This window comes from Gossypium hirsutum, chromosome A07 (assembly GCF_007990345.1).
Source record: "Gossypium hirsutum isolate 1008001.06 chromosome A07, Gossypium_hirsutum_v2.1, whole genome shotgun sequence".
Taxonomy (NCBI): domain Eukaryota; kingdom Viridiplantae; phylum Streptophyta; class Magnoliopsida; order Malvales; family Malvaceae; genus Gossypium; species Gossypium hirsutum.
Window position 1 is genome coordinate 50,050,960 of NC_053430.1, and position 72,089 is coordinate 50,123,048.

The following is a 72,089-nucleotide window of genomic DNA, read 5'->3' on the forward strand; positions in this document are numbered from 1 at the left end:
GTCACGAAACTACTATTTTGATTTGGCCCTAATTCAGGATATTATAGTTATTTTTGCGTCACATTGAATAATGTGACTAATAAGTGAGCTAAATTTGATATTATAGATCAATAAAAATGAAGTTCGAGTCTAGATTGGGAGAAAAACAAATATTGGAAAAATAGGTCCTTTTCGCCATTGTCGCATTCGAGGTAAGTTCATGTGTAAATGATGCAATGTTGTATCATGTTTTAATGCTTTATTAATGTATGAATTTTTATGTTTAATTTTTATAATGAGTATATGAACGATATCATGGTCAATGAGAATGACATTGTGAACGAGTTCGACGAAAATGTGACATCGAGAAAATCCCGTTTGAACCTTAGGAATAATTTAAGATACAATGTAACATGTCACTAGGAACTATATGAGTTGAGCTTATGAGATATGCGATATGTGTTTATGTGAATCTGGGTGCTAGTCTTGTACGTTCTACCGGTGGCTAGGTAGGCTGGCATGTGTTACGGGTACCTGTCAGCTTGTGTGAGCTACCCATGTAATTACGTCCTGACTGTCGGCTTGTGTGAGTAGGCCCATGATTAGCCCGAGAGCGAGCATTTATGTGATATGAAATATGAGGTAGCTTTGGCTACATATGTGGCACTCATATGCAAAGACTTTCCGTGTATCCGATTGGTATTCCAAGTGTTCAACGGGTAATATAAAGTTTATGTCAGATGTGAAAGGATATGATTATGTTACGAAATTATACAGGTATGTACAGAAATTCAATTGAGTATGGAATTCATGAATGGTGAGTTCATGAGCATTGTGACAATGTTATTGTGTTAACCTTATGAATAATGGTATATGTGTATATATGTCTATATGTATGGTAAGAATTGTTGATGTTTATGAATTGGACTTTTAGGCCAAATTGAATTGAAATGTGGTATGTTGTATTCACTTGAAAATGATTCATTGAATATGAGCAAAACGAAAAGATTGGCATGATTTGTATATATATAATTAATGTGCAAGTTTTCCATGAAGTTTGAAATGATTTGTTAATTATTGTAACATATTATAATGAGAAAGATTACGATTGCCAGGCTATTGCCAAGACATGTTGAATTATGGTCATAAATTGAAAAGGGTAATCAAGGTGATTGAATAAATTATAATTACGAGACTTAATGAAATTTACACTATCTTGTGATAATCTTGTTGGAATGGTAAATTTATGGCATAAGTTGCTTATTATTTACATATGAACTTACTAAGCTATATAGCTTGCCCCCTCTTCCTTTCCCATATCTTATAGGGTTGTATGCTAGCTCGGGTTGGAGATCATTGGAGATGTTATCACACTATCAAGCTATCATCGTTGATAAAAATGAATATAAATCTCTTAAGTTTATGGCATGTATAGGGACTTAGTCATTTGTGAATGTGTCATTATGATTTAGCCAAAGGAATTGGCTTGTAATGGTTAAGGGTTTGATGTAATGTGAAGCCATGTAAATGGGCTTATATCGGTTAATTGTTTGTAAGCCTATAACTTTATTCATATGCATATGCTAATGTTTTTTGATGTGGCTTGTATTTATTTGATATATGATGGATTGCGGTTTATGGCCTAAAGACCTAATGGTTAAATATGGCCAAATAGTCTTATGATTGAATGTGATTTAGAATGAATTGAATTGGTAGTATAATGCTATTAGCAAGATGGATGTGGGTATGTGAATGAAATGTTATTGGTTGTTTTTGGTTGGCTAATGCATTTAAATGCTTAAGATTGTACCAAGGAAGTTGTGTTTTAGTATGTGCATGTGAAAGTAGCAAATGGCTTGGTAAATAGCCATTTTCTGGCCACACGGGCAGAGACACGGCCGTGTGAAGGACACGGCCCAGGGACATGGGCGTGTGCCCAGGGAATGTAAAGTCTGCACTAAATTTTCAGAATTTAATTCGTCACACGCCTAAGCACACGGGCGTGTGACTTGGCCATGTGACCCTATTTTGCTGATGACGTCATAAATAGAGAGTTACACAGGCTGAGGACACGGGCGTGTGACCCTCCAAAATAAGAAAATTTTCTAAGTGTTGTAAAAGTTCTGAAAGTTCTTGGTTGAGCCTCAAACCACACCCAATGTATGTTTTGGGCCTCCAGGGCCCATATAAGGGACGATATGCATGTGAATGAAAAGTTTTAAATTTGGACAGAATTCATGTCTTAGTTTTGTATCATTATGTGAGTTTATGTTCGGTAACACCTCGTACCCTGTTCCAGCATCGAATAAGGGTAAGGTGTGTTACAGTTGGTGCAAGGAATGATCGCGCATGCTGTAGTGCTTGTGTAAAATAAACTGGTGATAATTGTGTTGGTGCAAGGAATGATTGCACGTGTTGTGATGTAGGTGTAAAATAAATTGGTGTGTGTTGTGATGATGGTGTAAAATAAAATGGGTTAGTAACAGGAATAAATGAACCATACTGACCGGGAGGTTGCACGGGAACCGGGACTGCATGTGCATGTGGAGCAGATGTTGATTTGTCCGCGGCATGTCCTCCCAACCTGAGATTGATGGGCCCTCGTCTTGGCCTCTTACGCTGACGTTGACTACTCTCATTTCTGAAGCTGGAAGTAGATATGGCTTCCCGTGATGCCTAAACCAATCCATGTAATTTTAAGATGTCACCAACTCCGGCGTCAGATACGGTTCACGCGTTGGCAAGTAATTGTACTATGCTGCCTCAACTCGACATACTTCTTGTGGAATGTGGTCCAATCTTCATCCGGACTCCCCCGCATGTCAATCTTGTGCAGGTCATCGAGCTCCTAAGGTTGTTGTGGAATACGTTTCGTACACCTGAACTATCACATCACCCGATTAGATTCATGGATCTCAATCATTGCAAAAATGACCAATGGCACACTTTCACGTGCCAGATGCTTCGGTTGGCCAAAAATTCCTCCGGGACACATTCTTGAATCCTCAGATCCGCGTATAGCATCCATACAAACTGCATTACAAATTTATAAATTTCAACAAGTGGATAATATTTAATTTCAAGTGCTAAAATAAAAAAATTGATAACTATGAAATTCATAAACTAACCTCCTCGATTTCTTAATCTAAAGCTAGTCGAATGTCCTCGAGCTCGGTCGATATACAGCTATGGCTCACGGGGTTGTTCCACCTATTTTAAAAAATTATATTATGTAACAGCCCGATTTTAGCTAAATCAGAACAGTGGTTTTGAGACCACAAATTTGATGTCATAAAATTATTTTAATATTATTTTGTGTTACAGCATGATAGCATGTATGTGTGAAAATTTCATGAGCTAATTTTATCGTTTAATTGCTCAATTTGAGAAAAAAGACTTAATCGCGTAAAATACAAAAGTTGCATACTATTTGTTAAAGTGCTTAATTGGTAGTGTTAATGGACATTAATTGCCATTAATTGCCATGGTTTATATAACACCCTTAACCCGTATCTATTGCCGGAATAGGGCTACGAGGCATTAGCGATCAAATATAGCATACAACATACATTTCTTATACATGAATTCGTTATTACATAAACATTAATCAAACATAATCATAATGTCCCTTATAAGGTTCTATGAGACCTTAAGACGTGCTTGGAAGAGGTTTGGAACTAAACGGATAACATTGAAAACTTTGGGAAACTTAGAAAATTTTCATGCATGAAGGGATCACACGCCCGTGTGAACAGGCCATGTACCTTACACGGCCACTAGACACGCCCGTGTCACAGGCCATGTGAAAACAGGGCATACATACTGGCTTGTACCACACAGCCGGAGACACGCCCATGTCGCTAAACTCGAAGGTATACTGGCTTGGGTCACATGGCCAGCCACACGCCCATGTGCTAGCCCATGTGTCTAAGCTATTTAACTCTCTGACTTTTTTAACTAGGATTTAGGGGTCACACGTGAAACGACCGTGTGCTCAACCGTGTGGCACGAAAATAGGCTTTATTTAAACCATTATTTCCACCTATCGTTCATGTACCTAAAAAATTCATTTGGCATCATTTCACATGCAATAGGAAACTAAAATGACCATATCATGCACATTTCATGCAATTTAAAATCTTTCCATTTCACTACTCAAATCCACAGCCAAAATCATGTCAAACAATATGCCATGACCTTAACTTCTATATGCATTTTCTCACCATCTTATTAACTATTTCATACCACAAAATCTAACAATTCATTATCTTAAAACTAAGCCACAACATGCCATTTCTCAACCATGATATATCATTGATAATTTGCTAATTGAGCAACCATATAACCATCACAACAACCATACAAAACATGTCAAAACATAAGGCAATATATATACATCTTATATCACTTACTAAATTCATAAATCTAGCCAAATCAAATGGCCAAATACACACCAAAATTTACATCATATACAAGCCAAATCTCATGGCTATATTATAACTTAACATATTATCATATCACTAGCCTATACATGCCATACACCATATAAACAAAGCATCCAAAAGTACCAACAAGTAGTCGATAGTGTGATGACGGTTCCTGATGATCCCCGATGTCCAAGCTAGCTTCGATAATCTATAAAACAAGGAATTAAAAACTTAGTAAGCCATATACAAAAAAAATCTTCTTATGAATCAACACCAATTCCATAAAATAGGCAAACATGAATAAGCACATATAAATTCACAAACCTTTCCCAATGTATACATATTAAATATCACATGTGAATTCATCAAATACTTCCTTTTTCAATACTCTTATGAATCTCGTACGTACTTGCGTCACTTAACTCATTCACACATTCTTTCTCGACTTGAATTTGCACGTTGAACCTTTCAGAATAGTTAAGGATACTTAGAAATCATATATAGCTTGTACAATGCCATATCTCAGATATGGTCTTACATGTTATCACATTATCGATACTAATGTCCCAGACATGGTCTTACACGAAATCATATAACGATGTCAATGTCCCAGACATGGTCTTACACGTAATCACAATACAATGCCAATTTCCCAGAAATGGTCTTACATGTAATCATATCTCGGTAATCCTAATGTCATGACATTCATATCCTATACTATTCCTAGGTTTGTACGGACTTTCAGATATCATAACCTCATTGATTCTTGTTCGTATTTGCTCGTTCAACATTCATAGCAATTCAATGACAAATAAACACTTATAAATAAATTTAAAGGTATTTATTTGCGTATGAACTTACCTCGTAGTTGAAATAGAGGGACTAGATCGATTATTCAATAATCTTTGATTTTCCCCGATCTAAATCCGATTTATTTCGTTCTTGATCTTTATACATTCAAAATTAACTCATTTATTCATCAAATCATTCAATTTAGTCCAAAAACACATATTTGGGAATTTTTACACTTTAGCCCTTAAAGTTCCACATTTTTATAATTTAGTCCCTATTTCACAAATACACAAAATTCACACAATTTAATCCAATTTCACCATAGTCAAATTTCACATTGGCCCCTAGCTACCCAAAAATTTCATTTATTTTACATTTCAACCCCTCAATTTACAATTTTCACAATTTAATCCTTAAAATACATTTTTAGCTAAAATCACTTAACAAAACATATTAATCTAACATTTATCTTCCATTTTTCATCATCAACCATCACAAAGCACATAGATTCAACAATGGAATTTTACAAAATCACCAACAAACTCAAAATTTAGGGCACGGGCTAGCTAGTACTCAAAGCAACGATCACAAAAACGTAGAAATCATTAAAAACTAAGCAAAAACGAACTTACAATTAACAAGAGCAATGGTCAAACCTTCAAGCCCTAGCAATGGTGTTTTTCACCTCTTAATTTGGGCTAGATGATGATAATAAGAGGAAAATAGATTTTTATTTATTTATTTTATGATTAATTACTAAATTACATATTTAACCTTAAATAAAAACCATTTAAAACATCCATTTAATGCCATTTTTTTGTCAAATTCCACTATCAATGGTATAATAACATCATAAAGACCTCTCATTTAATAAACCGTAGCAATTAAGCACTTTAAACAAGTAGAATGCAACTTTTGCATTTTACACGATTTAGTCCTTTTTCTCAAATTAAGCTATTAAACGGTAAAATTAGCTCATGAAATTTTCACACATATATAATCACATGTTGTAAACACATAAAATAATATTAAAATAATTTTTTGACCTCGTATTTGTGGTTCCAAAACCACTATTCCAATTTAGCTAAAACCAGGCTGTTACAGTTTATATGTTTTTAAAGTTTATTAACTAAGGTTAATTTAGTAAAAATGTTAATAAACATAAATTAAATAAAACAAATGCTTAATTTGTTCATATTATCATCTTTTCAATCGAAATAAAAGGAAGAAGAAAGCCATTTTAGGGCTTAAAATATTCGGCCAACTCTTAGATTGATAAGGTACAGTTTTAGCTCAATTTTTGATGATTTCTAAGTTTTGGTAATCGTTGCAACTCAATCTAGCTAGTCTACACCTTTAATTTTCAAATTATTAAAGATTTTGAGAGTTTCCATTGTTGAATCTATGAGTTCTTTAATATTTGATGATAGATTATGAAAGCTTGATGATAGTTTTACATGTTTTATTAAGTGATTTTTGATGAAAATGAATAATAGGGATTAAATTGTGAAATATGCAAATTGAGTGGTTGAAATGTGAAATAAATGAAAGTTGGCCTGCTAGGGACCTATATGAAATTTGGCCAAGCTTTGGTTTTGTTGAATTGTGTGAATTTTGTGTATTTGTGAAATAGGGACTAAATTGATTAAATGTGAAAGTTTAGGGGCTAATGTGTAAAAATGCCCGAATGAGTAATTTTGGACTAAATTGAATGAGTATATGAATAAATAACTTAATATTGAATTCATATAGATCAAGAAAAATAGAATTCGGATTTAGATTGATGGAAAAGTAAGGTTGTCAAATAGTCGATCTAATCCGTCAACTTCAAACACGAGGTAAGTTCGTATGCAATGAGCTCTATTATAATTGTATTTAAATGCTTTGATTATGCATAAATTGTAATTACTAGACTACGCACTTGTTCAACCAAGATTCGACAACGATTCGATAGTAATTCGAAATGATTCGACTATGATTTGGTATTAAAAATTCCCGGTTGAACCTTAGGAATAGTCTAAGATATTAATGACATGTCATTAGGATATTAAGTTGCCTTCGGGCCATGATATCAGCACTTCGGGTGCGAGTTATGCCTTGATTTGGCTTCAGGCTATGGTATAGGTACTCTGGGTATAAGTTACCTTGATTTGGCTACAAGCCATGGTATAGGTACTTATCGGTTGAGATCCTTGAATATCTGACTTCTATTCTGAATGGTTCAATGGGAAAATGAAAGATGTGGATCAGAATGAGATTGGTACGAGTTGGTACAGGTATGTGAGTAAAGTTTATAAACATTGAATCCATGAAATGGATGAATTCTTGGTAAGCTAGTGAATGAATGATCAAATGACTTGAGATTTAATGTATTTGTGTAATCTTGTATTTATATTGCTTGAATTAGGAATGAATAGTAAAGTTGCTCATTACATTAATACGAACTTACACAGCTATGAAGCTTACTTTGTGTTATTTTCCTATGTTTTATAGAGAATCAAGGCTAGCTCGGATCCGAGAATCGTCAGGAACATCATCGCACTATCAAACATCTAGGTTGGTACTTTTTAGTTAAGTTTATGGTATATGGCATGTTTAGGTTAGATGTGGTATTTTGGTTGTGATTTTAGCCATGAGAATTGGCTTGTAAATGATGTTAATATTGATGTGTGTTTGGCTATTAGAAATGTCTCATAAATGTATATGTTTTGGTTGTATTTATATAGCCATAAGTGATGGCTTATCTTGGCATGTTTGGTATGAATATGGTTATGGTTTTATAGTTGCTAATGTTAGATTGATTCATGGAGTATAATTTTTGAAAAATGTTTTTGATGAAGTATGATTTTAGAAGTTGAGTTGAATAAGTATTTGGCATTAATTTGAGTACTGAATTTGGTCGAAATGGATATAGTATAATTGTGCATTTGTTGGATGATTTTGGCTGCCTATTTGTGTGAAGAAATGGTACCATTTGAGTGTTTTTAGGTATGTGTCCCCTGGTGATGACATTAAAATGAAGTCAATATGCTCCACAAGGTCTCACGCATGGGCGTGTGACTGGCCATGTGGTACAAGTCAATATACCCCCTAATTGGTACACAGCCTAGCACACGGGCGTGTGACCTGACCGTGTTGCATAAGTTAGTATACCCTACAGTTTTGGCATGGCCTAGAACACGGCCTGGCACACGGGCATGTGTGGCCACTTCGAAGGGCACACGAGCTAGACACACAGGCGTGTGGTTGGTCGTGTGACCCAAGTCAGTATGTATGCCCCATTTCTACATGGCTTAAGACACGAGCATGTCTAGAGCTGTGTGAGACACATGGCCTGTTCACACGGGCGTGTAACCCCTGTATGTTTGAAAACTTTCTAAATTTTCAAAATTATCGTATGTTATCGATTTAGTCCCGAACCACTTCTAAAGCATGTTTAAGGTTTTGTAGGCCCTAATAAGGGACAATGTGATTATGTTAAATAGTATTTGAGTATAAATGCATAAATGTATGAGTTATGTACGCTATTTGATGTATATTGATCGGTAATGCCCCGTAATCCTACTCCAGCGACGGATACGGGTTAGGGGTGTTACATGTTATTTCAAAATTACAACAATAAAAATTCAAAAAAGGTAAAATTATTATCAAAAGAATTTTACCATGTTACGAGTGGAAATTCGTAAGGGCTTGCACTCAGGAGCGTAGAAATGGTAGTCGATACCATGCCCATGATTGAAGAAGGAGCATGCAACCATCTATTTTAGCTTTTCCTAGTATCGTCACTCGAAAAATTTCTATGTATAATGTCACCAACACCGCCGATCCCCAACTAAGTCGCCCCGCTTCTCTCAAGTCGGCTAATAGTAGTAGTCACTTCAAGTGTACTAGATTTCAAGATTTATCTGACATTAGCAGACCCCCTATCAACCTTAAGATGAATGCACATGTGAATTTCTCATTTTCAACTTTGCTCGCTGAAATCTCGATAATCTCGAAGTTGTCCCCCAACCATCTCATCTTGATCCGACTACCCCTAAACCTATTGGCACCTTTCCTAGCAGTTGTTCGCATGTTGCACTCCAATCGGCACTAACAACTGGCTTTGTAATGACATCCCCGTCGACCGATAGACCAAGTTGTAAACTGACGTCCTCGAGTGAAATTGTACACTCGCCACAGGAGAGATGGAATGTGTGCGTTTCCGGTCTCTATCTCTTAACCAAAGTACTAATGAGTGGGGGATTCGGTCTCTGTGTCTTGACCAAAGCACTAACGAGTGGGGGATCCAATTTAGTCCCTTGAGCGTGCGAGCCAGGTATAAAAAGCATGCATCTCGCAAGTTTCCATGAATAACCTCCAATGCACCTTTGCCTAAGTTGTTTATGTACATCTCTAAAATTCGATTTTCGGTTTGAGTATTTAAATATAAAAAATTATTAATCTGAATAGCATAATAATTAACTATTTAAAATTAAAAATTTTGATAATATGTTCTTAACATCATAATAATTAACCGGATTAAAATTAAATAATATTTTCTTACCATGTTGGAGATGTACTTGTCATCCAAACGAATAAATTAATATGCCATCGAAGAATTAATAAAATAAAATCAAAGAACTAAGAAATTAAGAAAAACTTTGGAATTAAAAATTTAGATTAAAAAATCGAGAATTGAGAATAACAAACTGAGAACAAGAAAATTGAAAATCAAACTGTAAAAGTTAAAAATTAAAAATCGAGAGTTGAAAAAAAAAGAAAATTTGAGGGTTTATATAAGAAAAAAAATTTTGCTAGAATCCCATAGCCGTAGGATTTTTGACCATTAAGAAAAAGATAGGTTGGATAAAAAATATGTCGTACAAGGCATATTTTTACTAAACTGGTAAAAAAAAAATCACATAAAACACATTTTTTTGGATGAGAAGAAAACGCATTCTACGTAATACACTTTCTCTGCCAATTCAATGTGAGACGCGTTTTCTTGATAAATTTTTAAAAAAAAATTAACAGTTTTTCTTTTCTTTTTTTCCGCATATTTATATTAATTTGCCGAAGAGATGATTATCCAAATTTAAATAAAGGACATATTTATCTCAGATTTATTTTTAAGGCATGGCATACATATTTTTATAGCAAGTCATGACATGCCATACGTCAAGTCTGTTATTCACATTTACAATGTTAGCAGTCAAACTGACCAATCGGAAATCTCCATTAACCGTTTTTACAAAGAACTCAACAAGTGCACTGTTTAAGGGCAATTGTTTTTTTTTTTTTAATTTTTACAAAGGAACTTTTTGACCCTCAAACCGAAAATTGGTTTATAAATGCACGGAAGCTCAATTATAGCATGAATTAATTTTGATAAATATGTACAAGGTTAATTGTTATAAAAATAACTGTACAATTTCAACGGATTACAGGTCCTCCACATGCACCAATAAATGGCATGTCATTATACACTCGAAGCCTACAGAAAAACAGCTTAAACCAAACATGACTGATGTATACCAAACAGATATGCAGACTCTGACCAATAACTTCACTTTGTGCGACTAAATCAGCAAACTTACCACAACATTCGACCATTTAGTCCAATTTGTAAGCCCAACCATGTTTATCTAAGTATGCTTGGACTGCTTCCTTCATTGCCAAGTTCGGTACAAGTTGGGATTGATCAAGCGGTTCGCGTGTGATTGGATCAAATTTACCAACCTGATTTCCAGCAAGTAAATGATTGATTTTAGTGTTCTTTTTCTTTCTTGTAAAAAAAATTATATTGCTAAACAACATCCAATATTTCCAGAGCATATCACCTTCTGAAGATGGTCAAGGATCACTGCTCTCTCATACGTAACTCCACTTGGAGTAATGACAGGATCACGGAAGATATCAAGTGTGATTTTACAACACAAGTAATCCGGCACCTGAAACTATTTATCATGTCTCCAAAACAGTACAAAAGGGCTTGTATAATTGACAATGGAAAGAACGCATTCTTACCTCACCAGGGATGTCAGCTTCACCAGCTTTCCTAAACACTTGCCTCAGAACCTCCAGTTGTTTCATATGAGAAATACCAGCCTCATCTAAGAAACCTTCTGGTTGAGAATCATCAAGAAAATGTTTTTCTCTAAGAGCAGCTTCACAAGCCTCCCTGCAACATAGAGGAAATAAATAATTGCATGAAGCAAAAATAAACATTAGGACCATTTCTCCATCAAAAATTTCCAGAGAGGTAAATCATTCCCCTCGAAGCAAATGTCTTAACTCACAGGGATGACATACTTCAAACTTTGCAATTCCCACGAACGCTTGGAAGATGCATGCTCCCATAGCATGTACTTCGCTTTTGCAAGCTCCTGCCAAATCTCATCTACCATATAACCCTTTGGATTTGCACCCCTTCCAAGATCCAAAGCCTAAATAAGCAGATCAGCCTTTCTAAGTAAAGAATCAATTTATAAATATAAAATAAAGGCAAGAGAACCCAATACCACTCAATAATTTGTTCAACCAAAATTTCTTACAGTGAACAACATCTTTGCATGTGTATATATATTCCAGGAAAAAGTTTTCTTCTGCAATATTTATAAGAAGAAAGAAACTGCATGCTCAAAAAGGATCTCCAGAAAAACTTGTACATTACAAACTGCAGCATTCAGCATTTCAAAACATTATCGGTTCATAACCCTAAAATATTAGGAACACTTACTACAATTACCAGACTTCAAAAGCCTGTGCCTAGTTCATTGGCTTAAAGCTTATAGGAAAATCATCAAATCTGACAAGAGTAAATCCCAAAATAGCCTCACTACATATTTTAAGGAAACCGCTTAAATCATCAATAGTTTACTCTATTGATAGTATTCATCCACTTATAAGCAAACATCTTTGAAACAGCAAAAACAAAAAGCACAGGCCAATAAGGCCTGCTCCTTGTATTATTCACAACAATAATGACAATGAAGAAAAAAGTTGCACTAATACTAGAACCACTTTTCCACCCCCTTAACATAAATGCTCATTATGGTTAACGTAGTAGACCTCAAAGTCATCCACTTATCCTCTATGTTCCATGAGCTAAGATCAAGCTTGATAAATGTAAAAGGCAGGAAAGAATCCCCCAAAATATCTGGCAACACAAATGGCAAGAAAATGTTTATTGTGCAAAATATCTTTCACAAATTATCTTCCTCGTGAAATGATATTTTTTTCCCTTATTGCTTTGACTCATCCCTATGAAGAAATGGTGGAAAAAAAAAAGAATAGCTCTCAGATATATCCTAAATCAAAATGCATTCAGTTGTCTTTTTCTTGCCAAACAACATCCCCCTTCCCTTCACAAAAATCTTTTTGTCAAGGATCCAAGTCTATATGATATACTACACCAAACGAAGCCATCATAGCAGACAAAAGTTAAACAAAAGCGAAAGATATTCTGTTTCTTATATATCATTTGTTGAAATGGGGTCCCTATGTCCTTTAAAAGTACAACCACCAAAGGAAAACCACAACATGGACCAGAATGAAGATGCATAAGACATTTACAATGAATATAAAACCCAGCAACCACCATGCAACTGTTCAATAAGAAAATAACAGGAACGTCAGTAACATGGTGAAACACACGCATGCTACATGTGATGGTGAAAAAACCACAAAAACTAATTGAATGTATTGACTTTAACAACCTTCACTAAAAGAGATTAAAAGTTTCCAAATGCAACCCTAACAAAGTTATCATTTCTGATTCTTAAGAAACAAAAAGATTTATCATGTCATATGTACCTTTTGTAGTTCCTTGACCCCTTCATCTAATTTTTGCTTCTGAAGTAAGGCAAGTCCCAACATGTAGTGTGCCTATCAAGTAACCATATGTAAGTATACCCCGTCAGTTCTAAAGGAAAAGGTATGCACAATAAGCATACACTAAGCCAAACCCCAGTTTTTGATGTTCCTAAGGGAGGAACAAATGAAAATGAAAATAGCTAGGAAGTTAAAACTTGCAGTAAACAGGTTAGCAAGTTGGAATAAAAGAACATTACATGTGAAACCTCAAGCTAATAAAAATGAAAATTTTTAACCCAGTAGATAATTCAGATTTTGCATAAAAAATGGCAAAAACAACCCACATTGCAAAATCAAGATTGATTTTACTTGGGAAAAGAAGAAACTGCCAGAAAACCATTAGATTTTGCATGGGAAATTAAGTTAAACAACCCAAGACGCATGATTATCTCAACAGTTCCAAACCAGCTTTTGATAGGTTTATAACTAAAGACTAACATAGCTAGATATTTGCCACTTTAACTTCCAGAAGTCCTTAATTTTGCTTGAACCCGTCCCCAGTTCCAACCCTACTCAGTTTCCCAATTGGCGCTTGAAAGTCGACTAAACAACTAAACTTGACTCCTTTCTTAGGAAATAATCAAAGAGTTAAGGATGACCTGAAAATGTCAGGCCGGTAGAAGCTTCAATCACCTTAATACTCGCCTAAGAACTTATTTTATTCTGCTATACATGATTTAGCATTACATCCAAAAGGAAAAAAACAAGACAACCAAGAAGAATCAAATTTCAAGACATGGACGGGTCAGGGGTGTGTGAAATGTCATGATAATTAGGCGCACAACAAACCCTAAAAATCAGCATAACGGAATAAGAAATGAAAGAAGATTACCTTGACAGAATTGTAGTCGAGCTGAATAGCTCGCCGGCAATCCTCTTCCACTTTCAACCAATCACTGCGTCAAACCAAGAAAAGAGACACCTTCAAAAATTTTTTCCTCTTAAGAAAAAAAGGCACTATTTTTACATAAAAATTCATTATAAAAGGATTGCGTACATACTTCCGTCTGCGATGGCAAAGAGCGCGATTCGTCCAATATACAGGAACATTGGGGCATAACGTAATCGCCTTTAAACCCAAAAAATTACATAATTTTTATAAAAAAATCAAAAAATTTAAGAAACTAATATAGCAAACAATAACAATTTTTTCTCAAAAAAAAAAAAGGGAGGAGAGGAAGATTGTAGACCTCAGTATAAGCATCGATGGCTGCCCCAAAACGATCTTTCTTGAAATAAATGTTGCCATCTTTCCTCAATTGCTCCGCTTGTTTGGCTGCCGCGCTTAATGCCGAACCTGACACCATTTTTTTTCCTGAATAAAATCTGTTAACCGTGAAGCGTAAACCAACGAAATCTGCGATTTGTTTCTTTTTTTCCTCTTGAAGTTTAACTCTACAAAGAAAGGATTTTTTTTTTTTTTGAATTTTAAATGTGGGAAATGAAATGAAGAAGGAAGCAGCAGCGCGACTTCGAAGAGGATTCAAGATTGTTCCAGGTGAAAGCAACCTCAAACAAAGAACCCTTACAATTTTTTATTTTTTGGCCTTTTATTATGACTTTGGCCTTGTTTTCTTGTATGACTTATGGATTTGAGAATCATTTTTCTCATTATTTTTGGATATTTTTTATATTTTAAAGTTAAATTTATTTATATTTTAAAAATAATTGAGAATGTGATAAATATAAATTTATTTATATTTATATTTTTTAATTTTTAATTTTTAATTTTTATTATATCTTATAAAATATTTTACATATTATAAAAATCCACAATGTATAATATAATTTTCAAATTAAAATGGATTTAAAAAATATATGTATTCATTATTTGTTATTAAATTATAAGTGAATAATAAAATATTTGTATAGTTAATAATCTCTTACTCTAATCATAAAAATATTATGTTGTAAGTATAAAAGTTTAGATTTAATTCCATATAATTTCATACTCTATATTAATTATCAAAAAATATTATTATTTTATTAAATTAAAAGTAAAATAATAAAATATTTATTTTAAGTTTATAATTCACACAAATCTTAAATTTAATTTCTGAAAACTTATGACGAAAACAATGCTTCTTAATTCTTATTCAAACTTGGACGTAATGGATAAGGTGTGTAAATGTTAAATAAGACTATCTTAGGCTTAGTTTGGATGGGCGGTGTGTTTATCTCCGGTGAGGTTAAAAACAGTGGTGGCGGTGAGATTGGTTACTGTAGCGGTGAGATTGGATACTGTAGCGGTGAGATTAGAAACAGCGGTGGAGTGTGTGTTTGGATTCAAACGCAGCTGTAGCGGTGAGGTGAAAATAAAAAATGACTATTAAGGACATCAAATTAGAATTGGTATATAATAAAAGTTTTTAAATTATTTTACTTATATAAAATTATTAAAATATGTAAATTTATAAATTCATTTAATAAAATATTAAAATTTATCTTCCAATATTTTATTATAAATATTTAAATAAATTATATAATCAATTTAAATTATTTATTAGATAAAATGATAATAATTTTTAATTTTTTATAGTTAAATATCCTTTTATAACTATGATAAATATTATTTTCGCAAATAGTAACATTATACTTGGATCAAATTTTGAAGTATCTAAACGAATGATTTTTAATAAATATATATATAGTAACATAAGACATAACAAGTTTCATTATTACTAGAAATTAGGTTATGATACAAAATTACTTTTACAAATATTGATTCATTAAACTATTTGCAATGGTTTCCCTTAACATTGCAATTTCAAGGTCACTTTCACTGTCAGAAGAACTCGATTCACCTCTATCAAAATGGCCTGAAGAGATTGGCATGTCGGGTATATTCTCAAATTGTCGAAAATCCTCATCATTTGACCAACCATGTCTTCGAATATAATTATGCAAAACCATTGTTGCAATAACTATTAAAACTTGCTTGTCGAATGAATAGCTTGGAATATCTCTTAATATTGGCCATTTTTTTCCACACTCCAAAGGTTCATTCAATCACAGAGCATAACAAAGAATGGACATGATTAAAAATTTCTTTTTTTCCAGATGCTCGATGATTACCTCGATGAAAGTCAGGTAAATGATATCGTTCCCCCCTATATGGACCTAGAAAACCTGTCATTTGTGGATATCCTGAATCCATAAGATAATATTTTCCTACAAAAAAGTAAATCATAATATCAAGTTTAAAAAAAATTAAAAATTTTAATACTATTTTTTATGTAAAGATTAATTTAAAAAATTAAAGTTCAACCTGGTGGAGGGTGTGGAAACTTTAACTCTTGTTGTCTAAGTGCTTGCAAAAAAATTCTACTGAAATGCAAAAATAAAGCACATGTTGAAGTCACAAACTACCATAATATTTTGAGTTGGTTCACCTTTCTGTCCGATATAAGGTATTTGACAAGAAGGCGAAATGCATGCTTTTATGTGTGTTCCATCTATGGCCCCTATACAATCCTTTAAAATAAATACAAGTAATGAGATAAAAGTTAGAAATAATTTATATTTTAAAAATATAAAGATTGTGTAAATTTTACCTTAAAGTGAGGCCAATATCTTGTATCATGTCGAATATGGTTCGGTACTTCCTCGAATTGACCTTTAGTGGGTTTAATCGTGTCCATTCCCATTCAAGCAAATATATGTAACATATCAGTAAAAATTCGACTAACAGTTTCCCCAGATCGTTGAAATCGCTCTGGTGCATTTGAATTTGATTATCTAATTCCAAGAATATACAATGATAATGCTAACTTCTCCATCGCAGATACATTCCCATGCTTTAAGCCATAATTGGTTTGCAAATCATGCAACAAGCTGTGAAATATATTTTTTGGCATCCTAAAACTATTCATGCAACGATCATCATGCCCATTTAATATTTCGTCCACCCACATTTGACCTGTATAATTTGAATCCATACACGGTTGCTTAGTGAAATAAGTTTCATGGTGTAGTAATACACTGCTTAACACTTGTTCTTCCTCTTCATGATAATTGTTGTGCTCAACTTGTGTAACAATTGTGGCTATTCTTCGTTGAGCTTCTTCACTTAATTCAGGGGTATCATAATTCATATAAAAACTATTATACATATTGTTAAATTCATCCATAACCTGAAAAAGTAATCAAATGAAAATAAATTAATAACTTGTGACATTCCATACAACATAAAAAATTGAATAAAAGCATAGCTAAAAATACCAAACATAAAAAATATCATACATTAGGTTTACCTATAAAAAAGTAGATCATACATTAGTTTTGCATATAAAAAAAGTATATCATACATTAGGTTCACATATAAAAAAGTAGATCATACATTAGTTTTGCATATGAAAAAGTAGATCATACATTAGTTTTACATATAAAAAAGTAGCATAGTTATATTACAATAATAATTCTAAGGAGCTTGTGGTGGAGGTGATGGATGGTATGGTTGGAAGGGAAAGGAGGATGTTGCTACCAAGGATGAAAATGATGCAATTGGATTTTGTTCAGCATACTCACGTCGAAGCCACCAAACCCTAACATCTGGATCTAAGTTCAAAAACACTTCTCGTTTCACCGATATTTGGAACATTTTGATGGCAAAATAGTACAATTCATCTTTTTTTGGAATTTCATCTCCCAAATCACACAAAGCATCCATTGCATTTGAAATAGTATATTCAGAGTGAGGAAAAACAATTTCATTCACTGACTTCCTTGGATTAGCCATACTCTCACACAATTTCTCAATATGAGTAGCCAATGAATCTCTTGATGATTTTCTACTTGAACTTGATTTTTTTCCTTTGCCGTGTACAACCCCAAGTGTTTCCTTTCTTCGATTAGGAGTTTCACGAGGAGGGTTTGATGGTACCTCATTAGGAAGGATACTTTCATTCTCATTACTATTTTCATCTGAATCACCAAGTCCCTCATTAGGTGTATCATCTCTCATAGGAACCCCACTTGGAAGAACACCAGACGAAGGTGCCCATGTATTCTCTCTAGTGGCTACAATGCCACCAAACATTTGCCACATTAAATCATTCAATCGTGGTTCAATTCCTTTCTTCTTAAATCCTTTAAAATCAGGATTTTCCTACATAAAAGTTTAAATGTTACACTCAGATATTTATATTTGTAAATTATTAATTTCACTAAACTTTATGCATTAAAATAATGATAAAGTTAACACTAACCTGTATTTTTTCAGCCCACCATTCTTCGGTAGCATCGACAGTCTTTTTAGATGGACACCATCCAATACCTGTAGATTCCTTAAGCAACTCCCTCCATAACCTCCATTCCTTTTTTAATGTATCCCACTTGTTTTTCAATTGAGGTTTTTCATAATTTTTTTGTGTTTTTGCTTGAAAAAGAGCAATGACATTTTCCCATCCTTTTGAGTTTAGATGAGTTGTTGGTCTATTACCAGCATTGACTTCATTCACTCAAAGCTCACAAAATATCAACGTCAGCTCATCATCCCAAACAGCTTTTGTTGCTAAGGTACTATCTCCCTCCACAAATTTTCGTGTCTTTACCATCTATTATTATTTTGATTTTAAATGTCAACCGACATAAAACCATAAATATATAATTAGATATAATAATATAGTTTCATAAAAAAATTAAGAATAACACATCACAAAAAGATGAAAGCCATAAGATGAACAGTAAAGAAAAATTCTCAAAGATCCATAGTAAACAATTATGAGGATATAGAAAGGATAATTGATTATCATATGCTTCATAAAATTAAACAAAGACTAATTGTACTACATAACTTGTTTTGGAAATGAATTTTAGACTTAATATATCATTTGGTACCTAAGTTTGACTTTTTTTTAATGTAGCAGTACCAACTTTTTAGTATGTAATTCAAGTTTTAGGGTTAATTTGATAAAAATTAATTGCAAATATTATTAGATTTAAATTTTCATATTTTTTTAATAAAATCATAACATTTCATTTCATCTTCAGATATCATATAGTGACAGAACCTGCAATGCCCTTAGAGGTCAGAACTCAATAATTCTAAGAAATTACCAGAGGAGTACATCGTGTGCTTTTTAAAACGCTTAACACTGACAGGTAACTCGTGTTTAAATTTTAAGGTTGGTGTGCTTAATTAATTAAAAAGGATATGATTGCAAATTATGAAAATATTGAGGGCAGTTTTAATAGGATCGAATTGTATGTGGTTTTATTAATTAAAGTGTTTGCATGGTTATTAAACCATTTAGTGTAATGGACGGTAGAATAATAATTTAAATGGCATTATGCGTGATTTTTTTTATATGTTATTTAAGGTTATTTTGGTAAGATAATTATTATTGTAAGTATTATAAAACATAAAAATTAGAAAGCCATGCATGCATTCATTTTAGTGCCGAATTGGATTGGTTTTATAAGTTTGAGTGCTTATGTTGTAAATTAACCTTAGACAAAAGCATAGACGGTAATTTGGAGATTGTTAAGATGAAATTATTAGTGAAGATTGATTTTAAGTACTTAATTCGTAAATAACCCTTTTAATTTTCTGAGTGCCGTATATGTCCATGCTATATGTGCCGGTTTAAAATCAATTAGAAAGGCTAATATAGTAAATTAGTAATAACTCAAATATTGATAAAACAAAACACAAAAATGTTAGTGCTTGCATGTTCATCTTTTGGGGAGCCGAATGTTGGAGAAGAAAAGCTTTGAAATTTCGGCAATTTGAGATCAAAATTCAAGGTGAATTTCTAGTTAATTTTGTTACATTTTAGTAGTTTTGAACTCCTTGCTTAATTCTCTTCAAAACCCACTTGATAATTTTTGTTATAGTGACTAATTGATAATCTGCTATGGTTTAGAAAGCTATGAAATTTGAGTTTTTATGATAGAAATTTAGATATAAATAATAAGAACAAGAGTTTTTGATAAAATGAATTCTAAAATTTTTAGCTTATTTGAAATTTTCTCGGGAAACAAACATAAAAATACTGTAAATTAAACCAAAACACAATAAAATTAAAAGAAAAAAAACTTATTGCCATTTCTTTCTCTCTTAGCAAACTTAAGAAAGAATACCCAAATTTCTCAATAAAAAGAAGCTACTTTGTTATCAAATAATTTTTTAAGAACCCATGCCATTGATAAAGTTTGACCTTTCACTCTCTTCTCTTTTTTCTTTTGGTTTTTTTTTTATCTCTCTATAATAAAAATCTTTGTTCCTTCTTAGTTTCAGATTTAAAATTTTAATAGTACTTGTTGAATATAATTTAAATTGATAAATTGTTCTAGATGTGGTATATTTGGATTTCTGATTGTAAATGTGAATTGAAAGTGCTGGAGTAATGACTTTTACTAGTGTTCCGGCTTATGAAAGTTAGCATGATCAGCTTAGAAAAGCATGAACTATGCATGTGAAATGACTTTTGTTTCGGAGTAATGACTTTCATTTGTCTGCATTTACATATGCATGAAGCGAATATAGTTGAGTGGGCTCCTATCAAGAGTATTTTGAAGCATGACAATATCAGATGTCTTTAATAATGGTGATACTACTTGATAGGATTGACTTTTGTTTTGTTATACAGAAATGGCTTAAAATTGTTGATATGTTTTCATTTTCAGGAGGCTGATGCATAAAACAGAGTTTACTTCAGACTTCACAGGATTTAAGAAAGATGGGGCACAATGGTTTGTTGATAACACAGACATCAAACTTGTAGGTAAGATTTTACATTTTTCCTCGCCGTTACACGATTTTAAACAAGTTTCACTATTTCAAATACATACCTTGCCTGCTTCTACACTAACAAATGAAGTAGGCACCTCAGAGCCTCCAACCTGCAAGACACAAATCATAAGAACAGAATATTGAATGTTGAACTAAGCTCACTTTTTTTTCTCACATTTCATAACAAACAAACAAAGAATTTATATAATTGTAAGGTTCATTTTCTTCTCACTTTTCATAGCAAACAAACAAAGAATTTATCCCAATGCACTTCTAAAAACTCAATCCCATCAACACAACAAGGACTTGTTTTTTTTTTCAGTTCCCATATATTTTTTCAATTAACCAAATTCAACTAAGTTTAGTTTTGGTGTTCAGGACTTCAATTTTGAGTGCTAAAGAAAATCAAAATAGGCTCATATGAAGAAAACAGAAATAGGAAAAGTTCATCTTGCTTTTCCTCATATTTATTAGCAAACAAACAAAGAATTATTTGTATGTACTTCCAAAAACTCAACCCCATCAAGGCCAAAGTCTATTTTCTTTTCAATTCTCCAAATTCAACTAAGCTCATTTTTTGTTGTTCAGGGTTTTAAATTTGAGTGCAATAATAACAAAACAGAAATGGTAAAAGTTCTTTTTTTTTAACCTCACATTTCTCAGCAAACAGACAAGGAATTAACCAAATGCACTTCTAAAACATTAGATCATTAATCTACTGCTTTAACATCAATGTCAAAAGGACTAACAACTGCGACAAAGAAGAGTAGAAGAAGCCAGAACTAGAGATAATAAGAAATTAATGAAAATACCTCAGCCACAACCAAGAACAAAGCAAAAAAGAAGGGAGAAATCAGTGTTAAAACATTGCTAAACCAAGAACAAAGCAAAAGAAAATGGTTGTTTTGTTATAAAAAATAATAGTAATAATAATAACAATGTGACAAAGAAGAGTAGAAGAAGCCAGAACTAGAGATAACAAGAAATTAATGAAAATACCTTCAAAAAGCAGCCACAACCAAGAACAAAGCAAAAAAGATGGGAGAAATTAGTGTTTTACTTCTCAAATATGAACAAGAAAATGGCTGTTTCGTTCCCAAATCTGAAAACAATTGTGGCTGGGGAAGAAATTAATTTAAGTTTCAAGGCTAAAATGGTAAAATAATAAATAAAAGTATGGGTATGTTTGTCTCAAAAAAATACCTACAATTGTACTGGCCTTCACTGCAACTGAATCCTCCAGCTTGTTTTCAGCATATCAGTGTGGCTGAAATAAGTTTTCACTGCACTGTGCTGTTGAACTAAACAGCATACTAGTGAGTTTACTATCCCTCACTGCACCACACTGGCCTTCATTGGTAAACCAAAGGAGGCCTTAGAGTCAGATAACATAAATAGATCTGCACATATAAATATAATGATAGAATCCAATACATATTAAAATCGAAATCTCTAATAAAAATTGAAAAAAAAATTTACACCAATTATATATATATTAAAAATTATAAACATTTTTTTTAACTTTTTCTTTGGTCAATTGATACCATAATGCTCCATGTAGCCCTGTCACTTGATAGATTGAAATTTTTAACATGCAAATTTTTATCACAAACTTTGAGAAAATATTGTACAATTTTGAGTCAAAAATTGATTTGGAAATTTAGATTCAAAATTTTATTTATGAAGTTTGAGAATAGTTACAATTACAAAGAAAAATTCCCATGGTTCTTCTCTTTGATGGAGATTCAACCCAAGGGTCGTGTAGACATGATTTTGGAAAGATGAGATTTGCTTCAATGTGTTGAAAAATATGTCCATATTGTAGTAAATATGTAATTGTTATCTATTTATTTAAACGATGAATAAATAAATAAAATTAATTTCGCACATTATTATGTCTTTTGTATTTATGTCTTTTATATTTTACATGCATAGCGAAATTATGACAAACAAATACTAGCTCATTGATTGTCTAAAGTTCAAACTGAAGATAAGTAGCGTTGTAAAGAACGTTTACATTGCGAGAAAGGCAACTTACTTCAGTAAATAATCTAAATGGGTCTGTAATCCCATAAAAGAATCAAAGTGGGCATTTGATTCAAATATTTAGAAGGATTATTGTGTCGTATACAATTCCAATTGAGGAGATGGCTAGTCTTGGCTATCGAAGTAGTTGACTCCACGAGTAGAGACATGAATGTATTCATTGGTAGAATGATACATTAGACAGGACCCAAGATGAATTAATTTTGAATCCATTTGTGAATTAATTCACTTGTGACGTTCATGGTGTGATTTACCTAAATCCTGAGTTAGTCACTGACCATGCGTATGCAACTCATGTGCTTTGATATAAGTGGAGGCTTATGCTCTAAAGATGATCGAGCCCATAACCGATATGTTGGGTATATGACTTGTGTATGGCATGGCTTTAATAGCAACAGTGGAATTCATAGCTCAATTAAAGAGTTAATAATATCCTCTCATTGGCATTGTGTGGATTGATAAATATGGAACATGGCCACAGGTTGTTTGTTCTCAAACGAGCAACTTATCACAGTCATTTATTGACAGTGATCATATTAATCATTAAGAAGACACATATGAGGGTAACAGACACATGATGAGGCCATTGGACAAAGCAGTTAGATGAATTACTTTTGTAAAGAGTATACAATAAGGAGTTTTCAATCATGTTACTTCTTTGGACTAACTCCATGACTAAGTAATTATGAATTATCGGACTGATGCTTCTGGACATAATTGCAATCACTAGAGCCTAATTGTATATGTTCGATTAGTCCCTCCGCTAGCTCAACAAAAGTTCAATCGGACTACATTTGAATTGGAAGAAAATTCTACAACTTTGGGAATAATTTAATTGAGTTGATATATTCGATGTGGAATTAAATTAGGTGATCGTGGGAATTGTTCAACTAGAGAATTTGATTAAAGAATTTTCTTGAAAAATTAATTTGGAAAATCTAAGTGATTTTTAGAAAAATTAATTTTGATCAAGTAAAATTAATTAATCAAATAAATTAATATGATATTTTTGGAAGTTAATTTTCAAGTTAGACAATTGGCATAATGGGTAATTGAATTTGAAAATTAGACCTGAAATTGTAAATTGGGCTCGAGAGTCCAAAACTGAGATCAAGACCCAAAAATTGGTTGAACCGGGCCCGGTATGTGAAAGTGGGCCGACGATCCAACCGGTGGCTAGACTGAACTGGTTAGGTCGTCATTGACTTAGACCGATCGGGTCATCTTTGACCCAAACCAGTCGGGTCGTCTTTGACCCAAACCAGTCGGGTCATCATTGACTCAAACCGAACTAGCAGTAGCCGAATCGGCTCGGGGTGCGGTAAGGGTGTCGCACTTGCATCACCGAACACAACGTTGTTGGTGGCTAGGATGGTAAAATCTTGGTGGCCCATGGTAGAGTCCAGGTGGTCGGCGGCAATTGGTCGTCAGTGGTTGAGCAGTGGAAGAGTTACACTCCTACTAAGACTCTACCAGATAATTTAATTTTAGATTAATTATTCTAAAAATAATAGTAGCTTAATAGTTTAATAATAAATTTAATTTAATACTTATCTTAATAGTATTTTATTAATTTAATATTAAAGTGATTATCTTAATATTTAATTTACTTTAATATTTATCTTGTAGATAAACATTCTATTATTTTAATAAGGTTTAATATTAAATTTAATCTAATATTTATCAAGATAAAGATTATATTAATTTAATATTAAAGTGATTAAGTTTAATCATAGTTGAATTCTCTAAATTCTCCCTATATAAAGAGAGCATTGAGTCATTATTTACACACACTTTAATCCAATAGAAAGTTGTAGAGAGAAAATTCTCTAAAGAGATTATCCTAGAAAATTTCTAGAGAGATTTTTCTGATTTATAACTTGACCCAAAAGTTTAGAGAAATTGTAAAATTACCCCACTGATAATTTTGTGAAAAAATTTCTGATTCGAAGCGAGTCCACACTCGACAAATGTGAGCTTGAGGATAGCGGAGAAGACTACTCGGTCGAAGCGTTCATCCTAGACGAATAAAAAATGTATAATTTTGATTAAGTGTTTATTACTTTAGATATCATAACCAAGATCTTGTTTTGGAAAAATTTTAAAACTCTGGTTTTTTTCCTAAATTAATTTTCCGCTGCGTTTTCCAAACCCATTTTTCCAACATAATGATCGTCGAGACTTGATCTTAAAGTTGAGTTTGACAGGATGTTTGCTCGAGAATTTGATTGGATTGGATTCAAGTGCCTTTTAGACTTGATCTTGAATCAAAGATATACGCTTTAAGGGTTGTTGAGACTTGATTTTGAAAATGAGTTTGTCTTTAATTGAATCAGGTTGAAAGGTGACTTTCTTCATAAATGGCTTTTGGCTTCCTCTCATTGGTTGAAAGGTGGCATACACATAATCTTTACTTTGTTCAAGGTTACAAATGGTCAATTTGAGTAATGGTTTTGTAAATGAATGAAATAGTTAATGGTTGTATATGACAGTGATGTTAATGTTTTGGAAATTGTTTGCTAAACAGGTTGTATAAATGTTAAATGATCATTTGAGGCCTTAAGGGCATCCATGTTTGCCATACGCTGGTTAGAGAATGTGTGAAATTGGGATGTTAGTAATCTTCCATGAAAGTCATGACTTTGCCTCTTATATGTACGACATTAATCCTTCTTATCGCGGTATCCTCTATTAAGGTTGCCACGATCCCTAGGTTGCGAAGCTTGGTTACTGTCTTCAATGTTACGACACCAAGCCTTAGAAGTCACGATACCTACTTGAAATGTCTTAAAAACTTTTCAGTTTAGTCCTAGTTCGACTCTGGGATGGTATTAAGCTTCCATAAGCTCGTATATAACCCAAAAATGATTTTATATAATGTTTTACAATTTTAATACATGTAATTTAATGATTAATGATGAAATTTATTTGTAACCAATCGTAATTGCTCCAAAAACAAATATGGCATCTTGTAGCTTTGACTCGTCAATCAGGTCCGATATGGGGTGTTACAAGAAGAATCTACTATTTGTACCCTCGCAACATACCTAGGAATTTCTGGTTGATAACTACTCATAAGTGAATGTTGTTGATAACTGCCTTGGCACAAAAAATTGTTACTCACTGTCTACTACCGGTTAGGCCATAACTTTATCCAATATTCATGGTAACTGGCCAATGGATTTCGTGCAGAATGCAATCTATTAATATTCATCAGCATTGCAAGAACAAGTTGATGGTACCCGAATTGTCTCATCACCCTAACATTCTGCCAATTTATTAATGGTGCACAAACAAGCTATAATTCTACAAAATTAAATATTTGGTTTGGTATGACCACCTTTATATGATCCTTTGTGTATGACTGCAACTCAAACTGCATAAAAAACGAAATAATTAGTAACACAAAAACATTTAAGTTACAATATTATTAGATTTTTCAATCTAATATTTCGAAACATATTAAATGATATATTTTCCTCCGTTTCTGCACAATGCTCAAATTTTGTCCTGTACATCACTAATATCATTCTCCGGATGCTTCATCCTTTGGAAACAATGTGTTCATTGTTTCATATAGAACAACTTTTATTCCAATATTAAAAAAAATTTTAATTTCAATAATCAAATAAGTCATAAGTTTATACCTATTAACCAATGGAAAGTGGACAATAAGCCTAGTAACAGGAGTCAAGAAAGGCATTCTATAAAGCATCCGCCCATGCTATAACAGCCCGATTTTGGGCCTAGTCGGAACAGTGGTTTCGGAACCACTAACCCGAGGTCGGAGAAATTATTTTTAATATTATTTTATGTGTTATAGCATGTTTATATGAGTGCATAAAAATTTTGGCGAAATAATTTTGGCGATTGCATGCTCAATTGCGAAAAAGGACTAAATCGCATAAGGGACAAAAGTTTTATTTCATTAGCTAAAGATGTCAACCTAGATAACCAAAATTAAGAGTATTTAAAGAGAAAATAGCCCTTTATTAATGGCATGGCCTGCCATAGGGACAAAGAAAATCAAAAAGTCAAAAATTAGGTAAAATTTGGTGACCAATTTGACTAGATTTATAATAAAATAAAAGAAAAAGATATCACCTTTCATCTTCTTCCTCTCCACCGAAAATACCAGAAAAAATAAGGGTTTTGGAGCTTCAAAAATTTCATCCACTCTTTACCCTCACAAGTAAGTGATTTTAATGGCCTTTCTTGATTAATTTTGGAATTTTGGGACCCTTGTAACATAATCTAACTGATGAGGGGACTATTTTGAAAAATGGTTGAGAGCCTAGGGTTTTTCCATGATAGTAATCATGTTGATTTCTGAAATTTTATAAAAGAAGATGAATCATGGTTGTTAAATAAACAACTTTCGTGAAGTAGTTTTTATGAAAACTCTAACTAAGGACTATTTTGCATAGGTTATAAATTATGTGGTAAATGTGTGAAATAATTAAAATTGTGAGATGCTATAGGCTTAAAGTAGTTTTGGCTAAGCTTGGTTAATGAGGAAATTCGATAAAAATCGATTTACGAGCCTAGGGGTAAAATCATAATTTTTGTGAAAGTATAGGGGCAAAATGGTCATTTTGCCAAAATATGAATTATGAAATGAATTGATTAATATGATGATTAAATTAGTGACTTTTTATCATTTTAGATCAATAAATACAAAATCTGAGCCTAGACCGAGAGAAGGCCAAGCAAGTAGATTAAATTCAACTAGTCGCCCACTTTTTGTATACCGAGGTAAGTTGTACATAAGTAAGGCAACTTTATCGCTATTATGTGTTGAATGATCGATTTTCCATAATATGGTTGAATATGATTATGAATAATGCATGATGAAATCAATGTGGTAAATTCCCGGTTGAGCCTAGAAATAAATTGAATATCCATACCATGACATTTAGGTGATATGTGTGCTAGTGTAAGACCATGTTTGGGACATAGCATCGGCCACGATATGAGAGCCAGTGTAAGACCATGTTTGGAACATGGCATCGACAATGTAATGAAAGCCAGTGTAAGACCACGTCTGGGACATGGCATTGGCCACATTATGAGAGTCAGTGTAAGACCATGTCTAGGACATGGCATCGGTATTGATATGTACGCTAGTGTAAGACCATGTCTGGGACATGGCATCAGCATTGAGACTAGAGAAAGTGTAAGACCATGTTTGGGACATGGCATCTACCTCGACGTGTGAGCCAGTGTAAGACCATGTTTGGAACATGGCATCGGCAATTCACCCTCTTGTGTAAAGCTTGTCAAATATCCTTTAGTATTCCAAATGGTTTCACGGGTTATTTTAAAGCTTACGACAATGATATGGAATGATATAATCATGTTGTGAGTGGTACAGGTTCTTATTCAAAACTCATGAGATATGAGTCTAGTTATGATGTCTTAATGGTAAGAATAACATGAGTAAGTTCTATCTATGAAAATGATTTTGAAATCTTTGGCTTATATTTGTGAAGTATAAGTATGTGGTGATATCTACCCTTGTGCATTCAAGAATGTTGTGTTGATTTATTATATACTATGTGTTTTAAATATGCGTGGTTGACGTTATTTATTTACATGCAACTTACTAAGCTTTATGCTTATTCCTTCTCCTTTCCATTTTCTTATAGTGCCGCCAAGCTAGTATCAAGGATCAAGGGACGTCGGAAGCATCGATCACACTATCACCTGAAGCTTTGGTATAGTTAGCTTAATATTTTGATTGTGGCATGTATAGGGACTTGAATATTTTGTTTAATGCCTTTTTAGTTTAGCCACAAGTGTTGGCTCATATGATGGATGCGATATTCATTTTGTATAGGCCATTAATGTTGGCTAATATTGATTATTATTAAATGCATTTGATGCAAATTTCTCATGGTTGTGGTTGTTTTGGCTATATGTGTTATGCTTGGATTGGTTTTGGTTGATGTTGTGTAGGTTGGTGCAAGTAAGGGTGGCAAAAAGGCTTGGTAAATAGCCTTGTTTTTGTCCACACGGCCAAACACACTGGCGTGTGTCTAGACCGTGTGTAACACACGGCTTGCCCCAAGGGCGTGTGGTAAGGCCATGTATCCCCTGTACCTAATGTTGGCAAAACAGAATGCCTACTAGTAACCACACGAGCAGAGACACGGCCTTGTGTCCCAACCGTGTGGAGGACACGGCCTAGTATACGGGCGTGTACCATGGCCGTGTGCCCTTAAAGGGTTGCTAACGTTAGAAACAGAATGTCAAGGTTTTTGCACACGAGTTGAGACACGAGCGTGTCATGGCCGTGTGAGAGACATGGGTAATGGATACGGGCGTGTGCCAAGCTGTATGAAAACCCCTGTAAGTTCAAATCGAAAAATAAATTCCACAGGCTAGGGACACGGACGTGTCCCAAAAAGTTCAGGCAGTGTGAGCCACACGGGCCTTCAACATGGCCATGTTAAGAAGACACACGGGCATGTTACCCTTCTACACAGGTGTGTATGTCCCTGTTTACTTGAAATTTTACAAAGTTTTCTAGAGTGCACAAAATTGTCCCAAATCAACTTCAAAGTGTGTTCGGGGCCTCGTATGCCCATAGTAGGGACATTAGGGTATTGTTAAAAGTTTTAAATTTGAGCGAAATTTCATAACTAGTAAATGTACGTTTGTATGTGTTTAAGTCCGGCAACACCTTGTATCCTATTCCGGCGTCAAACTCGGGTAAGGGGTGTTACACATGCTTTAGTACTTGCTACTCGATGTTAAGCACATCTCCCGAAACAATGATGCAAGTATGGTTACTCCCCAACTATAATTTCCAGCATGTCTCAAATTGTAGAGGCAATCGAAGTAGTACTAGCTTAATCGATTATATGATTTATAAGACATCAAAATCTTCTTAAGAAGACGCATTATTAGTAATCAAGCAAAGAATTACATCTCCGCACTTGATGCAATCCGAGGTAGCATCGTCGAGAATGTGTCAAACTAAATGTGCAAAATAAAATTGCCCTTCTTTGCACTTTGAGGGGGATATCTACCGAGCAATTGTAGGCAAACTTAGTCTAAATTTGAACTTGAATTTCTGATTAAAACTAAACCATTAGCCAGTAGACCAAGTTGTATAACAACATACTCAAGCATGATGATGCATTCACCACAGGGCAAATGAAACCTATGTGTCTAATGCTGCTAATAAATCCGGATAGATTTAACTGCCCTTAATCAACACCAAATACCTAAACCTAGTTGTGTTTAGGTATGCTTGAACCCTTAAGTCAATAGGGCCAAAAAAGCAATGTTGCGTCTTACTTCGAAGTGAACTATCTATACGGTACATACAATTTATATAACACGTGTTAGTGAAAAAAAAAATACATTTTGTTGAAGACAAATTCGTAATATTTACCTCTTCTAATATTTCATTAGATACATGCAGATGTCATATCAATGTAATTTAGCTAAACCTGCTAATACAACCAAAACAGTAACATGTTGCTTATAATATATTATTTTAAGAAATTTATTAGGGTTAGGTGGGTAGTTTCGGGTTTTACATTAGTTGGGTGGTTTGGGTTTGAAATTTAAATTATTTTAAAAAATTACTTTGACCGGTCTTGATAGTATGAATTTCGGATGAAATTTATTGATACCAACTTGGGCCTCCCTACGCCTGCCCGCTAACACCAATTGGACTCATCAATTACTCAAAATTTCAATAGAATTTAAGGCTTAAATCGCATCTACAATTCCTATTTGGGCTTCCATGAACCCAATTTTTTGTTTTACAGTAATAAACATATTATTTGGGTAATTAATTTTGCACCTATATTATTTCAGTAAAAAATTATTTTTTTCATATATTTAAGTAATTTTCCTATAATTTTATTTCCTCTTTACTCTTAAAAAATTCAAATAAATAATAAAAATGATATATTCTTGAATCTACCGAATATAACACATTACATGGTTTCCTATATTTACTGCAGGTGCTTCGTAACTCTTTGAGATAGATGATTCCTACCACATCAGCTATAATCCCTTCTAATAATAAAATGCTATGAACTCACTTTCCACTCCTTATCATGTTGTTGTCTTCTCTAAATACCCATTCCTACAATTTTCTGTTTTTTGCTATATCCTGCAACTATTTTCCAGTTTATGAAATTAATTATCAAGATTGAAAAAAAAGCCCATGAAGGATTTAGAGAAGAAAACAACACGGCTAAGGAGTGGAAAGTGAATTGGATGGCAAAAAGTTTTAATGACATGTAAAAATATTTCACATTTATTAGATAAGATCATGATTGATTGGTAGGAATAGTCTACTTAAACATTTTTTATGGAGATGAGTTGACCAAAATTTTAATGACATATATTTCCAACTGTATCCATGAGTAGATGTTACAATATTCATTAACGAGCCAATTACAAATTGACCTGCATAAATTTCGTTACTGCAATCTCCCCCGTAAATAAGGGGCTAATTACAAAGCTTTAGAAATGAAGTTGCAGCCAAGAAATGAACACAAATCATGCAAAATGATAATTATAAAAGTTTAGGATACTAATATGATATGTCCTAAAAAAGAATAAACTAATAAGGATAATAGAGTCAATACCTTCATAATCTAATGTGATAACTTGATAGTTAAAGATGTTCACTTTTCTAGGTATGGTCTAGGTTCAAGTCATATATCACCTCTTGAAGACTAAAATAACTTATAATAAGATAGAAAGGTTACATGTGTTTACAAATAATCTCTTTAATGTAGCTTAATTGATTGTAACATTCAAAATAAAAGTCAACTTAAACGTATATTTTTATACTTATAATTATTTTTTCTTTTACTTGGATTGTCAAACTATATATTTTTAACCTTATTGCATTTGCTTAATGGCCCTTAGCCGAAACTAGAGGCTAAATTGGTTAGGGACAAAACTCGGATGAAAGGTCACCCTTTCGACAAGCAGTATTTGAAATAGTGTATATAGAAAAATATTTCGTATGGTATTCATTAAATATGTTATATTAGTATTAAACAAGCTGTTAATAAAAGGCAACTTTAATTATTAAATTAATCTATTTGCTTTATGAAAACTGATAAATTATTTTACTTTAATTCCTTGCATTTCTCTACTTTTAATAAAAAAAATGATAAAGTGATGTAATTTAAAATTGAACCCAAAATTGTATTTAATTATTCAGTCTCACAATTTACAAGAAAAAGAAAAGCCAATTCATTATTCATCTACTTGGTAAGTGTAGGGTATGTTAGTGCGTAGTCAACTCTTTAATTATGATGTCTAAGTAAAAAACCCTGTTAATCTTAATTAATAATAATAATAAATGGAGGGATAATAGTGATTATCATAAACAACGGTGGAGTTAGGGTAAGTTCTTCATTGTTTTTGAAAAGTGCTTTTGAAAAGTGTTATGGAAAAGTACTTTTGAGAAGAACTTTTGAGAAGTACTTTAGAAAAATTTAAGTGTTTGATATTGCTGTCAAAAAGTGCTTTTGAAAAGTAAAATGTTCATTTTAGACATGATATTATAAAGTAACAAATATGTATTTAAATAATGTTTAAATTAGTTAATATTATGATATTTTAGTAAAAATATAAAAAAATAATTTATTATAACTTATTATTAATATTTTAATATATAATATTAATTTTAAATATTTCTAAGTAATTAATATTAATTATTTATTAAATTTAATTAGAATATTAAACTATATTTAAATATTTAAATATAATAATTAAATATTTGTAATAAGATATTGACACAATTATATTATTTTAAAAAATATTTTTTATTTTTAATTAATGCTTTTAACACATTTGTAAAAATCATATTAAATAACCAAGAAAGAGAACACAAAATAATAGCATCAAACACATTTTAAGTCAAAAAGTAAGGTTAAAAAAGTAAAATAACAGCCAAAAGTGCTTTTTGGATGAAAAAACTAAAATTTATTGCTTTTTCATATCTAAAAAAGTTTATCTCAAAAATTAAAAAAGTTGCTCCAATAATATATGTTCTTCATTACTTTTAAAAGAAAAATATTTTTTTAAAAAAAATTCATCCCAAAAGTAACGGAGAACACCCTTAAAGGGAAAGAATCGATTTCTCTTGACAAAGTCCGGCGGTTTCTGAGTGACCGAATTGGGAGGTGTTGGAGAAAGTTTAGTGGAAAGATCGAAATCGACAAGCATGATATGGCCATTTTATTGAATCATGATATTTTCAGGCTTCAAATCTCTGTAAACAATTCCTAAATTATGAAGATACTCCAAAGCGAGAACCAATTCCGCTGCATAAAACCTATGAAGAAAGAAATTATGAACAAAACAATTAACATGTGTTTGATTCCCAGGAAAATGATACATGAAATTACTTGGTTCTTACTTTTTTACCTTATAACATCGTCCGTAAACATTTTCTCAGTCTGTTTCCTTCTCAAAGAATTAAGATCACGACCGGGACAATAATCAATGGCAAAACCAACGACTTTATTGGTTGTTAAAACTCCTCGCAATCGCGGCAAAAGCCGGTGGTTAAAATTCATCAACACTTGCTGTTCAAGTCTAACCCTTCTATACTCGTTCCTTTCAATTCCATTATTACCCTTTACTCCTTTATTACTCTTCTCGATGGAATCTCTAGATATAACTTTCAAAGCTAAAATTTCCTCCTTCAATTTATCTCTGGCAAGAAACACCACTCCTTTCGCTCCTCGTCCTACAGCCGTCACTACTTCCAGGCAATCTAATTTGAGTGATGGTACTGAATGCACGTTGAATTGTTTAGCATCGACCATGGCGTACGGAGGCTGAACGGTTGGTTTTTAAGATTGGTTCCTGGGTGTTTGAGGGAGAAGAAGAAATACGAAGTTTAAATTGTATGAAAGATGAGAATGAGAATGTTGGTGGCGAGAATTTATAACAGAGGATTGGTTTTTCAATTTATAAGGAATCAAAAATTTGAAAAAACGAGTTAATTTGTATTACACTGGATTTGGACCACGTGAGATAATTTGGGTATTACGCGTGACGTGGCGTCATCAAAGCGATTTTTAATTTTGATTTATTATTATTTATAGAAACAAAGGGAGGAATCGGGTGATATGAGTGATTACGTATTGGTGTTGCTGTTCTGGAAAGCGTTACGGTTTAGTGGGTGAGGGGGCTGTTGCTTCAGCTGGTGGGCGACGCTGTAACGAGTTCCCACTGAAAGTTACCTTTTAAAGTCCTTTTTATTGTTTCCCTTTTTTTTTTTTTTACGAGTGCAACTACTTTTTTAAACCTTTTTTCATAAGTAAGCTAATGCATGGAAGGGTGTGTAACAAACAATGCTTACCTTTCGAGGAGTTCCAATTAAGTAACTGTTATCACGGACCAAAACTCCTCGCAACGCTATGGTAATTGAACAAATCAAATTACAACTTTCCATTTTAATTCTTCTTTCTTAACTTATTTTTCATGGAGATGACAACAACTTATTTTTGGTTAATATCCCTACTTATTTTAATTTGTACTTATTATTGAGTTTAATCACTAATTAATCAGATATCAATTCAGTTATAAAATTGTTAAAATATTATCTCATATACAAATTAAACTATACTTATGAGTATTTTTCAATGTTGTTTGAACCAGATCGGATTAGTAGGTCGAACCTGTTGGACCATTTGAATCGATTGTCTCGAAAATCGATACAAACAGATTGAATCGAATTTTATTAGTTTTGAATTTTAATAATTTTTTAATTTGACCGGTTCGACCGCTGATTTAGTTTAAGAAACATTAGTAATTTTGTCTTTTACTATATAATAAAGAAATAAAAAAATTGATCATACTAAGATTTGAACCCAAAACATCATGTATAATGAATATAAATATTTATGTTTACCATTACAACCAAAACATCAATTAATTTTTATATAAACTTTTAATGAATATTTTTATAACATAATTTTTTTAACCTACATCATGGGTGCATCGTACCGTAAATCTAATTTCTTATTTGAGTTACCGGATATCAATTCACTTGTAAAAGTCACCTAAGTACCCTTATTATTTTTTTTATACTTACAGAAAATTCCTTAATTTGAATTGGTTTTAATGAGTTAAAATTGAAAGAAGTAAAAGAAGTAGAGTCGGTAGTTATAGTACATAATGCTAATGGTTGAATTTGGGTTGGTAAGGGAGTGTTAGCTCAATCGATCAATTGTAATAGCCAAGAGGGGGTGAAATGACCTTTAAAAATTGTGGTAACAAAGACAATAAAATGAAACAATAAACACAAAGAATTTAGAGTGATTCAACCCCAATTGTCTACTTTACTACCTTAGCTTTCTACCTCCAAGAATTTTTCCAAATTCTCTAATTTTATAAACATGATGAGAAGGTTTAACCTGACAACTTTCCTAAGATTTCTACCCAAATATTAATACTTAAACCCTCTAAAAAGAGTAAACAAATTAGCAAACAAAGAAACAATCATTACAAGATTTCAGGCCATTCTTGACATTTTTGGGGCCCTAGGCATAACAATAAATTGGGGCCCTTTAAAATAAATTTTAAAATGTAAAACAATAAAATAAAAACATATACTAGTAATAAAATAAAAAAAATTGGGCCCCTTCTATTTTTTTCCTTTTTCTTTATGTCTCCAATGAAGCGTCGATCAAAAGACTTAAAAGGCTAAAACTTTTTCCACGTTAAAAACTGAAGAAAAAACTTTTTTTTGACCCCTTCCAACCTTGGGCCCTAGGCGGCCGCACTCTTAGACTACCTCTAAGGCCAAGCTTGATTAGAGTGTTTGCCAATTAAGCACACACAAAATAAAAATACTTGAGCTAATAGAATACAATGAATGCTCACAAGTGTTTACAAGAAAAAGATAAAGAATTGAAGCACAAAAGGTTGATAAAAGAGTTATTTATCTTTCTTGATAGCTTTTGATTTCTTGTAATCTCTCTTATTATTGTAGAAGCTTTGGTAGCTAGTATTTATAGCCTTTGTCCAACTCCCAAGCATAGGTATCACTATATCCAACTCCCAAGGGATCCTCCAAGTCAAGACAGATGAGGATACCGTGATATCACTGATGAGGCAGAGAAAAAAGACTGTAGGGGCAGCCTTTGTCCAACTCCTAAACCAATCAAAGAAACACGCTTAGGGGCATTTTGAGTATAAAAGATGGGTTAGAAACACTACTAAAAGAAGCCAAAATTGGTTGAGAGAAGTGGGACTAGATAGACTTAGACATTTTTTATAACACCCCTAATCCGTCTCCGTCGCTGAATTAGGGTTACGGAGCATTACCATACAATCAAAAACATTTAAACATCATAATGTTCAATAATTTAAATATATTATAAACCATTTATTCTTATACATTTCGTCCCTAAATCGAGCCTTCGAGGCCTTAGAAATAGGTTACAAACAATTCAGGACTACTTTGAAACAATTTGGAAAGTTTAGAAAAAAGTTGCAAAAATTAGAAACAGAGGCACACGGTTGTGTCCTCGCCCATGTAACTCATTGAGTAGGGTCTCACGACCGTGTCACACGCCCATGTGCTAGGCTGTGTACCTCTCTGAATAGCCCCACACGCCCATGTGTCAAGTCGTGTGCTAGGCAATGTAACTCACTGACTTGAACCCTAAAAAACCCTCAGATGACAAACGACTGTGTCGCCAGGCTGTGTGCCTCACATGGCTGTGTCACACGCTCGTGTTCCAAGTCGTGTAAACCTAAAATTTGCCTAAAATTAAGCCATTTCATAACCAAACTATGCATGAATATACAATCTAATTGTGCACACTTTCAAGGGAGCTAATCATCATCTAAACACACCTAACATTGCTATTTCAGACAACCTAATTCATCTAACCAATTGCCATTCAAAGGCACCACAAATTGCATCCAAACGTCACTTACCTAAACATGTCCATATGCTTCATTTCATGCATACAAACCTAGTCCATATAGGTACTAAAACATGTCACAATAGGTTATTCTCAATACAACATCAACATACCAAAAATGACTGTAATAACAAGCATATTAAAGTACCTATTAGGAGAAATGAATAACAAACAGAATGACTAGCTCAGCTCATCCAATTCTCAACAAATTCCAGCTCACCAAGCTTAACAAATTCACCTTCCTTTGTCTCTTATGAAATTATTCCTTTACAAATTCTATTATATCCCTTGTATATAAGGAGCACTATGGCATCTTGTTTTATAATTAAGAGAACAATTTCCTTTTTCATCATTATTCTTTCATGGTATCAGAGTGAATTTTTTTTCACTTTCGGCCATGGATTCTGGTTCTACAGACTCTGTGATTGCGATTGCAAAGTTCTTTAATCTTGTTGCGTTTTCTTCTCAAAAGGTTGTCATTCTTGTCGACGATAGTAACTTCCTTGCCTGGAAGCAACATGTGCTTCTTGTTATCAAGATCCATCGCCTTTACTCTTACATTGATGGCTTGCTCACTATTCTACCTAGAATGTTGACTAGCGATGGTGTTTCTGTGGAGAATCCAACGTTCATTTAATATGTGCAGCAGGATTTTTCTTTCTCGACGTGGCTTCTTTCTACTGTTAGTGCCTTTTTGCACAATTAGTTAATTGGGAGTTCCTCGTCTACCTTTGAACTCTGGAAAATGCTAACTCGAATCTTTGGTATGCAATTTGCTACCAAGGCTATGTGTTATCGCTCCCTTCTCTATAACTTCAAAAAGAATGATCTTTCCATGTCTGCTTATCTGGTCGGTATCAAGCATTTCTGTGACTCTTTAGCCAGTTGCAACCAACATGTTTCTTTGGTGGAACAACAGTTGGAAATTGTTAACGGTCTTCCACTGGAGTTTGATCACATCGTATATATCATCACTACAAGTCAGGTTCCCTTTGATTTACAAGGAATTACTACAACATTGTTGGATGCTGAGGCTCGACAACAGGCTCATTTTTCATAGATTTAAATTTCTATGAATCTAACTATGGGTAATCGATCTACCCCATCGCTTCCTACTTATACTAGTCATCCACTATTACAATTATTTCACTCCAATTGGGTTACTAGGTTCTCTCGTGGTCGTGGTCGTGCATGATTTAGGGGGATGTCGCAACTGTAATGCCAGATTTGTGGCAAGATGGGTCACGTTGCTCATAGGTGTTTTTACAGATATGACTCCACTTATGATGATGAGGTTACTAACGTTTCGGGTTCTCTTTCTCTTGGATCCACAACCCATATAGGCTCAATAAAGTTTTCTGCCCACCTTTGTCATATGAATCATTTTTTTCTAAGCCTTACCCATCTAGAACTCATTTTGTGCCCTCTATAGTTTATCAACCCACTTTCCAACCATTTGTTGTTTCGAGTGAAGGAACTCCAACTGCTCTGCATGTGACAGCCCAAAATTGACCCTAGTCGGGAAGTGGTTTCGGGACCGCTAAACCGAGTCACCGAAAGGTTCGAATGTGATGTTTATTGTCTAGAATATGTAATCATGAATGTGTGAAAATTTCAAGCTTCGATTTAGTCGATTGCATGTGAATTTAGTCAATAGGACTTATATGAGAAAATTTTAAAATGTGATAGGTCAATGCATGAGGACCTATTAGTGCATGTGGAAGAAAAAGGGGACTTGCATGTCAAATTCCCCCTCCCTAATATGTAGTGGCCGGCCATGCTATGGGTGGAAACATGTCACCAACATGTTGTGTTAGTGATGTATGGTAAGGAAAATAAAATAATAAGCATGATAATTAAATAATGAAAGGAAGGGTGATGAAAAAAAAAAGAAAAAAATAATAATGGTCTCATGCATACACCCCATTGCCGTGAGCTAAAGGAAGGAAAAGAAAGGTTTTGTTCATCCTTTTTCAACCTCTTTTGACCGAAAATCCTAAGGAAGAGGATTAGGAGGAAGTTTGGCCATGCATGTAACTAGATTGAGGTATGTTTAATGTTATTCTTTGAGATTCATGTATATTTTAAGTTGTAAGTTCAAAATCTACCTAGCCATGGTTCAAACTTTGTTAAATGATGGAGATGACATTCGGCCATGAATGTTACGTTCTTGGTTGGTATTTTGATGTCTTTGGCGATGAGGTAAGGAGATGGTTGACTTTGGGTGTTTAATAAAAGGGTTTGGATGTGAGAGTGTGTGAGAAGTAGAAATGAGGAGTCTTAGCAACTCCATGAAGGTTCGGCCATGGTAGTTTGAGGATTAGAGATTTTATTTCTTGTTAAAAATTTGATGAATCCTAGTGTGTGAAGTGCTTGAACCAACTAAGGATTAATAGATGCATGGGTACAAAGTAGGAAGAATCGGCTACTATGGTTGACACCAATGCCGAATGTAAAGATGTTATAGTAAATAATGTATGTGATTTGAGTTGATAATGTGAAAAAGGATAATTAGATGTATTATAAATGATATAAAGATTTTAGAAATTATTTTGGTTAGGTGTGTGTATGATTAAGTATATTCGGCAATATACTTAAAGTGAGTACTTGATATTATATGGGAGTATGTATATTCGGCCACATGAGTAAATATATATATGATGTTAAATTTGATTATGTATAATGGGCATTAAGATGTGGAACTTAAGAAATGTAGTCATATGTGGAATTACATGATGTTATAGTTGACATTGTACACACATACATCCATTCGGCCATCAACATGAGTAATTAGTGAGGATGGTTGCCGAATATACAAACATACATAAGCATGTGTAATTGAATTATGAATGTTTAACAAGATGGTTAAACTAGTGAATTATTGATTAAGCTCAAGGAGCTAAAGGAGGAGAATCAAGCAAAGGCAAAGAAAAGATCACTGAGTAGCCGAGTTGGAACCGTCTTACCCAACACAAGGTAAGTCATTAAGCATGTAGTTGGTATTATTTCAAATGGTCATAATGTTTATGTATTGATGCTGAATGGAATGAATAAATATACATATATATATATGCATGTACGTATGTGATGATGAAATTGTTGAATGAAAAGAAAAGAGGTAAGATGTACTGAGTTGTTGATCTCGGCACTAAACGTGCGGGTATAACCATTTATGACCATGAGATTGGCGCTAAGTGCGCGGGATTAAATTGTACAGCACTAAGTGTGCGATTTGACTATGTTGCACTAAGTGTGCGAAATGAATATGATGCACTAAGTGTGCGAATTGACCATGCGGCACTAAGTGTGCGAGTTTGACTATGTAGCACTAAGTGTGCGATTTGATTTCGTAGCACTAAGTGTGCGAGTTGATTATATAGCACTGTGTGTGCGGACTCAATATACATTCGTGAATCATTATGGACACTATGTGTGCGACACTATTGAGTCGATCGCGGACAGCGGATCGGGTAAGTGTCTTGAGTACATGGCTAATAGGTGCTATGCTTATACTTGGTGTTGAGCTCGGTAAGTTTGAACCTATGTGACAAATATACTTGAAGTCACGTACATAAAATTTATCGTAGGATGGGTGAAAGGCCGTTTAGTCGTTTGATTGTAACGAAAATAAATTGATTTATGAAAATGCTTCAATGTCCTATTGATGAGTATATGGAATGTGATTGCATGAATTGATATGAAACTGAAACGATAGGTTGGAGGAACTATGGTATGGTTCGGTATGGATGGAGTAAATTGTCTCGTTCCATTTTGTTTCCTCTTGTGATAATGTTATTGATGGATGGTAGTGCATTGCTTATGACTTACTGAGTTATAAACTCACTCGGTGTTTCCTTATCACCCATTATAGGTTGCTTGGACTCATCTATTTTTGCGGGGTCAGGCCGTCATCGAAGTCATCACACCGGATAGCAAGTTTTGGTACTTTCTTCTTAGTTGGCTTAGAAGAACATTTTGGCATGTATAAGCTATTACGTTGTGTTTGAACTTTGGCATGTAAACTTTAAGCCATGCGAAAATGGCACGGATGTTCGATTGAGTTGGATCAAGGGTAGGCATGAAATGGACCTAGTTACTTCGTAACAGATGCTGGCAGCAGCAGTGTCATGAGATTGAAAAATCACTAAAAATAGTAGGAGTGGAATTAATTGATGAATAAATTATGTAATCGAAGCTCGATGAGTCTGTTTTCATGAGGAAGTAACGAAAAGATCATATGGGCAGTATATTAAGAGATAAACAGATTTTTGTGGGACAGGGCCAGAACGGTTTCTGGATTCCCTGCTCCGACTTTGGAAATTCATTATAAATTAACCAGAGATAATTAGGGGTCGTACCATATATGTAAAGATTCCTCTCTGAGTCTAGTTTTCATAGAAACAAACGGCATCAGTATTGAAGCCCCGTGCAGGGAGATATCCAAGTCGTAATGGGCAAAGGTCAGTGTAGTCGACCCCTGCAACATGGGAGACTTTGACTAATAAACTGTACTAATTGGCCTGACCAAAAATTCTAGAAAAAAATACATAGATGGTCACATGAGTCTAGTTTCTGGGAAAAATTTCAAAACTGATTTTCGAGTTACGAAACTCAAGATATGATTTTTAAAACGACTAGTACACAGATTGGGCAGTGTCTGGAAAATAAATTTTATAAGGGGTTAAAGTCAGTTAACACCTCGTGTTCGACTCCGGTGTCGGTTTCGGGTTCGGGGTGTTACACTGCAAGCTTCTGTTGCTTCTACCACAGCCACAACTAGTATTGTTTCTGATCCGCTATGGTACCCCGATAGTGGTGCTACTACTCACATGACTAATGATCCAGTCAAGTTCACCAACTACAACTCCTACATTGGTCAAGGTAAAGTAATTGTTAGAAATGGTAATTACACCTCTATTTCTCATATTGGTGAATCCTCTATTTCTTCTGGTTCTCACAACTTCTCCATTAACAATCTGCTCTATGTACCTGACATTCACAAGAGTCTTTTTTCTATTTCTGAGTTTACAAAAGATAATCAGGTGTTCTTTAAATTTCATCTTTCGTGTTGCCATGTGAAGGATCTGATGACTCACAGGGTTTTGCTCCAAGGCATTGAGTCTAATGGATTGTACCAGTTGTTGCCGACGTCCTCTAACGAGTTTGTCTTTACTGCTTTTAATAACTAAACTCTTTCCCCTTTTATGTCTCGTCCAGTGGCTGTAGATCCAATGGTTCCAGAAAGTACAGTTAAGATTACTAGATGGCATCAACGACTTGGTCACCCCTCTACTGATGTGTTGAATCATGTCTTGAGTGCTTGTAATATTAGTATTCCTCATACCACAGTTTCGTCCCTATGTAATACCTGTGCACTTAGGGAAAGTCATAAATTACCATTTAAGTATGCTACATCTGTTTACTCTGTACCACTTGGACTAATTTTCACTGACCTTTAGGGGCTTGCCCCTTGTTTTTCTACTGGTTATCAATATTATATCTCGTTTGTGGATGCCTTCTCATGACATACTTGGATATATTTTCTCAAATCTAAGTTTGATACCTTATAGGCCTTCCTAACCTTTAAGCAACATGTTGAGTTACAACTAAGAACTAAAATCAAGCAACTTTAATGTGATGGAGGAGGGGAATTTTGCAGTTTTGATTTCCTTCTAAAAAAATTTGGCATTTAGCATCATTTCTCATGCCCCCACACATCTTAACAAAATGGCTTAGTTGAACGTCGTCATCGATAGATAGTGGAGACTGGCCTTGTCTTACTAGCATAAGCATCATTGCCTTTCTCTTATTGGGTAGATGCTTTTACATCTATAGTCTATCTCATGAATCTGCTGCCTACTAAGTCACTTTATGGATTATCTCCTATGGAGAAATTATTCAATAAACAACCAGATTACAAGCCTCTTAAAGTGTTTGGCTGCCTCTGTTACCCTCTGCTTAGAACCTACAACAAGCAAAAACTACAGTTTTGATCTTCTTCATAAATATTCTTGGGCTATGCTACAAATCACAGAGGATACAAATATGTTGACAAGACTGGTCGAGTTTACATTTCCAGACATGTTCAGTTTGATGAAGGTGTTTTTCTTTATGTTAGACTTTCTTCGGTTCCTTCAGTTACCAATTCCAATGGTTCAAAATCCTTGTCTACTTTACCAATTATTATAATACTTCCTCATATTGCTCCTCATCACTCTTTAGACAATACGACCATTGGTTTTGCCGTGTCTCCCTCGATTGCTGCTCATATTGAGAGTTCCCAACCACCATCTTCTATAAACTCAAATGTTTTTGGTGACAATGATCTGTTTCCAAATCCCTCTATACCTGATGATCAAAATACGTCGTCATCCAATTTTGCTCCTTATCTCTCTCCTAGCAACACTCATCACATGTTCACTAGGAGCAAGGCTGGTATCTTCAAACCAAAAGTATACACTACTTATACTGCTTCTATAAACTCTATTGAACCAATCACCATTTAGGAAGATATGGTCATTCCTTTATGGAAAGATGTTGTTCATGATGAATTACAAGTCTTGATTCGAAATAACACTTGGGGTTTGGTACATCTACCCCTAGATTGCTCTCTTATTAGATGTAAATGATTGTTTAAGACTAAAGAACCTTGATGAGAGTGTTGCTCACAACAAGGTCAGACTCATCCCTCAAGCCTTCTCCCAGATTGTTGGCATGGATTATCACGAAACCTTTAGCCCTGTTGTCAAGGCTAACAAGGTAAGAACATTGTTTGCCTTAGTCGTGTCAAGTAAGTGGAAGATTAGGCAGGTTGATGTCAATAACGCCTTCTTAAATGGAAACTTGACTGAGGAAGTCTTCATGCAACAACCACCAAGTTTCGAGGTAGTAGATGAAAATGGTAATTTGTTGGTTTGCAAGCTGAACAAGGCCCTTTATAGCCTGAAACAGGCTCCTTGAGCATGGTTTCAAAAGCTTCATAATTTTTTAGTTCAACATTTGCATTTTAAGTCCTCTAGAGTTGATTCCTCATTGTTTTTTAAGAAGACTTCTTCTAGGGAAATGTGTTTCTTCTTGTATATGTTGATGATATCATTATCACCGGTGATTTTAATCTTGAAATTGAAAAAGCTGTTTAGTCTCTGCATAGTCAGTTTTCTTTGAAAGATTTGGAACCTCTTAGCTATTTTCTTAGAATTGAAGTAGCTAAGCATGGTGACAGTATGCATATTTCTCAGCAGAAGTATGCCCGAGAATTATTAGATAAGGCAGATATGGGAAATGCAAAATCAATTTCTACACCTATGGTAAGCTCACCAACTCTATCCTCCCTTGTTGGTTCTTCCCTACATGATGGCACCAAATACAGGAAGATTGTTGGAGGTCTCCAGTATCTCTACATGACAGGGCTAGACATTACGTTATGCATTTGCCTTCTGATGTCCATTGGACTGTTGTTAAAAGAATTTTGAGGTACATTTGAGGCACACTGGACTATGGGCTACTGTTTCAACCTTCAGCGGTTAACTTAATAAGATTTTTTGATGTTGATTGGGCTAGTTCCCTTGAGGATCGTAAGTCTACATTTGGATTTTGTACCTATCTTAGTGACAACCTGATTGGATGGTCCTCAAAGAAGCAATGAGTGGTTTCTTGATCCACATCAGAGGCTGAATATAGAAGCTTAGCAAATGGAACTGTATAAATCACATGGTTTCAGTCCTTACTCAATGAAATTGGCATGCCTTTAGAGCGAGCTTCAATGGTTTAGTGTGACAATTCTAGCACAGTATCTCTAGCAGTGAATCAGTGTTGTCTGCTCAAGTCAAGCATGTTGAGCATGATATCCATTTTATACGAGACAACGTCTTGGATGGCAGGTTGCAAGTGAACTATGTCTCTAGACATGATCAAGTAGCTGATATCTTGACAAAACCATTGACTACTAGAAGTTTTTCCAAGTTTCGAGACAGGTTAAATGTTGTTGCTCTCAAAGAACTTCAACATCGCAATGCAGGGGGAATATTAGGAAAAATGAATAACAAATAGAATGACCAGCACAACTCATCCAATTCTCCATAGATTCCAACTCATCAGGCTTAACAAATTCACCTTCCTTTATCTCTTATGAAATTATTTCTTTACAAATTCTATTATATCCCTTGTATATAAGAAGCACTATGGCACCTTATTTTATATGATTAAGAGAACAATTTCCTTTTTCATCATTATTCTATCAATATCGAAAATGATATAACTTGGTAAGGCATCAAAGTGTACCAAACCAACAGAGCTTTCAAAAGATTATACATGCCAAAACAACATCAACACATTCATCAAAACACCATTATAAATCACCCTATACATGCCATTATAAATCTAACCAAAATGCTAAAAAACTATCGAATTGATTGCTAGATACTGTGATAGATCTCCAATGAGCTTCCAACCAAATCGAGCTTTTGATAATCTAAAAAATATAAAGGAAAGGAAACTACGTAAGCAACGAGTGCTTAGTAAGCTCGTATAAACCTTATATATAACTTACCATTTCAATAATACAATACATAGATTAAATACAATTCAACACCAATGCCATAAGCTTAACAAAGCCTAACAAACCTTATATATAACTTACCATTTCAATAATACAATTCAATCCATTTGCATACTTACCATTTTGTTCCCTTTTCTTTCCTGTTGAATCATCTAGAATTACATCGGATACACGGGAAAGCTCACATGAAGTGTGCTTTTACATATAACCGTAACATTTTCTTTACAACAATGCTCACACATGAGTTGTGGGTTGGAATGTAAGCTATACGATGCTACTCACATGAGCTGTGGAGAATCCACAACAAATGCAGGACCTCAGCCATCAGTAGGAGATTCAAGACCAGCACCCGAAACATGAAATCCCTAATGACATGTCATTTGTATCCTAAGAATTCCTAAGGTTCAACCAGAACTCGATATCCGTCAATTCATCGTAACATTGATACATTTATATATATAATTCATTTATATCAAATCAACATAATGAACATTCAATTTTACTAGCATAAAAATGGTTACAGTTCATACGAACTTACCTCGACAATTAGGGCGTAGTGGTTAGATCGAATTAATCCGAAGTTTTAGCTTTTCCTCGATCTAAGTCCAAACGTGGTTTATCTTGATCTAAATAGATAATTTCAATCAATTAAAAACTTCTAGTATTCAATTTAATCCATATTTCATATTTATGAAAAATAACCACTTTGCCCCTAACATTTTAACTTTTCACGATTTAGTCCTTAAGCTTAGTCCTTAAAAATCTAACCATTTTAATCTAAATCCATGTTAATAAAAGATGCAAGGGACCTTGAAACAACCCATATTTACCATCATTTCACAATAAAACCCTAGAATTTATACCGTTAACAGATTAATTCATATTTCCAAAATTCATAAAAATCACTTAACAAAACTTGTTCATTTTTGAATAATGATTCATAATCTATCAATTAACATCAACACTCATTCAAAATAATCCATGGTAAGTCCCTCAACCTTTAACTTTTTTGCAAATTTACCCCCGGGCTAGTTAAATTAAGCTAAAACAGACTCGAAAACATAAAAAAATAAAAAACGGGGCTTGGATACACTTACATGCAAGATCGGAAGCTTGACTGAATGCCTTATCTATTCTTCCATGGATGAATCGGTTTGAAGAAAAAAAATGAGAAAGATGATGATTTTTAATCTTTTTTATTTTAAGCTTATTTACCCTTTTACCTTTTTACCATTTAAAATCTATCAATATTTCATTTAAACCATATTCATAAACATCCACTATCTCATTAATTGGTATAATTACCATTTAAGTCCCTTAGTTTAAGATTTCATAGCCATTAGACTCCTTTAACCAGTAGAATTTAACTTTTACACCTTTTACGATTTAGTCCTTTTTACTTAATTAACTATGTGAACTTAAAAATTTCTTAACGAAATTTTAATACGACCTTAATAGATTTCAGTAGACATTAAAACAATAATAATTTACTCGTTAGAATTGTGGTCCTGAAACCACTGTTTTTGATATCACTAAAAACGGGCTGCTACATTTTTCATTAGTTTTAGCTAGTTTTTCATTCGTTTTAGCTAGGTTTTCATTCTTTTCATCTTCTAGGGTTTAGTTTTCTCCATATCTTAGGTTTTTTTTTGTTTATTTTATAGTGTTTCTTAGTTCATAGCTGGTAGTTAAGTTAATTAGTATTGTAGCTAGGTTTTAATTGTTTAGTAAACCTTCAAACTTTCTTGTACTTACATTTTTATCCTAATTTAACATTATTTAGCTTTCTTTACTTTATTCTATTAAAAATCATCTCTTTTATGTTCTCGTTTATTATTCTTGCTTCCATTGTTGTGTAATCCAAGTTTTGGTAAGAAAGCTTGGATTTTTATCAATTTTCTTAGGGTTTAAGTTAGTGGTGTTTTTATTTAATTTCTTGTTATTAATGAGTTTTAATACAAGCATGAATGACTAAATATTTAGGGGTTGGATAATTGATTTTTGGGTTCGAGGACTAAATTTTCTCATTCTCATGGCCGACCTTGAATGGGGGAAAGAGCGTTGATTGAATTGGTTATTTTTAGCTTTGTGCTAAAATAAGAAGCATGGTGTAACAACCCGTTTTTAAATAGTGTCGTAAACAGTAGTTTTGGGGTCACAAATTTGATGAGCGAATAATATTTACAAGTAATATGGCGTATTAATAAAAATTAATTGAATGATTTTTGTTAAATGGAAAAACAATTAAGTTCAAGTGGTAAGACCCTAAAGTCAAGTAGTTTTAGAAAATTAGATATCGGGACCTCGTCTCTATAAACTGAGCTGTAAATATTTTATTAAATATTTGCAGAATGTTATTAAGGTCGTATTAAAATTTGGTTAAGAAATTTTAATGTTTCGATAGTTAATTAATTAAAAAGGACTAAATTGTAAAGGATGGAAAAATTAATCGCTATAAGTTTATTTGTATTAAATAGTTATAAAAGTATGAAATGAGGGTTTTAAAGTAAAAATATACCCTAATCATTATGATGTACAGTTAGTGGGTGGAAAAATAAGATATATTATGTATTTAAAATGTTTTAATTAAAATATTTTACATGTTGAGTTAAAATAATGATAATAAAACAAAAAAAGCCAACATTTATAATTTCTTTAATGTCTTCTTCTTCCCCATAATCGAAACCTCCATGGAAGGATAGGAAGCATTCGGTCAAGTGTAGTTCCAATGCATGTGAGTGTTTTTCATTTTGTTTTTAATAATTTTTATGTTTTTAAGATCGTTACAATTAGGTCTAGTTAGCTCGTACCTTTGTTTTTGAAATTGTTAAAGATTTTGAATGTTGCCATTGATGAATCTTTATGATTTTAGAGGTTAAATGATGAATTTGAAGTATAAGTTGTTATTTATAAGTATTTTGTTAAATGATTTAAAAGTTTAGGGATTAAATTGCTAAAATCATAATTCAAGGACTTGATGTGAAGTTGTTAAAAATGTGGGTTGTATTGGAAGCTATTAACATTTGAGTGACTTTTTCAATAAAATTGGTTTCTTTGCATGATTAGGACATAAAGACTAAATTGAATAAAAATGAAAAGTTGAGGGTAATTTTGTAAAATGTCAAAAAGATTAAATTGCATAAAATGAATTGGTTTTGCTGTTTGAATTAATGATTTGAATAGAATTATTATTTTAGATAAAAATGAGATGAAAATCGAGGAGAAGGGAAAATTACCAAATAACCCCTGTAATTAGTCATTGTTGCAATTTAGCCAAATCATCGAAAAGCTCGATTTGGTTGGAAGCTCATCAGAAATCTATCACACTATCCAACAATCAATTTCGATAGTTTTTGATGTTTTGATCAATGTTATAATGGCATGTATAGGTGGACTTGTGTTTGATGTTAGTTGAATGTTAGTTGATAAGTTCGGCATGTATATGTTATTTTGGGTTGATGTACTTTTGGTGCCATGTTGGTTTGTGTTAATATGACTAAGATATGATGCATGTTGAGTGACCAAATGGTATGTTTATATGGAAGTTCTAATGATTATAACCATGGTATGTTTTGGAAGTGGTAAAAAAGGTATATGAGTATGATTAAGATGTGGTAAGTGTACACACTTAGGAATGATTGAATGATTGTATTTGAGGTGCCTTGTATGGAATATTGGTTGAATGTTAATGGTCTATTGAATTGGTTATTTCGTGCATGTTTTAATAAGGTTTTGGTGGTTCGAATTTGGCACAAATTGCTTTTAGGTACATGCTTGTATTGGTGGTGGAAATGGCTTGAATTTAGCCAGTTTCATGTCTACACGGCTTGAGACAAGGGCGTGTGACTCAGTCAAGTGTGACACATGACTCAGTCAAGTGCGACACGACCGTGTGTCCCTTGTAGGTTTTAAGTTTTGCAAGTCAAGCTGTTACACGGCCTAGCACACAGCTTGGCACACTACCGTATGAGGTAATTTTGATAGTTACACAGCCAGGCACACGAATGTGTGGCTTGGCCGTGTGACCCAACTTCAAAAGTTACATTGGCATGAACACGAGCTGGGACACACCCGTGTATCCCTATTTCGATTCTTACACAGCCTGAAACATGGGTGTGTGTCTTAGCCGTGTGAGTCACACGGTCGGGCCACACGGTCGTGTGACCCTTGCAGTTCAATTTTTTCCAACTTTTTCTTAAATGTTCCAAATGTTTTCAATTTAGTCCTAAATTATTTCTAAGGTGTTTTTAAGGCCTTAAAGGCTCGGTTAAGGGACCATATGCATGTAAATGAATGGATTATGCTATGTTTATATTAATTTTTGGAAATGTATGTTTTTGTGTTATGTTTATACGGTAATGCTCTGTAACCTTATTTCGGCTACGGATACGGGTTAAGGGTGTTACACATGGAAAGTAAAGGGGTTGGAGGGGTATTAAAGTGAATTTTTGGGCCTGTTTGCAAATTTCAAAATTAGCTAAAAATACCTGAATTGGGCAGCTATATGGACAGTTTGGGCTACTGATTTTTCTTAATGGATCAGTACCTCCAATTAATTATTTCATGCCTCTTCCTTTCTTCACCTTTGAAGGGTTGAAATCTAAATTCAAGATGAATTTTTTTGAACTTGTAGAGTAACTTTTCCTTGCTAATCTGGGCATGTAATATGTCCATCTTGCATGCATCGACCAACTAACAATTTTGCTCCCCATGGTTGGTCATGCATGTCACCTTTTAGGGTCCAATCGCCTCAAAATTCATCCTAACCTACATAGTTTCAATCAGGGAGTTCACCAATTGTTGATTAAGTAATAGTTCATGAACTTTGGGAATAAAATAATATAATTTTTTTCCCATGAGTCTCAATTGAATAAAATAATATTTTCAATAAAATTTTGAAAATTAATTTCAAATCACCCAAAATTCACAAGAATTATGATTAAAAGAGCTTAAGACAACTCTATATTTTTTAGAGTTGTCACACCCCTAAAAATAATCCGTTGCTCGTCCCAAGCGATGACATATGCTAAACACACAAAACAAATTTAGTCCATATGGGTACGAGTAAGTGAAATCATGCTCTTTGACAAATTTATGCAAATAAGGAGCTCATGCTCAAGTATTATTCAAATTCTTCTTAACTTTCGAATGTTAATAAAATTATGAATTGAATGTGTCTTTTAGGAGCTATGTATGCAATTCTTCCCATTTATTTCTTCTAAATTGAGCTAAGTATCGTTCCTTAACTCCACCAAATAGGTCTTTATATGTTGAATTTTAATAAATCCTCTCCACTAATATAGTCGACAAAGTAATATAAATCAATAGGTTTTAACAAGGTTGTAACATTGTTAGGTTCAAGGTATGGAAAAGATGGATATTTTTGGACGAAACATACTTAAACTTAACTTTAGTTTGGACCTTTGAAATATCTTCTTCACTCAAGAATCCAATTTTCCTTTGTCTTCAAATAATGCTCTATCTTTTTCGAACTTTTTTTTCGAAGCTTAAGTGTCAAAAAATCAACACAAACACTTTTTTTTTACTCCCCCAAACTTAAACATAAAGCATATAAGGAATAGCTAAGTGAAAAATTTTGTGGAAGAATAGAGATAAATAATTTTAAAGAACATGGCTTGAAATTTAGGGTAATTTCAGGGTAATTAAGAAAATAGGCTATGTAACTCAAAATTGGGTGCTAATGGATAATTTCAGCAAGGTGGGTTTGAAAAGCTCAATCAGACCAAACAAAATGCCTATTTCATTTTTAATATTATTATGCCAACTAGGATTTCGCCTTAAGGATTTAGAAGAATCAATTCTAAAGACATAGACTTTCATGCTTACTTAGTTATTCTAAAAGAATTTAAATGAGCTGAGTTTTATTCATATTTACTAAATTGACATTCTTCTCATAATAAAATTAACATAGAAAATAAAAAAATAAGAAATTATACTAGAACTGGAGCTAACATAATATGCGAAATTTATTGACTTTGAGAACTTTTCCACTTACACACACCTCATGCGAGACTTGATTGAAAAAAAATCAGCATTGATGGACGAACGACTGACTCAGAATGTTCCCCCAAACTGAAAACGAACAATGTCCTCATTGTGAATAATTTAACAAATAAGTGAATGTGAACTGTACACCAGGTTGGCTCCTAGGAAAGAGAGGTGAGTCTAATTAGACTGCTTAAATACCAAGTGTTCCTTGTCAAAACCAATCCTAGACATGTACATTCTCATTGTCACATTTTTGTTTAAGATTCATTTGAACTTAAAAACAACAAGGAAAAAAAGAAAGAAATTAGGGGTAAGTATACGAAATTATTATGCTGAAAAAGAAATATAAAAATAAAAATTCTAAAAGAAATAAGTTGTAAATCCCAAGAAAGAAAAACTCCCTTAATCTGACTCAGAACTTTTTGAAGCTGACTCAGAACCACATTCTTGTTGTCTGGCTTTTGGCTTTCATGGTTCAAAAATAACATATAGAAATTCAGGTAATCCATTGAAGTACTAAATTAAAATCCTCTACGTATTGGTCTAGATTGTGCCATCTCGAATCTTTGTATACTACCAATAAGTTTGTTATTGCTTATACATGTGTTTCAACAAATCCCATATGGCTGACTGCTCTGATTGAACCTTGGGGTCGACAGTAGGTTGTGTATATGTTGAGTAAGGCATATTTTCTGACTTAATTGAATTTGAAACTTCTATAGGAACTTGCAAGTTTGGCTACACATTTGGTTCAGACATTTCATCTTCAATTTCTATTATCAACTTCTTCCCAGTATGATCACTAATTACTCTAGCAATGTCATTAACAGAAATAATTCCCTTTCTATAAAAATTTGTCAGTAACCTTCACATTGGCACTCGTGCTTGACAACATAATAAAGTAATTAGTGATGGGAAATACACACTACCTATTCTTTTACCTACACATTCTTGAATTTCCTCGAGGACTATTTTTCCCAGGTTAATAGATCTCTTATTAATAGTGCAGTATAAAAGAATCATACATTCCATAGATATTGTGAAACAATTTGCAATGGGCATTAGACTTGACCGCATAAAGTAAAACCATACCATCGCTTCCCAATTAAGAAATTTGCGTCGGCATGTATAATTACCTTGCCTTGAGATGTTCTATTTAGTACCACGAATTGTAAAGTCTTTGAGCACATCTTGAAGCGCTTCACTATCAATATCTTTGAACAAAGCTGAATAATCATCATGTTCCACATCAGGCAAATCAAATAGTTCATTTATCACTGATGGATTATAACATCCCGAAATAAGGCTTAGTCAGAACAGTGATTTCAGAACCACAAATCTGAGGTCAAGGAATTATTTTAATATTATTTTATGTGTTATAGCATGACTATATAAGTGCATGAAAATTTTGGTGAATTAATTTTGGCGTTTGAGTGCTTAATCGCGAAAAAGGACTAAATCGCATAAAGGGCAAAAGTTTTGTTTTAATAGTCAAAGGTGTCAAATTGCTAGAGAACCTTAATTGAGAGTCTTTAAAGTGAAATTAGGCCATTAAATAAGTGATGGCTGGCCATAGGGGGAGCAAAAGAGTTGAAAAGTCAAAATTTGGTATGGTTGGTATTTGATGACATAAGCAAACACTAACAAAATAAAACAGAAGTAGCCACCCTTCTTCTCCATATTTCTTCACCAAAAATACCAGAAACAATAAGGGTTTGGAAGCTTGAAATTTCGGCAAACTCTTCACCCTCACAAGTAAGTGATTTAGATGCTTATTTTTGATAATTTTTGTACTTTTGGAACCCTTGTAGCTTAATTTAGCTAATGAATGGACTATTTTGCAAAATGGTTGAAAGTATAGGGTTTTACCATGAGAATATTCATGTTTTTTGTTGCATTTTTATGGAAGAAAATGAATCTTAGTTGTGAAATAAACAACTTTTGTGAAAGGTGTTAGCATGAAAACACCTAAAAGTATCATTTTATAAACTTTGTAAAATAGATAGTAAATGTGTGTAATTATTGAAATCTTGAGTTGCTATAGTTATGAAAATGGTTCGGCTAGGCTTAAAGAGTAAGAAAATTGAATAAAAATCATTTGACGAGCCTAGGGGGAAAAGCGTAATTTTGGCAAAGTTTAAGGGCAAAATTGTAAATTTTCCAAAATAAGATTTTTGGGTCAATTTGAATAATGTGAGTCCTAAATGGGCTATATTTGAATTCAGGCTTAAATCGAGAAAATACAAGGTTATGGACTAATGGTAAATTTGTCATTTTCGTATTCGAGGTAAGTTCGTATGACTAAATAAGCATGTTATCCATGTTATTGTTAATATACTTGAATCTATCTTGCTTCGGTTATATTGAATTATATGTTGATGATATTGAGTATGATAAAAGTGATGCCAAAAGTTAATAACATTCACATGATGGTGAATACATTAGAAATTCAATGGAATATGATATCCCATAGAAACGAGTAAGTCGTATGTAAATAATATAACTACATCGTTCTTACACGTATTCGAATAGATATAGCATAAATTGCTTGATTGTGGAAATGATTATGTATGATGAGAATTGATGTAGAGGAACCTCCCGGTTGAACCTTAGAAATAAACGGATATTCATGCCATGACATTTTGGTGATATGTGTTTGCTAGTGTAAGACATGTTGTAACACCCCTCGCCCGTATCCGACGCTGGGACAGGGTTCGAGGTGCTACCGGACTTAACTCAAACATACGCATATAAAACCGGGCCATAAAATTTCTTTTAACTTAAAATTTCTCGTTCACATGCATTTTGTCCCTTAAATGGGCTTACGAGGCCCAAAACATGCATTAGAAACGGTTCGGGACTAAACTGAGAACTAAAAAAAACTTAGAAAATTTCATGCTTTAAGGCTCCACACACTCGTGTGAGTATAGAGCACACGCCCGTGTCCCGAACCCGTGTCCAAAGACCTGGACATTCTGCCAATTTGGTCATGAATATATTTAGGCCACACGGCTAAGGCACACGCCCGTGTCCTATGACCGTGTCCTTCACATGACTGAGACACATGGCCGTGTCTCTTGCCCGTGTGCATACTACCATGCATACTGACTTGAAAAACTTAGGTACAGGGGACACACGACTGGACAACATGCCCATGGGGGCGGACCGTGTGTCACACACGGCCTAGACACACGCCCATGTGTCTACCCGTGTGGACAAATACAAGGCTATTTTCCAAGCCATTTTATCACCCTCACAACACATACACGCATACTTATACAATAGCATACAACAAGGCATACATAGGCACTTAAACGTCCATAAACATGTTATGATCATGTCAATTTCTCATGCAATAGATATCATAGATTTTACTCACATCCTTTCCAAATTCATGCCATAATCATTATAAACTCATCAAATAAGATCATAGCACATGCACGCATATATAAATAGGTTTACAACCTCAATAGCTAATGTAAGCCAATGCATCTGGCTAAAACAAATGTCACACACTCAAATATTTAAACTCCTATACATGCCATAGACTCAAAATACTTGAAATTACTTACACCAATGGCGATAGCTTGACAGTGTGATAATATCTCCGACAAACTCCAACCCGAGCTAACCTGGCAACACTAAAGAACATGGGAAAGGAATGGGGTAAGCTTTACGCTTATTAAGTTCATATGAAAATAATAAGCAACTCATTAACAGGCTTTTATCAATGTTCCCAACCTATTCTCAAGTTCATAATAAGCTGTCTTCTTGTACAACACTCAATAAAATATTTATATCTGGAGCAACAAAACTCCAAATTAAGTTCCGTTAATTTTCCTTAAAACTAGACTCAAGTACCTTTCTATCATACAATTTCTAGAATTTTTGGTTTATCCAATTAGTATAGTTTATTCCTCAAAGTTACCTTTGATTCACAGTCTTACAGTTTCGACCCTTTTGCACTAAAGTTTAATTATCTCATAGCACAGGACTCGAATAATGTCCCCATCTATTTCTCTTAAAAATAGACTCATTAAGGATTCTAAACATATAAATTATAATTCACTATTTTTGTACAATTTATAATGCTTTTCTCAAATCAGAACAAGGGATTTCGAAGTCATTCTGACTTTGTCTCACACAACTTCAATTATCTCTTTATAGAAAATTCTTTTGCTTACACAGTTCTTTTATAAGAAACTAGACCCAATAAGCTTTAATTCCATATTTTATTCAGCCTCTAAATCATTTTCCATTATTTTTAGTGTATTTTCAAAGTTACACCACTACAGTAGCCTAAAACTGTCAAGGCTAATTTACTCATTCACAATTATTGTTCACCAAATTAATACAACATCATTTCATCCATCATGGTAATAACACGTAGCTATGCATCATAAGCATGGACCCATAATCTCAATGTCATCAAGTATCAAAGACTTAGTCCAAATCATGCCATTTTTATAGTACTCACCAAATATTATATACATCATAGATTTTCACATATCAAGGCATTACTCATAAGCTTAGTGTACATACTTGTACAACTTGTAACATAACTCAAGAACATACCTGTACCAACTCGTAATAAAGTATATAATCATACCTTCTTTAACATGCCCTCCTTAGGGCTTTCATCACATCATCCATTTCATTACCCGTTGAACACTCGGGATGCTAAAGGATGTTCGGAATTATCATACACTAAATAGAATACCAAAGCCATGTCCCATACATGGTCTTACATGGATCCACATATCGTTGCCATATCCTAGATATGGTCTTATAATAGCATACATATCATCACTGATGCCATGTCCTAGACCACACTGGCATACATTTGATATTGTGTCATGATACCAGAAATCCTAAGCATTCCTCAGAGTCACCCGGGATTTTCGAGATACAAAGCTATCATCACATTTTCATTGAATCATCACAAGTAAATTCCAATAAAGGCACATATCCACATTTTGTACAATATCAAGTATTAAGCACATGATAATGAAATTGATAAATTACTTTCGTACAAACTTACTTGTTTCAAAGAAACATCATATTCCATCAGACTTCCAATATATTAAATCATACACTTAATGCCATAACAATAGAGAATTTTAATTCAAGCATGATATTGCATTATTATTACCATACGAACTTACCTCAACACCAAATTGGTAAGAGAGGCCTAAACATCAATTTCTCGTTTTTCCTCGTTCTAAGCCCGAATCTCGTTTTTCATTATCTATAACATCACATTTAACTTATTAAAACAATATACTAATCAAATTAGTCCAATGACACATTTTGGCAAAATTTACAATTTTGCCTCTTTACTTTGCCAAAATTACCAAATTTCCCCTAGGCTCGTAAAATGATTTTTATCACATTTCTTACTCATTAAGCCTAGAAAAATCATTTTCATAACTATAGCAACTCATAAATTCAATTATTTCACACATTTACACTTATTTTACAACTTTGTAAAATAACCCTTTTTAGGTGCTTTCATGCAAACTTCTTTCACAAAAGTTGTTTATAACACTACCAAGACTCATATTTTTCCATAAAAACTCAGCAAACAACACATATTGTTTCATGGAAAAACCCTAGACTCTTAATCATTTTGCAAAATAGTCCCCTATTTTGAAAGCTCATGCTTTAGGGGTTCCAAAAATGTAAAAATTATAAAAAAAATGCATTAAAAACAATTACTTACTAGGAAAATATGTTGCTGAAATTTTCCAGCTCTCAAACCCCCCATGTTGCTGCCATTTTTGGTGAAAGAGAAGATGAAGAATGAAAGAAAATGACAACTTTTTCTTTATATTATTTTATTACCAAAAAGTCACCTAATATCCCATAAATTTTGGCTTTTTGACCAATCTTGTCTCCCTTGGCCGGTCATCACACTTTCATTGGTCTAATTTAACTTTAAAGACCCCCAATTTAAGATTCAAAGCAATTTAACACCTTTAGGCATCAAAGCACAACTTTTACCTTTTATGCGATATAGTCCTTTTTCGAAATTGGACTAGCAATCGCTAAAATTAATATACCAAAAGTTTTATGCACCTTTATAAACATGCTATATCACATAAAATAACATCAAAATAATTTTCTCTGGCATCGAAATAGTGGTTCTGAAACCACTGTTCTGACTTGGCCAAAAATCGGGCTGTTACAATTCTCCCCACTTTAGAGATTTTCGTTTCCGAAAATCTTACCAGAAGAAGTTGCTTTCAACTTCCATGAATCACTTTCACCTTTTTCTCATAATTTATAATTCATCTCAGTCTCATACATAGGATTCTCTTCCTTTCCATAATTGCGGTATAAACCTCAGAGCTCAATTCAAAATACTAAAGGCTGACATTCTTGGAACTATAAACTCAGAGACATATAACTCAGTCACATCTGTCGAATAATATATCTGTACACACTAAAATAATCGTGCGGACTTCCATCATCAATCTAACACAAACCAATTGTTATCTCTCCTTCCCAGAGGTGAGAGACATCCCAATATGAAATTCAATCAGTCTTTTCTCATTTTCTTTTCAATGTCATCATTGACAATAATAATCTCGAATACATTGGATATTCGGCTTAACCCTGAAGACAATTCAACATCTGTTGGGAGAACAGACAAGATGCTACAGTGAGCTCTCTACACAATTCACTACATAACCCAGATTTTCTTGGTACTCAAATTTTACTCTGAAATAATAGTAACAGAAACCAGAAATCAGGTCTTCAACTATTTAGAGACTTTACTAACATGTATCAAACGAGTCAAACTTTACGAACGTGCTCTCTTTATCAATCAGAACAACTTTACTTATAACCACATCTCTCGAATGAGAATAGTCTAACTAATATGTTTCCACATCATACTTAAAAGAATACAATTTCTCCATTTCCAACTGCACGTTTACTTACTCGTAAATGCGCAACATTATTTCCGGACCAGAGAATAAACTTAAATGCACATAACTTAGTTTACCTTTGCTGATAATAATTCTCTATATGAAGATTAGAGAAATCAAAATATTAGAACCCCCACACTTCCATAGTTGAGCCATAAGCATAATCATAATAGATACTATTATCGCACGTCAAAGGATACACTTAAGGATAAGCCAGGTTTGATAATTCTCAAAATAAGAACGATAGGAAAAACCAAGATAAAGAATTCCAGATATAATACCATACCAGAAATTCGAGAATATAACCCCAAAGAAAATAATGAGGAAAATCTAAAAAATCCCTCAGAGAAAACCAGAAGGAAACTACCGTCTATACGCTTTGGAATTCCATCATAACAGAGATAATATATTTCTCGTATATATATAAAACCATAATCAATAGAAATATCAGAATGGTCTCACATAAATCTTTACTATCGACTCCATTCTGACATATCGGAATAGAATTTCGAGGAGATAAGAAATGTCGATTATAACTAACCGGATCAACAGAGCTTTCGTCTGATATCACAGTCGCTAACATCCTCATATACTAAGAATTTCACTGGAAATGAGAAACCATATATATTCCCAAGGATAAAGGAAAATACATAATACTCAAAAGAGAGAGATAGCTAAAATTTTACTTAATTGAATCCATCATACTCAGACATCTTTGCAAATCTGACATCATTCCTCTGATTAATTATGTCATCACTAATCCCATAATACTCCATTATTGCACTCTTTAGTTTCACATTTGCAAGCTTATGCAACATATTTCTCGTGAATTTTATCATATAACTCTATTCTGGTAAGGGGGTGAAGATTGTAAAGCCTCTAAATTTTCGGCTCTCACACATATACACACTTAATAACAACAGGGTATCATGCACATCTGATTCAAACATCTCAAATTTCCAACTTGTTATGAACACACTTTCATATATCTTAGTAACACATGCAACTTTATTTCATATGAATACTAGACAAACATCAGTGAATTTATCGCAATACAAATTTTCATTTCTTTTACTCGAATTGTAACAGTCTGGTTTTGACTCTAGTCAGAATAGTGGTTTCGGGGCCACAAATTCGAGTCTAAAAAATATTTTAATATTATTTTCTGTGTCTGTGATATGTGACTTTACATCTGTGAAATTTCTGTGATTAAATTTGTCTGTTTTTGCACTTAATTATAAAAAATGACTTAATTACAGAGAATGCAAAAGTGGCCTTCTATTTGATTAAGTACCTAATTGATTTGTCTTGTTAAATATGAGGCCTTTAAGATGCAAATAGACCAGTGATATATTAAATGGACATTGTTGGGCATCCATGATAAGCTTAAATGTTTATTATACTAAGGTTAATTTGGGAAAAGGGACATTATAATGTTTATAATAAAATAAAACATGCTTTTGGATGAATCGTTCATCCTTATTACCGAAATTCACAAGAAAAAGAAAAGAGAAAAGCTTACCTAGGGTTTGGCCATTGTTCATCTTGATTAAGATCAAGAACAAAGAAAATCAGACTTAGATCGGGGGAAGTCCAAATTAGTCGAATAGTCGACTCGTTCCGTTTGAAATCCGTCCAAGGTAAGTTAAATTCCAATTACGTGTTAATTGAAATAAATTCTGCACATATAAACTGTAATCTGTATTAGATGGCCTTGAGTGCCGGATAAATATATTTGGAGTAAAGTATGATAATATGTTAGTATCTGAAAAGCTCTGTATGTGTCTAAGAAAAGTTGACATCTGTCTGAGACATCGTGTAAGACCGTGTCTAAGACACAGGCCTTGATTGAGATTTACGTATAAGACCATGTTTGGGAAATTGGCATCGTATCTGATTTCATGTAAGACCCTATCTGGGACAGAGGCTTCGATATTGAATTACATGTAAGACCACGTCTGGGATGTCGGTAGTATACTTGTTTATAAGCATTTGTATTATTTCTGACCCGTCTGATGATAGCATACAAAATCTGAGATTGAGTATATGAAATGTATAACCTATGCAGGTATGTCTGTATCGTACTAAATTTTTGAAAATGAAAAACTCTGTCTCTGTGAAATATGTACGAAAATGAAGCATGACATATATGCAAACAAAGGAGCATGGTTAAGTTTATGAATTATTCTATGAAATGGTTATGAATCTGTATGGTTGAATTGTACTTATATGCTTTAGTAGTTAGACTAACTGTATTTGGCTTACTAAGCTCTTTGTAGCTTACTCTATGTGTTTACTATCTGTTTTACAGTTATCGTAGCTACTGAAGGCTCGGGGATAGTCGAGGATCGTCACTATACTATCGATCTCATTTTGGTACTTTTGAAAGTGTACATATTTTAAAATATGGCGTGTATAGGCTAGAAAGTCTATGTATATAAGTTTTGCTATGTATATATTATGCCATGGGAGTTGGCTATCAGATGAAATGTTGTATATAGTTTTGGTATTTGGTTAATGGTGCCAAATGATGTATGGTTGTAGTGTTATATGAGCTAATATGTTTTTGTTATAATGAAGCATGTTTTGAGCATAGAATTGGTTAGAAATTTTGGTATGAATGTTGTATATTATTTCTTGTAGGATTGGACCCAAAAAAGGCTGGCAAATTTGGCTTAAACCAAGCCTGCTTGGTGCCATACGGTCAGGGGACACGGGCGTGCCTTGTGGCCGTATAAGAAAAGTAGTATTCTTTTAAGAACCACACATTCTTGACACATAGGCGTGTCATATGGCCGTGGGCTAAAGTCAGTAGCTAGCTAAGTATCACACGGCCATAGTACACGGGTGTGCCTATTGGTCGTGTGAAAAAGTCAATATAGGACCTATTTTTGGCACGGCTGGTTCACATGGGCGTGTCTTGTACCCGTGTATGACACACGGCCTAATCGCACGGGCGTGTGACTTTAACAGTTTGAAAGAATTGGTTAAGTTTTGAAAATTCTAAATAGGTTCGGTTTAGTTCCGACCTTTCCTTAAATGTATGTTTTAGGTCTCGTAGGCTATATTTAGAAATGATTGCTTATGAAATGATGTTAAATAATATCTGTGATTCTGAATTGGTCTGAAATGTTCTGTCTGTCTGGTAATTCCTCGTAACCCTAATTTGATGTCGGTTATAGGTTAGGGGTGTTACATTTTAGTGGTATCAGAGCTATAGTTTAGTCGGTTCTAGGACTACCATAGTGTATATGAGTTTAGCTATACATGCCATATATCTGAATCTGTGATAGTGTGGTGACTCCTGACTTTGAAATGTGCTTTTATATAGTAAATGGATCCAGATAGAGCTGCAACTGACGATGTTGAAAGCAATGCGCCTGCTCCCGCGTAAGGGACAGTGCAAGATGATTCGTGACCGGCTATGAGTAGCCGTGATAGCGAGGCTAAGTAAGCCTTCTATCAGATGATGAATGAATAGTTCACCCAATACATTAGAACCAATCCGACTGTACAACAACCTCTACCCCCGGTTAATCCTTCTCAAACTCCTGATATGCCACGAGTGAATTTGGTACAGTTAAGTAGACTATCGGTTGATAAGATTAGAAAGTATGGGGCTGAAAAGTTCCAAGCTACAATGAATGATGATGATGAAAGAGCCGAATTCTGGTTGGAAAATACAATAAGAGTGTTTGATGAGATCTCTCTGAGTCCTGTGAAGTGTGTTAAATGTGCCGTTTCACTTCTGAGAGATACGGCGTATCATTGGTGGAAAAATTTAATATCTGTGGTTCCGAGTGAACGAGTTACGTAGAATTTCTTTCAATCTGAATTCCGGAAGAAATATATTAGTTAGGGATTCATTAATCAGAAATGTAAAGAGTTTCTCGAGTTTAAACAGAGTCGTATGTCTGTTACTGAATACGAACGTGAATTTGTGAGATTGAGTCAGTATGCCTGTGAATGTGTATCGAATGAAGCAATAATGTGTAAAAGGTTTTGAAGATGGACTAATCGAAGATATCCGTCTGTTAGTTGGGATTTTGGAAATTAAAGAAATGGTAGTACTCGTTGAGCGAGCATGTAAAGCTGAAGAATTAAGTAAAGAGAAAAGAAAAGTTGATTCTGAAGCTAGAGATGTTAGAAAGAGATCTTCGAGTAGATCATTTCAGTCTATGTCAACGAAATTTTGATATGATCAAAGCTGTTCAAATGCTAATGTAGGACATTCAAACCGAGATCGAGCTAGATCGCATTCAAACTTCAGAGTCCCTGCTACTTCTGTTGCAAGTGTTGAGAATGTCCGATCTGAGAGATTTGAATGTAAATACTGTGGTAAAAGACATCTGGGAAATTGTAGATTGAATGACCAAGCCTGTTTTCGATGTGGATCTCTGGATCATTTTGTAAGAGATTGTTCTGAACCTGTTGAGCAAGAAAATGTACAAAATCTGAGATCGAGTAACACCTCAGCTAGAGGTAGACCTTCTAGAAATGCAAGAAATGCAAGTAGTGGTCAAAGAGCTACTGGAGATACTATTGTTGGATCTGACGCTAGAGCACCTGCTAGAGCCTATGCTATCCAAGCTCGTGAGGAAGCCTCGTCTCCAGATGTGATTACTAGTATTTTTACTCTCTATGATACTTCTGTGATTGCATTGATAGATCCTGGATCAATGCATTCTTATATTTGTATGAATTTAGTGCACAGTATGGCTTTTCCTGTAGAGTCTACTGAATTCGTAATTAGAGTATCGAACCCCTTAAGCAAAAGTGTCTTAGTTGATAAAGTCTACAAGAATTGTCCGTTAATGATACGAGATATCTGTTTTCCTGCTGATCTGATGCTTTTACCTTTCGACTATTTTGATATAATTCTGGGAATGGACTGGTTGACTTTGCACGATGCTATTGTGAATTACAAACGAAAAGTCATTGATTTAAGGTGTAAGAATGATGAAATAATCCGAATTGAGTCTAGTGATCTGAATGGACTACCAGCTATGGTATCTGCAATGAAAATACAGAAATATGTGAAGAAAGGTTGTGAAGCCTACTTAGCTTATGTGTTAGACTCGAAAATGGATGATAAGAAAGTTGAATCAGTGCCTGTTGTCTGTGAATTTCCGGATGTGTTTCCTGAAGAACTACCTGGTTTGTTTCTGATTCGAGAAGTCGAGTTTGGCATTGAATTAGTACCTGGTACTACTCTGATTTCAATATTTTCGTATAGAATGGCTCCGACTGAGTTAAAATAATTAAAATCTTAGTTGTAAGAATTGACTGATCGAGGGTTTGCTAGACCGAGTTTTCACCATGGAGTGCTCCTGTTCTATTTTTGAAAAAGAAAGATGGCACAATGAGAATGTGTACAGATTACTGTCAACTTAATAAAATGACTGTAAAGAATAAATACCCTCTACCTATAATTGATGACTCATTTGATTAGTTGAAAGGTGCTACTGTGTTTTCTAAGATAGATCTGAGATCGGGTTACTACCAGTTGCGAGTAAAGGATTCTGATATTCTGAAAACTTGATGAATTTTTAGTTATGCCTTTTGGTTTAACAAATGCACTTGCTGTATTTATGAATTTAATGAATAAAATTTTCAAACTGTATCTAGATCAATTTGTTTTTGTATTCATTGATGATATTTTGATTTATTCACGTGATGAATCTGAGCATGCTGAACATCTGAAAATAGTGCTACAGACTCTGCGAGATAAACAGTTGTATGCAAAGTTTAGTAAATGTGAATTCTGATTGCGAGAAGTTGGTTTTCTTGGTCATATTGTATCAACTTCTGGTATCCGAGTTGATCCGAGCAAGATTTTAGCTATTCTGGATTGGAAGCCTCTGAGGAATGTATCTAAAGTCCGCAGTTTTCTGGGACTTTCCGGTTACTACAAACAATTTGTAAAAGATTTCTCTGTGATAGCAACTCTGTTGACAAAGTTGGTCCAGAAAGATGTGAAGTTTGAATGGTCTGAACAATGTCAGAAAAGTTTTGATTAGTTAAAAGCTCTATTAACTGAAGCTCTGGTACTGGTACAACCTGAGTCAGGTAAAGAGTTTGTTGTTTACAGCAATGCTTCGTTGAATGGACTCGGTTGTGTTTTAATGCAAGAAGGAAAAGTTGTTGCTTATGCTTCGAGACAATTAAAGCCGCATGAGAAGAACTATCCAACACACGACCTTGAGTTAGCTGCTATTGTATTTGCTTTGAAAACCTGGCGTCACTATCTGTTTGGTGAGAAATGTCACGTGTTTTCTGATCATAAAAGTCTGAAGTATTTAATGACGCAAAAAGATTTGAATCTGCGATAGAGAAGATGGTTAGAACTGTTAAAAGGCTACGAACTTGTGATTGATTATCATTCGGGCAAAGATAATGTTGTTGCTGATGCTCTAAGTAGGAAATCGTTGTCTGTATTGCGTGCTATGAACGCTCATTTAGTACTGTTTGATGATATCTTGGTTTGTGCTGAACTGAAAGCAAAACCTTTGTTTATACAACTGATCTGCGAGGCTCAGAAATATGACAATGAATTGATAGCAAAATGAACTCTGTGTGATTCTGAATTCTTGGTTGATGTTGATGGTTGTTTGAGATTCAGAAATAGACTTTGTATTCCGAGAAATCTTGAGTTGATTCAAATGATTTTGAGTGAAGCTCACAGTAGTAGATTTTTTGCACATCCGGGAAGTATGAAAATGTATAACAATTTGAAACAACTATATTGGTGGCCGTGAATGAAAATAGATATTTCTGACTTTGTTTTGAGATGTTTAATCTGTCAGCAAGTTAAAGCTGAACATCAAGTGCCATCTGGGTTATTACAACTGATTATGATTTTGGAGTGGAAATGGGATCGAGTGACCATGGATTTTGTTTCGGGTTTGCCTCTGTCACCGAAAATAAAGACCCGATTTGGGTTGTAGTTGACAGATTGACGAAGTCAGCCCATTTTATTCCAGTACGATATGATTTCTCACTTAATAAGTTAGCTGAGCTTTATATTTCTGATATTGTGAGATTGCGTGGTGTACCATTGTCGATTGTGTCAGATAGAGACCCAAGATTCACATTGCGATTCTGAAAGAAATTACAAGATGCTCTGGGTACTAAATTACAGTTTAGCACTACTTTTCATCCGCAAACAAATGGTCAATCTGAATGGATTATTCAGATTCTCGAGGATATGTTGAGATGTTGTATTCTTGAGTTTAAAGGTATATGGGAACAGTATCTACCCTTGATTGAATTTGCTTATAATAACAATTTTCAGTCAAGCATCAAAATGGCACCGTACGAAGCTTTATACGGTAGAAAGTGTAGAACTCCGTTATACTGGTCTGAGCTCTGTGAGAATAAGATTTACGGTATTGATTTGATAAAAGAAACATAACAGAAAGTGAAAATAATCCGAGATAGTCTGAAAGCTGCCTCTAATCGTCAGAAATCATATGCAGATTTGAAAAGAAAAGATATTGAATTTAAGGTCGGTGATAAAATATTTCTGAAAGTATCTCCGTGGAAGAAATAGTTCCGATTTGGAAAAAAGGGCAAGTTGAGTCCAAGGTTCATTGGACCGTATGAAATCATCGAGTGAGTTGGACCGGTTGCTTATAGATTGAGGCTACCATCTGGGTTAGAGAATATTCATAATGTGTTTCACGTATCGGTGCTTAGACGATACAGATCTGATCCTCACATGTAATTTTACCGTCTGAGATTGAAATTCAGTCCGATATGACTTACGAAGAAAAGCCGATCCGTATCTTAGCTCGTGAGGTTAAAGAGTTACGAAACAAGAAAATTTCATTGGTTAAAGTGATGTGGCATGGACAAGGTGTATAAGAGGCCACGTGGGAGTCTGAAGATTCTATGAGACAACAATATCTGAATCTATTTAATGGTAAGATTTTAGGGGACAAAAATCCCTAAGGGGGAGAATTGTAATAGTCCGATTTTGACCCTAGTCGGAATAGTGGTTTTGGGACCACAAATTTGAGTCCAAAAAATATTTTAATATTATTTTCTGTGTCTGTGATGTGTGAATTTACATCTGTGAAATTTCTGTGATTAAATTTGTCTGTTTCTGTGCTTAATTATAAAAAAGGACTTAATTGCAGAGAATGCAAAAGTGGCCTTCTATTTGATTAAGTACCTAATTGATTTGTCTTGTTAAATATGAGGTCTTTAAGATGCAAATAGATCATTGATATATTAATGGACATTGTTGGACATCCATGATAAGCTTAAATGTTTATTATACTAAGGTTAATTTGGGAAAAGGGACATTATAATGTTTATAATAAAATAAAACATGCTTTTGGATGAATCATTCATCCTTATTACCGAAAATCATATTGGATGAATCATTCATCCTTATTACCAAAATCACAAGAAAAATAAAAGAGAAAAGCTTACCTAGGGTTCGACCCTTGTTCATCTTGATTAAGATCAAGAACAAAGAAAATCAGACTTAGATCGGGGGAAGTCCAAATTAGTCGAATTGTTGACTCGTTCAGTCCGAAATCCGTCCAAGGTAAGTCAAATTACAATTACGTGTTAATTGAAATAAATTCTGCACATATAAACTGTAATTTGTATTGGATGGCCTTAAGTTCCGGATAAATATATTTAGAGTAAAGTATGATAATATGTTAGTATCTGAAAAGCTCTGTATGTTTCTAAGAAAAGTTGACATCTGTCTGAGGCATCGTGTAAGACCGTGTTTGGGATACAGGCCTCGATTGAGATTTACGTATAAGACCATGTCCGGGACATCGGCATCGTATCTGATTTCGTGTAAGACCCTTTCTGAGACAGAGGCATCGATATTGAATTACATGTAAGAGCACGTCCGAGACGTCGACATTGTACTTGTTTATGAGCATCTGTATCATTTCTGACCCGTCTGATGATAGCATACCAAATCTGAGATTGAGTATATAAAATGTATAACCTATGTAGGTACGTTTGTATCGTACTAAATTTTTGAATATGAAAAACTCTATCTCTGTGAAATATGTATGGAAATGAAGCATGACATATATGCAAACAAAGGAGCATGGTTAAGTTTATGAATTATTCTATGAAATGGTTATGAATCTTTATGGTTGAATTGTACTTATATGCTTTAGTAGTTAGACCAATTGTATTTGGCTTACTAAGCTCTTTGTAGCTTACTCTATGTGTTTACTGTCTGTTTTACAGTTATCGTAGCTACTGAAGGCTCGGGGATAGTCGAAGATCGTCACCATACTTTAAAATATGACATGTATAGGGTAGAAAGTCTATGTATATAAATTTTGATGTGTATATATTATGCGATGGGAGTTGGCTAGCAAATGAAATGTTGTATATAGTTTTGGTATTTGGTTGATGGTGCCAAATAATGTATGGTTGTAGTGTTATATGAGCTAATATGTTTTTGTTATAATGAAGCATGTTTTGAGCATGGAACTGGTTGGAAATTTTGGTATGAATGTTGTATATTATTGCTTGTAGGATTGGACCCAAAAAGGGGTGGCAAATTTGGCTTAAACCAAGCCTGCTTGGTGCCACACGGTCAGGGGACACGGGCGTGCCTTGTGGCCGTGAAAGAAAAGCAATATTCTCCTAAGAACCACACGGTCTTGACACACGGGCGTGTCATATGGCTATGGGCTAAAGTCAGTAGCTAGCTATGTATCGCATGGCCATAGTACACGGGCGTGCCTATTGGTCGTGTGAAAAAGTCAGTATAGGACCTATTTTTGGCATGACTGGTTCACATGGGTGTGTCTTGTACCCGTGTATGACACACGGCCTAGTCGCAAGGGCGTGTGACTTTAACAATTTGAAAGAATTAGTTAAGTTCTGAAAATTCTGAATAGGTTCAGTTTAGTTTCGACCTTTTCTTAAATGTATGTTTTAGGTCTCATAGACTATATTTAGAAATGATTGCTTATGAAATGATGTTAAATAATATCTGTATTCTAAATTGGTCCGAAATGTTCTGTCTATCTGGTAATGCCTCGTAACCCTAATCCGATGTCGGTTACGGGTTAGGGGTGTTACACGAATTACCATTAATGTCTAATCAAGTTTGAACACTTAGCCTTAATTTACTTACCAACCTTTATCAAATTAGAGAACGTCTTATGGTCTTGAGTACATCGTTTACTTGATGCCATAGTCCAACTATGGTCTTGTATTAGCTCTTGTCCATCTGTGTCGATGCCGTGTCCCAGAAAGGTCTTACACTAACACATATCAAGTCGATGCCATGTTCCAGACATGGTCTTACACTAGCTTTCACGATGTGGCTGATGCATCTCCCAGTCATGTCTGTGTCGACGCCATGTCCTAGACATGGTCTTACACTGACACATCTCGTAGCCGATGCATGTCCTAGACATGTCTTACACTAGCTTACGTCTCGAGGCAGATGCATGTCCGAAACATGTCTTACACTAGCACTCGTCTCAATGTTGATACCATGGCCCAGACATGTCTTACACTGGCGCACATATCACCTTCACTGCCATGGTCCAACCATGGTTTTATCCTTCAATCCATAATCGAACGATCGTACTCAATTCTAGCGTTCTACTCTTTAATCTTTCATTTTAGTTTTCATGCTATCATAACATTTATGACATCTTTAATTCAGAGATTTAAACATAAATGTCAATTACATGTACATACTGATTACACATCATTAAATAGAAGTACTTATACATACATTTTTCATTTCGAGTAAAGTTTTCTTTTCATAATCACTAGGTCAAATAAGTTAGGCACGTAACATCGTATGAATACTAACATGCATGAAAGAGCTTATCACAACTTTCATCATCATAGCAACATCATCAAAATCATATCATTCATTTCAGACAGACCGATATTCATATTCGTTTTATGCTAACTTTCCAGTTATCTCATTTAGACAAGTATACTCATACATGTACTCTATGAATTCTGAGTAACTTTACTTATCCCATTCATTTAATCAAACCAGTCATGTACATAACACCATACGAGAGCCAACAAATGTGAATAAGTATATTCCAATTTGTACTTTCATTTCACATCATCGTATGCATATCATTACAAACATGTAAATCAATCCAAGTAATTTAACACTTATACTCAGACTATGCGAATTTGCCAACCATATTCATTCAAATAAGTATACATGAACATTCTCTCTACCTGTATTTTTTAGTAATTTATCTAAACACAATTTTTTTTTCACTCGAACAAATCAATCATGTACACCATGGGATTATCAATCAATCATAGATAAGCTCATTATACCATGTACACATTCTATTTCATGTTCCTCATATCACAAATATATACATATACATTTCACGAATTCTTGTTCGTACCTTTTTGAGTTTTAAATCTTCATAACTATACTTTACTGAATAATTTAGCATCATTATCTACGTGATTGGGTGTAGCTCGGTTGAAGAGTACCTTGCCTACACAAGATAGTTCTCATTTGCGCCGGGAGACATCACACTATCACAAACTTGTGGCATGTATAGCTAGACTCTTACATGTGCTAGGTTAGTCTGAGAATCGACTAAACCATGCTCTGATACCACTAAATGTAATACCCCTCGCCTGTATCCGACACTGGGACAGGATTCGAGGTGCTTCCAGACTTAACTCAAGCATACGCATATAAAACCGGGCCATAAAATTTCTTTTAACTTAAAAGTTCTCATTCACATTCATTTTGTCCCTTAAACGGGCTTACGAGGCTCAAAACATGCATTAGAGACGGTTCAAAACTAAATCGAGAACTAAAAAAAAATTAAAAAGTTCATGCTTTAAGGCTCCACATGCCCGTGTGAGTATAAAGCACACGCCCGTGTGCTAGGGACACGCCCGTGTCTCGAACCCGTGTCCAAAGACCTGGACATTCTTCCAATTTGGTCATGAAAAAATTGAGGCCACACGGCTAAGGCACACGCCCGTGTCCTATGACCGTGTCCTTCACACGGCTGAGACACATGGCCGTGTCTCTTACCCGTGTGCATACTACCATGCATACTGACTTGACAAACTTAGGTGCAGGGGACACACGGCTGGACAACACACCCATGGGGACAGACCGTGTGGACAAATACAAGGCTATTTTTCAAGCCATTTTATCACCCTCACAACACATGCACACATACTTATACAATAGCATACAACAAGGCATACATGGGCACTTAAACGTCCATAAACATGTTATGATCATGTCAATTTCTCATGCAATAGATATCATAGATTTTACTCACATCCTTTCTACATTCATGCCATAATCATTATAAACTCATCACATAAGATAATAGCACATGCATGCATATATAAATAGGTTTACAACCTCAATAGCTAATGTAAGCCAATACATCTGGCTAAAACAAATGTCACACACTCAAATATTTAAACTCTTATACATGCCATAGACTCAAAGTACTTGAAATTACTTACACCAATAGCGATAGCTTGACAGTGTGATAATATCTCCGACAAACTCCAACCCGAGCTAACCTGGCAACACTAGAAAACATGGGAAAGGAAGGGAGGGTAAGCTTTACGCTTAGTAAGTTCATATGAAAATAATAAGCAACTTATTAACATGCTTTTATCAATGTTCCCAACCTATTCTCAAGTTCATAATAAGCTGTCTTCCTATACAATAGTCAATAAAATATTTATATCTGGAGCTACGAAACTCCAAATTTAGTTCCGTTAATTTTCCTTGAAACTAGACTCATGTACCTTTCTACCATAAAATTTCTAGAATTTTTGGTTTAGCCAATTAGTACAGTTTATTCCTCAAAGTTACCTCTGGTTCATGGTCTGAAAGTTCTGACCCTTTTGCACTAAAGTTTAATTATCTCATAGCACAGGACTTGAATAATGCTCCCGTCTATTTCTCTTGAAAATAGACTCATTAAGGATTCTAAACATATAAATCATAATTTGATATTTTTGTACAATTTATAATGCTTTTCTCAATCAGAGCAAGGGATTTCGAAGTCATTCTGACTTTGTCTCACACAACTTCAATTATCTCTTTATAGAAAATTCTTTTGCTTACACAGTTTTTTTTTATAAGAAACTAGACTTAATAAGCTTTAATTCTATATTTTATTCAGCCTCTAAATCATTTTCCACTATTTTTAGTGTATTTTCAAAATTACACCACTGCAGTAGCCTAAAACTGTCAAGGCTAATTTACTCATTCACAATTATTGTTCACCAAATTAATACAACATCATTTCATCCATCATGGTAATAACACATAGCTATGCATCATAAGCATGGACCCATAATCTCAATGTCATCAAGTATCAAAGACTTAGTCCAAATCATGCCATTTTTATAGTACTCTCTAAATACTATATACATCATAGATTTTCACATATCAAGGTATTACTCATAAGCTTAGTGTACATACTTGTACAACTTGTAACATAACTCAAGTACATACCTGTACCAACTCGTAATAAAGTATATAATCATACCTTCTTTAACATGCCCTCCTTAGGGCTTTCATCACATCATCTATTTCATTACCTGTTGAACACTCGGGATGCTAAAGGATGTTCGGAATTATCATACACTAAATAGAATACCAAAGCCATGTCCCATACATGGTCTTACATGGATCCACATATCGTTGCCATATCCTAGATATGGTCTTATAATAGCACACATATCATCGCCGATGCCATGTCCTAGACATGGTCTTACATTGTCATACATTTAATATTGTGTCATGATACCAGAAATCCTAAGCATTCCTCAAAGTCATACGGG

The 72,089-nt window shown here is 34.0% G+C and overlaps 4 protein-coding genes and 1 long non-coding RNA gene across 8 annotated transcripts; 2 read left to right on the top strand and 3 right to left on the bottom strand.

Moving 5' to 3' along the window:
* Window positions 1-10,532: 10,532 nt before the first annotated feature.
* LOC107955225 (E3 ubiquitin-protein ligase CHIP) lies at window positions 10,533-14,614 on the bottom strand. Of its 4 annotated transcripts, none has more exons than XM_016890956.2 (8): window positions 14,246-14,614; window positions 14,057-14,124; window positions 13,888-13,951; window positions 12,996-13,067; window positions 11,493-11,626; window positions 11,208-11,361; window positions 11,021-11,131; window positions 10,533-10,919 (listed from the first exon to the last, which is right to left on the bottom strand). In XM_016890956.2, the coding sequence occupies exons 1-8, from the start codon at window positions 14,360-14,362 to the stop codon at window positions 10,794-10,796; spliced, it is 846 nt and encodes a 281-aa protein (XP_016746445.1). In that variant the 5' UTR covers window positions 14,363-14,614; the 3' UTR covers window positions 10,533-10,793. The 4 variants fall into 4 exon arrangements, with proteins under 4 accessions (XP_016746445.1, XP_016746444.1, XP_016746446.1 ...); XM_016890955.2 differs by having other exon boundaries at window positions 11,021-11,137; window positions 14,246-14,610; XM_016890957.2 differs by lacking the exon at window positions 12,996-13,067 and having other exon boundaries at window positions 11,021-11,137; window positions 14,246-14,611.
* A 2,763-nt stretch (window positions 14,615-17,377) lies between these two features.
* LOC107955227 (uncharacterized) lies at window positions 17,378-18,653 on the bottom strand. Its single transcript, XM_016890958.2, has 2 exons — window positions 18,263-18,653; window positions 17,378-18,162 (listed from the first exon to the last, which is right to left on the bottom strand). The coding sequence occupies exon 2, from the start codon at window positions 18,100-18,102 to the stop codon at window positions 17,476-17,478; it is 627 nt and encodes a 208-aa protein (XP_016746447.1). The 5' UTR covers window positions 18,103-18,162; window positions 18,263-18,653; the 3' UTR covers window positions 17,378-17,475.
* Window positions 18,654-19,614: 961 nt separating this feature from the next.
* Window positions 19,615-28,671, top strand: LOC107955228 (uncharacterized). Its single transcript, XR_001699867.2, has 3 exons — window positions 19,615-19,802; window positions 20,685-20,782; window positions 28,485-28,671. It is a non-coding gene; the product is annotated as an uncharacterized lncRNA (long non-coding RNA).
* Window positions 28,672-32,760: 4,089 nt separating this feature from the next.
* Window positions 32,761-33,763, bottom strand: LOC121232281 (serine/threonine-protein kinase OXI1). The gene is made up of 2 exons (XM_041117974.1): window positions 33,250-33,763; window positions 32,761-33,157 (listed from the first exon to the last, which is right to left on the bottom strand). The coding sequence occupies exons 1-2, from the start codon at window positions 33,651-33,653 to the stop codon at window positions 33,061-33,063; spliced, it is 501 nt and encodes a 166-aa protein (XP_040973908.1). The 5' UTR covers window positions 33,654-33,763; the 3' UTR covers window positions 32,761-33,060.
* Window positions 33,764-41,596: 7,833 nt separating this feature from the next.
* Window positions 41,597-44,816, top strand: LOC107956300 (uncharacterized). The gene is made up of 6 exons (XM_016892007.1): window positions 41,597-41,928; window positions 42,802-43,202; window positions 43,387-43,668; window positions 43,935-44,074; window positions 44,137-44,240; window positions 44,648-44,816. Exons 1-6 carry the CDS (start codon window positions 41,597-41,599, stop codon window positions 44,814-44,816), a joined length of 1,428 nt encoding a protein of 475 aa, XP_016747496.1.
* The last annotated feature ends 27,273 nt before the right edge of the window (window positions 44,817-72,089 follow it).

Coding starts and splice junctions, on each gene's coding strand:
- LOC107955225 (XM_016890955.2), bottom strand. CDS start 14,362: ATGGTGTCAGGTTCGGCATTAAGCGCGGCAGCCAAACAAGCGGAGCAA. Junction 14,125..14,245: donor CCATCGATGCTTATACTGAG/GTCTACAATCTT, acceptor TTGGGTTTAAAG/GCGATTACGTTATGCCCCAA. Junction 11,138..11,207: donor AAGCTGACATCCCTGGTGAG/GTAAGAATGCGT, acceptor CATGATAAATAG/TTTCAGGTGCCGGATTACTT.
- LOC107955227 (XM_016890958.2), bottom strand. CDS start 18,102: ATGTGGCAAATGTTTGGTGGCATTGTAGCCACTAGAGAGAATACATGG.
- LOC121232281 (XM_041117974.1), bottom strand. CDS start 33,653: ATGGTCGATGCTAAACAATTCAACGTGCATTCAGTACCATCACTCAAA. Junction 33,158..33,249: donor TTTACGGACGATGTTATAAG/GTAAAAAAGTAA, acceptor CTTTCTTCATAG/GTTTTATGCAGCGGAATTGG.
- LOC107956300 (XM_016892007.1), top strand. CDS start 41,597: ATGACTAATGATCCAGTCAAGTTCACCAACTACAACTCCTACATTGGT. Junction 44,075..44,136: donor AATCAATTTCTACACCTATG/GTAAGCTCACCA, acceptor CACCAAATACAG/GAAGATTGTTGGAGGTCTCC. Junction 44,241..44,647: donor GTTGTTAAAAGAATTTTGAG/GTACATTTGAGG, acceptor CTTGGATGGCAG/GTTGCAAGTGAACTATGTCT.